General features: G+C 52.7%; 3 protein-coding genes across 7 annotated transcripts; 1 reads left to right on the plus strand and 2 right to left on the minus strand.

The window, feature by feature from the left end:
- The first annotated feature begins 10,532 nt into the window (after positions 1-10,532).
- On the plus strand, positions 10,533-14,054 carry LOC100089908 (sperm acrosome membrane-associated protein 3-like). Its single transcript, XM_029058094.2, has 4 exons — positions 10,533-11,060; positions 12,252-12,410; positions 13,323-13,401; positions 13,855-14,054. The coding sequence occupies exons 1-4, from the start codon at positions 10,850-10,852 to the stop codon at positions 13,919-13,921; spliced, it is 516 nt and encodes a 171-aa protein (XP_028913927.1). The 5' UTR covers positions 10,533-10,849; the 3' UTR covers positions 13,922-14,054.
- A 19,186-nt stretch (positions 14,055-33,240) lies between these two features.
- On the minus strand, positions 33,241-51,331 carry TMEM98 (transmembrane protein 98). 4 transcript variants are annotated; one of them, XM_029047727.2, is made up of 7 exons: positions 51,297-51,331; positions 48,877-49,014; positions 40,233-40,364; positions 39,706-39,739; positions 39,076-39,191; positions 37,459-37,518; positions 33,241-34,317 (listed from the first exon to the last, which is right to left on the minus strand). In XM_029047727.2, exons 2-7 carry the CDS (start codon positions 49,005-49,007, stop codon positions 34,080-34,082), a joined length of 711 nt encoding a protein of 236 aa, XP_028903560.1. In that variant the 5' UTR covers positions 49,008-49,014; positions 51,297-51,331; the 3' UTR covers positions 33,241-34,079. The 4 variants fall into 4 exon arrangements, with proteins under 4 accessions (XP_028903560.1, XP_028903559.1, XP_028903562.1 ...); XM_029047726.2 differs by having other exon boundaries at positions 40,233-40,379; XM_029047729.2 differs by having other exon boundaries at positions 34,136-34,429.
- Positions 51,332-57,886: 6,555 nt separating this feature from the next.
- On the minus strand, positions 57,887-60,644 carry LOC103167393 (cleavage and polyadenylation specificity factor subunit 6-like). Of its 2 annotated transcripts, none has more exons than XR_003753826.2 (3): positions 60,607-60,644; positions 58,581-58,735; positions 57,887-58,492 (listed from the first exon to the last, which is right to left on the minus strand). XR_003753826.2 is itself a non-coding variant. In XM_007660943.3 (3 exons), the coding sequence occupies exons 1-3, from the start codon at positions 60,312-60,314 to the stop codon at positions 58,062-58,064; spliced, it is 594 nt and encodes a 197-aa protein (XP_007659133.1). In that variant the 5' UTR covers positions 60,315-60,359; the 3' UTR covers positions 57,887-58,061. The 2 variants fall into 2 exon arrangements, 1 of the variants encoding a protein (XP_007659133.1); XM_007660943.3 differs by lacking the exon at positions 60,607-60,644 and adding an exon at positions 60,307-60,359.
- Between the last annotated feature and the right edge of the window lie 4,855 nt (positions 60,645-65,499).

A 65,499-nucleotide genomic window follows, 5' to 3' on the forward strand; every position in this document is an offset into this window, starting at 1 on the left:
GGCAGAAGGGGGAGGGGTGACTTTGGGGAGATCAGACCTGATAGTATTAATTTTCGTGATGAAGTAGGTGGCCAGATCTTTGGGGCTGAGGGATGGGGGAGGGGGAGGAACAGGGGGTCTGAGGAGAGAATTAAAGGTCCGGAACAATTGTCAGGGGTGACAGGCAAGGGTGTCAATGAGGGAAGAAAAGAAGTTTTGCCTGGTGGAGGAGAAGGCAGAGTTAAGGCAGGAAAGGATAAATTTGCAATAGATAAGGTCGGCTTGGTGCTTGGACCTTCGCCAGCAGCACTCAGCAGCTCGAGCATAAGAGCGTAGGAAGCGGACAGAGGCAATGACCAAGGGCTGTGGGTTAGTGGAGGGAAAGCGGCGGAGGGAAAGCGGGGAGAGAGAGTTGAGATGAATAGAGAGGGTGGAGTTGAGAGCAGTAACCTGATCATCGAGAGTGGGAAGAGAGGACGGGGGGCAAGGTGGGGAGAGATGCTTTTGGAGAGATGGATGGGATTAAGAGAGCCGAGGTCTCTGTGGGGGAGTAGTACAGATTTGCAGGGGGAGAGAGTGTGAGAGAGGAGGCAGGTGAGAAGGTTATGGTCTGAGAGAGGGATTTCAGAGTTGGTGAGGGAGGAGATAGTGCAGCGGTAGGAGATGACGAGATCGAGGGTGTGACCAAGTTGGTGAGTGGGCGAGGTGTGGTGGAGCAGGAGGTTGGCAGAGTGAGGAGCGATAGCAGGCAGGTGGCAGAAGAGTCACTGGGTACATCCATGTAGATGTTGAAGTCTCCGAGGATCAGAATGGGCAGAGAGAAGGAGAAAAGGAAGGTAAGGAAGGGGTTGAGCTTGGAGGAAATGAGCCCATGGAGCTCTTTGAGGAGTAGTACAAGGAGGAGGAGGAGGAACAGTGCTCATTAAGCACCTACCATGTACCAAGCACTGGGAACAAAATCCAAGGATGAGAGCCCCAGGGGGCCCACAGACCAAGAATAATGCCAAGGATCAACCAATCAATCAATGGTATTGATTGAGTGTTTACTATGTGCAGAGCACTGGACTGAGTGCTTGAGAAAGTACAATTCAATAGAGGTTTATAGACACGTTTCTTGCCCAGATGGAGTGAATAGTCTATGAGAGAGATTGGAGCTGCAGAGGTAGATTTTGGGGAGTCCTCTGTGTAGAGAGGGTAGCTGGGGACATGCAGGCAGAGGAGTTCTCTGAGAGAGAAAAGAGGAAGAAGATTAAGGAAATCCAAACAGTGCCTCGTGGGGCAGCTACAGTTAGGGGGTGAAGGTGACAGAGAAGGAGCACAGTGATGCAGGGAAAGAACCAAGTTAGTGTTGGCAAAGCCAAAGCCTGAAAATGTCCAGAGGAGGAGGAGGAGGAGGAGCAGGAAGTGGCCTGCAGTGCTGAAAGTGGTCGAGAAGTCGAGGATTAGGGCACAGTGGACCCAGTTGGATCTGGATACCAGAAGGTTCATTGGTCATGTTGGTTGGTTGGCAAGGGGCTGGGCGGGGAGGGGAGGAGGAGGTCTCAGTAGAGTGGAGGGGCCAGAATCCTGATTGCAGGGGAGTCAGATGAGCGGAGGGGAAGAGAAGGTGGAGACAGTAAAAAACCTGTTCAAGGAGCATGGACAGGAGTGGCAGCAGGGAGAATGGAGTGTTAGCCAGAGAGGGCAGTGGAAATCACAGAAGGTGTTTGTAGGATGAGAGCTGTGAGTAGGTTTGAAGGCAAAGAGTGAGAGGACAGTGGGAGATAGTGTTATGAAGAAGCAAGAGGAGATACCAGGAGAGTGTTAGGAGTTGGGGAGGCAGTGGGAAGACACCAGTCTAGAAGCTGGGGCACCTAAGTCCCAGTCGAACTTACACTGCTAGCCTGCTGTGTGGTCTTGAGCAAATTATGTAACTTCACTGAACCTCAGTTTCTTCATCTGTAAAATGGGGATAATAATACATTTCTGTTAACCTCATAGGTTCCATGAGGACCAAAATGAGATTAGTGATGTGAGAGCACTTTTGAAATTAAAGCACTGTACAAAAATCATTCAGCAGAGAGAAGCCAGGAGGCCTCCTCAGGAGAAACATCTGGGAAGGAGCAGAGAAATGACAGGGCATTAGAGTGATGAGCAGGCAGTGGACTTTGGGAAGTTTATGTCTCAGAGAGTCAATTTTCCCAACCAAGTAGTTGGTGAGATTGTAATAGCTGGGGAATTTATTAAGCGCTTACTATGTGGTAAGCACTGTGCTAAGTGCTGGGTTAGATAATAGTCTGGCTCATAGATGAGGTTAGGGAGCAAGGCTCTTAACCCCATTTTCAGATCAGGAAATGGAGGCCCAGACAGATGAAGTGACTTGCCCAGGGCCAAGCAGCAACCCAGTGGCAGAGGCAGGATTAGAACATAAATCCTATGAATCCCAGGCCCAGGCTCTTGGCTCTGGGAGGCAGTGGGAGCCCTGGGAACCTGTGGGGGATGGCGGCTGAACGTTTGGAACAGTTGCTGTGTGTTGTGGTCATGGTGACTCATGAGGAAGGATCAAAAGAGTTGGGGAGCAGTAGAGAGAGCAGGACAGAGTGAGGGAGGCAATAGATCAGTCAGTGGTATTTATTGAATGTTCACTCTGTGCAGAGCACTGGACTCAGCACTTGAGAGAGGACAATACAATTAGCATTGGTAGACACTTCTCCTGCCCCCAAGGAGCTTCCAGTGTAGAGGAAAGTGGCCGAAGTGGACCTGGAGCCCGGATGTCCTCTGGCATGTTCAGCTGCCCAAGTGCAGGAGTGGAAGATGGGACTCTGGAGGTGCGGGATTGATGGGAGGCAAGGGAGTGGGGTTTGGTGGAGAGGAAAGTGGTGAGGGTAGGGGTGTTACTGGGGAGGAATGAGAGCTTTGGCAGAAAGTTCAGAGCAGCTGGAAACAGGCGGAGCCAGGCAGCATCTTGAGGGCACAAGCAGGCAGTGGGGAGGTGGTACCTCAGGAGTGTAGATTTGGATTGGGGAATGTCACTAATGCAGACAGCTACCCCTGCCCATGGGTTTCTCTCCCAGTAACAGCAGGGCTCTGTGAGGGTAATGGGAGGAGGGAGTTCATTTGTGCTGAGGTCCTTCCTTCTCCTGGTCTAGACTAGGTTGTGTTTTGAGATCCTTGACCCCGGTTAGGTCAAGGGTCACTGGTTACCAAGAGGGGTGAAGCCTCTGGGATCATAGGGGGTGGAGGGAACAGAGAGGAAGAATACTCCAGAATTGAACCTTTGGCTGGGCTGAAGTTGGGACACAGCCATAAGCTAAAGTGCATATCTTGTAGGGCTCCTGCAGGAGGGGGAGGGGCTCTCGGGCAGGCTTGGGGACCCCTGCGGATTTCTCTTTCCAGGCTGCTCGGCAGGGTCAGAGTTGGGCTGGGTGGGGGGCAAGGGAAGGAGGGCCAACGGACTACATGTTTCTGGAAGGTTTGGCCATTCCACCTGGGGTCTAACAGCCACTAGGGGTAAAGGGGTGGGGGCAAGGGAGCAGGAAGAGGGGGAGATGGCCAGGGAGGAGGTCCAGGTCCTGAGCCCTCCTCCTTCAGATTGACTAGCCCACTGAGCCCTCCCCCTTCAGACTGAATAGCCCACTATCCCCACCCCCAGCCCAGACTGTCATCTGCCTTCCTGCCCACAGCCCAACCCTCCAGATCCTGGGGCCTGTGATCTGGGCAATGTGGTCCGGTTCAGGTAGTCTGGAGCCAGAGGTCTGAGCTGGCTGGTTTGGGGACAGTGTTCTGGGTCACGTAGTCTGAGCCCGGTGGACTGAACCGGGTGGCCTGGGCTGGGTGATCAGAATCACGTGATCTGGTTCAGGTGGTCTGAGCCTCGGAGTCAGTGTGAAAGCAGCACGGCCTAATGGAAAGAACCTAGTCCCGAGAGTCAGAGGACCTGGATTCTCATCCTGGCTTCACGACTTGCCTGCTGTATGACCTTGGGTAAATCACTTAATTTTTGTGCCTCAATTTCTTCAATGGGTATTCAGTCCTAATCCCTCTTACTTAGACCGGGAGCCCCATATGGTATAGGGACTGTGTCCATCCTGATTATCTTCTATCTACCCAGTGCTTAGTACAGTGCCTGGCACAAAGTAAGTGTTTAACAAATATAAGGACAAGAATAATAATCGGTAGGGCCTCAGAGACCATGAGCATCTGCCCAACCCAATTTGGCCCTGCCTGGCCCTGACTTTCTGCCTCTCCTCTAGGTGTTGAGCCCTCTCTCTTGTTGCCCTGTGTCTCTCCTTGTCCCTTTTGGCCTGTGTGTCTCAGAGGAGCCCTGCTGGTGACTCTGTAGGGCTGTGTCTGGCTCACCGTGGAAGTGGGGTCAACACCCAGGCTGTGTTCATGCTGCCTGATGGGAGCCTGGGCTACTTCCAGATCCAGGGTCACAAGTGGTATAGTCTCGGAGAAGGCTTGTCTGAGAAACACTGCCACATGGCCAGCCAGGGTAGGATCCACCCTCCCTCCAGCCTCCTGCCCATGCCCCACACCACTCCCTTCTGCCCCTCAGAGCCCCTCCTCCTGGCCCTATCCTTCTATTCTCCATCTATACCCATTCTCTTGGAGAACTCATTTGCTCAATATGGCTTCAAACACTACCTCTATGCAGATGATTCCCAAATCTATATCTCCAACCCTGATCTCTCCCTCCCTCTCTGCAGAACTCCTTATCAAAGCACCCAAACCCTAGCCTTCCCCTGACTTTCCTATCCTTCCTGTTTCTCACAACCTCAGAACCTTTATTAGCATTATCCTTGACTCTTCTCTCTCATTCAACCCACATATTCAGTTCAACCTTTACAGTATTGTTAAAATCAGCCCTTTCCTGTCCATCCTAACTGCTACCATGGAGGGAGGAGATCTCCTCTGAGGATACTGCAGGGAAGGATGGGAAAGTAGGGGAGGGGGTTGTTGGGGGGGAGGGGAGAGGCGGAGGGGTGACTTTGGGGAGCTCAGACCTGATCGTGTTGATTTTCGTGAGGAAATAGGTGGCCAGATCATTGGGGGTGAGAGATGGGGGAGGGGGAGGAACAGGGGGCCTAAGGAGAGAGTTAAAGGTCCGGAACAATCGGCAGGGGTGACGGGCATGGGTGTCGATGAGGGAGGAGAAGAAGCTTTGCCTGGCGGAGGAGAGGGCAGAGTTAAGGCAGGAAAGGGACCTCCCTTCCTCCTCTCTTGCCCCGCTCCGGTCTATTCTTCACTCTGCTGCCCGGCTCATCTTCCTGCAGAAACGATCTGGGCATGTCACTCCCCTTCTTAAACAGCTCCAGTGGTTGCCTATCGACCTCCGCTCCAAACAAAAACTCCTCACTCTAGGCTTCAAGGATCTCCATCACCTTGCCCCTTCCTACCTCTCCTCCCTTCTCTCTTTCTACCGCCCACCCCGCACGCTCCGCTCCTCTGCCGCCCACCTCCTCACCGTCCCTTGGTCTCGCCTATCCCGCCGTCGACCCCTGGGTCACGTCCTCCCGCGGTCCTGGAACGCCCTCCCTCCTCACCTCCGCCAAACTGATTCTCTTTCCTTCTTCAAAATCTTACTTAAAAATCACCTCCTCCAAGAGGCGTTCCCAGACTGAGCTCCTCTTCCCCCTCTACTCCCTCTGCCATCCCCCCTTTACCTCTCCGCAGCTAAAGCCTCATTTTCCCCTTTTCCCTCTGCTCCTCCACCTCTCCCTTCCCATCCCCACAGCACTGTACTCGTCCGCTCAACTGTATATATTTTCGTTACCCTATTTATTTTGTTAATGAATTGTACATCGCCTTGATTCTATTTAGTTGCCATTGTTTTTACGAGATGTTCTTCCCCTTGACGCTATTTATTGCCATTGTTCTTGTCTGTCCGTCTCCCCCGATTAGACTGTAAGCCCGTCAAACGGCAGGGACTGTCTCTATCTGTTGCCGACTTGTTCATCCCAAGCGCTTAGTACAGTGCTCTGCACATAGTAAGCGCTCAATAAATACTATTGAATGAATACCATGTGAATTCAAATACTCATCCTGTTTTGATTATTGTATCAGCCTCCTTTGCCTCCTGTCTCTCCCCATACTGCAGTTGAGTCCATACTTCACTCTGCTGCTAGGATCATTTTTCTATAAAAACACTCAGGACATGTTTCCCCACTCCTCAGGAACCTCCAGTGGTTGCCCTTCCACCTTTTCGTCAAACAGACACTCCTTACCATGGGCTTTAAAGCACTCAATCACCTTGCCCCCTCCTACCTCTCCTCGCTACTTTCCTACTAATGCCAACCTACTCACTGTACCTCAATCTGGCCTATCTTGATGCCAACCTCTTGCCACTGGCCTGAAACTCCCTCTCTCTTCATATCCGACCTCTGTATCATATCATATCTGAATCATATCATATCTGTATCATATCAACCTCCATATCAAACAAAAAATCCTCACTATTGGCTTCAAAGCTCTCCATCACCTTTCCCCTTCTTACCTCACCTCCCTTCTCTCCTACATCCCATGCCACACACTCCGCTCCTCTGGTGCTAACCTTCTTTCTGTGCCTCCATCTCACCTGTCTCATCGCCGACCCCTGGCCCACATCCTACCTCTGACCTGGAATGCCCTCCCTCCTCCAATCCATCATTCACTCTTCCCCCTTCAAAGCCCTACTGAAGGCACACCTCCTCCAAGAGGTCTTTCCAGACTAAGCCTTCTTTCCTCCGCTCCCCTTCCCTTCCGCGTCACCTCAACTCACTCCCTTTGCTCTCCCCCCCCACCCCCCAACTCCTAGCCCCACAGCACTTAGATATAGATGTATACATCTATAATTCTATTTATTTATATTGATGCCTGTTTACTTGTTTTCATGTCTGTCTCCCCCCACCTAGGCTGTAAGCCCACTGGGGCAGGGATTGTCTCTCTTTATTACTGTATTGTACTTTCCAAGCACTTAATACAGGGCTCTGCACAAAGTAAGCACTTAATAATAATAATTATTATTATTATTATTACTGTTATGGCATTGTTAAGTGTTTACTATGTGCCAAGCACTGTTCTAAACACTGGGGAAGATACAAGGTAATCAGGTTGTCCCACGTGGGGCTCACAGTCTTTATCCCCATTTTACAGATGAGGAAACCTAGGCTCAGAGAAGTTAAGTCACTTGCCCAAGGACACACAGCTGACAAGTGGCAGAGACTGGATTTTTGAATCAGCCTCCTCTCTGATCTTCCATCCTCCTCTCCCCACTTCAGTCTATACTTCACTCCGCTGCCCGGATTGATTATCTTTCTATAGACATGCTCTGAGCATGTCACTCTCCTCCTCAGAAACTTATCAACTTTCACACGAAGCAAAAACTCCTCACTCTTGGCTTCAAGCTCTCCATCACCTTGTCCCCTCCCACCTCACCTCCCTTCTTTCTACAGCCCACCCCGTACACTCCACTCCTCTGCCGCTAACCTCCTCACAGTGCCTCGTTCTCACCTATCCCACCCTCGACCCCTGGCCCACGTCCTACCACTGACCTGGAATGCCCTCCCTCCTCACATCCACCAAACTACCTCTCTTCCCCTCTTGGAAGCCCTACTGAGAGCTCACCTCCTCCAGGAGGCCTTCCCAGACTGAACCCTCCCTTTTCCTCTGCTTCTCCTCTCCTCCCCATTCCCCCTACTCTCTCCCTCTGCTCTACCCTCTTCCCCTCCCCACAGCACTTGTGTATATTTGTATATATTATTTATTACTCTATTTCATTAATGATGTGTATATATCTATGATTCTATTCATCTATTTTGATGGTATTGATGCCTGACTACTTGTTTTTTTTTGCTGTTTGTCTCCCCCTTTTAGACTGTGAGCCCTTTGTTAGGCAGGGACTGTATCTGTTGCCGAATTGTACATTCCAAACACTTAGTACAGTGCTCTGCACACAGTAAGCACTCAATAAATGCGATTGAATGAATGAATGAATGAATGAATTAGAGCCCACATCCTCTGACTCCCAAGCCCATGCTTTTTCCACTAAGCCACGCTGCTTCTCCAGTATCTCCAGCATCATATTCTTAAATACCACTGAATGAATGAATGAATGAATGAATGAATGAATCTGACAATCGCTTAGTCCAGTGCCTGGCACATAGTAAGCACTTAACAAATATGATGATGGTCATCATCATCATTATTATTATTACTCTCCTCTCCTTCAAAGCCTTACTGAAGGTCCGTCTCCTCTAAAAGGCCTTCCCTAACTAAACCTTCTTTTCCTTTTTTTCCACTCCCTTCTGCATCACCCTGACTTGCTCCCTTTATTCATCCCCTCCCTCCCAGCCCCATAGTACTTATGAAATTATCCATAGTGTATGTATGTATATTAATATCTGCCTCCCCCTCTAGACTGTTAGCTCACCTTGGGCAGGGAATGTGTCTGTTATATTGTTGCGTTTATTCTCCCAAATACTTAGTGCAGTGCTCTGCATACAGTCAGTACTCAATAAATACAACTGATTGATGGATTGATTCCCTGCAGATCTGCTGGACACAGGCCTCAGCAGTGACAACACCTGTGCCAAGATCATGGTAGACAATCTAGGCAGCACAGATGCCTGGTGAGGGCAGGCAGAGGCCTGGGGTTCACAGGAAGATGGGCCTGAGTCAGGTTCCACACCGGACTGAACTAGGAAAAGGGGAGATAGCCAGTGGGTGGCCAAGGGTGGCCAGGATACAGGCTGGAAGGGTGACTTTCCCCTGCTGGGACCCATGGAGTCATCAATGTGAGGGAATATGGCCTTGCTTACTGGGAAGTAAACGGTGACCAACAAAGCCATAGGCACCTTCCCCTCATGGCTTTGCCTTCCCCTGCCCTCTCTCTTCATCTCTGCTCACCACTACCCTCCCTCCATGTGTCTGCCTGCCACTGCCCTCCCTCTATGTCTCTAACCGCCAATGCTACCACTCAGCGTCTGTGACCACCACCCCCCTCTAACCATCAGTTCAGCCGGCTGGGCAGAGGAAGCCCATTCCGGACCCAGGACCGTCCATGGGCAGCAAAGAGAATGGTTTATGCATGACCTTCTCTACTCAAATCCCTGCTTCCTTCCCTGGCCACCATCTGGCAGGTTCTTGCCCTGCCCAGGGAACGGGGAGTAGGCAGGGAGAGAGGGGAGGGGGTTCATTCCTTCAATTGTATTTTACTGAGTGCTTACTGTGTGCAGAGAACTGCACTTGGGAGAGTACAATGTAACAATCAACAGACACATTGTCAGCCCACAACGAATTAAAAGTCTAGAGGGCAGGTGAAAGACATTAATATAAATAAATAAATTACAGATCTGTACATAAATGCTGTGGGGCTGGCGGGGGGATGAATACAGGAAGTAAATCAGGGTGATGCAGAAGGGAGTGGGAGAAGAGGAAAGGGGGGCTTAATCAGGGAAGGCCTCTTGGAGATGTGCCTTCAATAAGGCTTTGTAGAGAGGGAGAATAATTAAAGGATTTGAGGAAGGAGGTGGTTCCAGGCCAGAGGGAAGATGTGGTCAGTGGCAAAGTAGACGAGATGGAGATACAGTGAGAAGGTTAGCATTAGAGGTACGAAATGTGCAGGCTGAATTGTAGGAGGAAAGTAGGGAGGTGAGGTAGGAAGAGGTAAGGTGATGGAGTGCTCTAAAGCCAATGGCTCAGAGTTTTTGTTTTCGGAGGTGGGTTCCCAAGTTCCTGTGGGTCAGGGGAAGAAGTGGGGGCTCCCCACCACCTACCCCATTGTGGGGAGTACCCTGGGGCTCTTGGGGTGACATTCCAGGAGAGGGATGGGCTCTCCAGGGAATTTGCTTCCCATTTTCTGCCTTGAGGCTCAGCTGGTGTGCCCCCCCCCCCCACAGTCCGGTACAAACTCCCACCCTTCTCCCTTATTTGGGGCTTGGGTCTCCCGCTCCCCTCTTCACCCTGCCCTTGCTCCCTCCCTTCTGCTCCCTCTGGACCCTCCCACTTAACCAGGCTTTGGTGATTGCCCAACCCATTTGTGCTCATTAGGGTGGGTGTGATTGACCAGCCTTCCCTTGCTGAGGGACGTCTCTGGTCTGGTCACCTGTGTGGACTCCGGCCTGGGGCAGGGCTGCTACTGACCCCAGGGGGGCCCATAACCTGCCTCACCCCAGAGCTGGCCTGCATAGTCTCTTTGGGATGGTCAGGCATGTGGTTTGGGGGCATCTAGCATCCAGAACCTGCCAGATCACTCCTCGGCCAATCAGCTACCTGGATCCCCCCTCAGTCAATCATCAGCTCCCTGGATGCTCCTCAGCCAATTAGCCCAGTCCCCAGCATCTTCCCAATGCCTAGGCATCTTTTCTCTCCCACTCAAGCCTCTGAAGACAAAGCCAGCGGCTTTGTGCCTTAGTGCCCGGCTCCCAGTGGGCATCGTCACCAGCCCTCTCTAGGAGTTTGTCCTGCCAGCATTTAGGGCCAAACTGCAGGGAAGGGGACCTGGCTGGCAGGAGGGACAGCCAGACTGTTCCAGGCGGTGATGTCACAAGGCCGAAGAGGTGAGGTTGGAACACTGTGGCTGCTCCCCTCCCCAGCACAGGTCGCCCCTGGCAACGCGGAATGTGGAGGTGTCGAGCCCAGGAGGAGTGTGGGTGTGAGTCCTGGGCTGCAGCACTCTTGATCTGCTCACCCACTGACTGGCAGCTCTCTGGAGTGACCAGCTCCACCTCCCACTTCCCCACCTCCGCTGATTCCCTGGGCCTAGCCAGCACTGTTCACCCTGCCCCTCACTGGGCTCCCCCATCCTGGGGCTGAGGGTGTTAGGATTAGAAGGGCCAGAGGAGAGTAGGATCAGCAGCCAGCCTCCTCCCTCCACTTTCCGAGCCCAAGGTGAGCCGGGCGGCCCTCTGGCATGAGGGCCCTGGCCGTCCCCGTCCCCCAAGGCTCTGAGCTCAGGGCCCTGGGCCTGGTGCTGACTCCCTGGAGTGTGGTGCCCGTGCTGCTCCTCTGGGCCGGTTGCCTGTTTGCCACCAGTGAGGCCAAGATCTATAGTCGCTGCGAGCTGGCCCGCACCCTGCAGGAAGCCGGGCTGGGAGGCTACCGAGGCTACCAAGTGGCTGACTGTAAGGCATCAACGTGGGTCCCTCCCTTTCCCCACCATCCCAGCCCTTCAAATGAGCTGGACCCCTGGGCGGTGCTCCCACAAAGACTCCAGGAGTCTGCCCATCAGAGAGCCATGGGGTGGGGGGCTATCTGGTTCAGTCCACCCAGGACAGGCAAGGGCTCTGCTCTCTCCTGAATGATCCAGAGGGATCTTTCCCCTTGATCCCAGTGTTCTCTGTCTGCTGGGACCCTCCCCTCCTACACATTCCAGTCATGAGGGCCATTCCCCATCATGCTCCCAGTCCTGAGTCCCCAGCCAAGACCTCCTGCCTGTCCTGGATGGGCATCTGCATCTCAACCTTCTTCCTGACCTGGACCATCCCTCCTACCTTCCTCCTCACTTCCCAACTCTCAGCATTCCCAAGCTGAGCTGAAAGTTTAGTCTCCCCACCCCTCTGGGAAATTCCTGTTCTGGGCCGCCCTCACTGGAACCCGAAGCATCCCCTTCCTGAGTCTGGGTCTGTGTCTCCACATTCCTCAGATATCGGCAGAGTGTCCAACACAAGGTGGTGCACAGTCAGTGCCAGAGAGGCTTGGGAGAACGGGGGATGCCCTCTTCTTCTCTCTCCAGTCTCCCTTCACACCACCCATCAGCCTCTCTCTCTTCCAACTCCCTGTTGCTTTTCATGTAATGCCAGTAACAGCAACATCAGTTAAGCACTCTACTGGGCACCTACCATCTACAGAGAACTGTATTGGGCACCTACTGAGTGCAGAGCACTGGACTGGGAACCTACCATATGCAGAGCACTATGCCGAGTGCTTTCTATGTGCAGAGCACCTGTACTGTGTGCAGAGCACTGCCCTGGGTGACTGTGACATGTCACAAGTTCTCCAGAGGGCGGAGGAGCCCAGAACGGAAGTGAGAGACCTGGCCAAAGGGTGAGACTGTGTGGGGGCAGCCCACGGGGCCTATTGGGGCTGTCAGGGCTGTTGTGGACTCCCACTGCTTCCTCTTCCTGTTCTGACCTCCCACAGGGGCCATTATATCACCCCTCTGGGGCAGTAGATCCTTTGTCCTCCTTCCTTCCCCTCCTCCCTTTCCATCCTCGTCCCCTGAATCCCCCTGCCTGGAGCCCCCCTGCGGCAGCCCAGTCCAGCCTCTGCCTGGCCTGGCCCAGCCCAGTCCCATCCCCTACCTCTCTCCGCAGGGGTGTGCTTAGCATACTACGAGAGCGGCTTCGACTCTGGCCTGGAGGACTACGAGATCGACGGAAGCACCAACAATGGCATCTTTCAGATCAACAGCCGCCTGTGGTGCCTGGGTTACCAGGACCCTGGTGCCAACCGGTGCCACCTGCACTGCAGTGGTACTGCACCCCTAACCCGCCTCTGCTGCCTGGGCCCCCAGAGCACCCTAGGGGGCTATGGGACAATCCAGCAATAGTGCAGCCTGAGAGCCCCCTGTGGGCAGAGCACTGGACCGAGCACTCTGAGTGCTAACGCAGGCTCTGCCATGTACCTGTTGTATGACCTAGGGCAAGTCACTTCTTTATGGCTCAGTTCCCACATCTCAGCACTTAGTGCAGTGCTTGGCACAAAGCAAATTTAAAAAAAACCACAATTATTATTATTTTTATTATTATTAGCGTTCAAAAGCATTAGCAGACACAATCCCTTGGTCTCAAGGCGCTGCCAGTCTAGTCAGGGAGACAGACAATAAAATATGCAACAGGGAGGGGACAATGAGTGTAAGGGTATGGATAGGTGTGAGTGTCCCCAATGGCTTAGGTGACAGGGAATGTCTGGACCTGCAGTATGGAGTGACATAAGATGGGGAAAAGAGGGTTTAGGGATGGTCTCTGGGAGGAGATGTGATTTCAAAAGGGTTGGGGAGAGTGGTGGTCTGTCAGGTACGAATGGGGAGGGAATTCCAGGTAAGAGAGAGGACATAGGAGAGGTAAGGATGAGGCCTGGGTTGTAGGTTTGCCAGAGATGAACAGGAGATGGGCATCTGGGTGACCCTTGGCCCTAACTCGGAGGTGACCCCTGGCCCTAGCTTGGAGGTGACCCCTCACACCAAAACCTGCCCTAGCGCTAATCCCAGGCTGACCCTCTCGTCTTCTCTATCAGAGCCGCAGGCCACCCTTGGGGTTAGGGCCCTCCTGGGGGTGGGTGTCTGCGCCCCCAGGACACGCCCCCAGGACACGCCTTCGCCCCCCACTCCCCTCCCCCGCACCCTTCGCCAGCCCCTTAATGCTGCCACCCTTTCCCCCTACCAGACCTGCTGACCGCCAACATCAAAGACGACATCGTCTGCGCCATGAAGATCGTGCAGACGCACAGGGGCCTGGAAGCGTGGTGAGGGGCCAGGGGGCCTGGGGAAAGGGGCTCTGGCCATGGGGGACCAGGATGGGCAGACCACTGTGGGATGGGAGCAGGGCCGCCAGGGGCCAGACAGGGGTCGGGGGTGTGGCAGGGCGGAGAGGGCTGAGGGGAGAGAGAGGGGCTTGAGAGGGGGACTGGGCCCCTCGGGTCAGGGGGACCAGCCCGACGCCCCCTCCCTCTCCTGCGGCTGCTGCCCTGCACTGTGCGGTGACGGAGCAGAGGGGAGGACAGGGGAGGAGGCAGGGGAGACCCAGGGAAAGGAATGGGGGGGATGAGCGGGAGCAGGTGTTTGGGTGAGTGTCGGGGGTCCGTGGTCCCCGCTCGGGATCGGGCAGGAGCGGGCAGCGCTGGGCAGCGTCCTGGCCCCGACCCCGCCCGGGCCCCACCGGACGTCCCCCTAGCCGGCTTTCTTGCCCCTCCTCACAGGTCTGCCTGGAAGACCAACTGCGAGGGCAAGGATCTGGCGTTTTGGGTGGAAGGTTGTGAGTTGTGAAGGTCGTCGCCCGCCGGACCTGGCTCAGCGAGCGGCCCCGCTCTGGCTCCGCTCCGGCCCCCCTCCGGCCCCGGCCCAGCCCCGGCCCAGCCTCAGCCCTGGGATTTTGGGAATAAAGTCAATATGAATAGGGCGACGCCCCCTGCCTTTCCCCGCCAGCCCCGGCGCCGTGTGCTTGTCCCAGAGCTCAGGGCAGGAGGAGGAAGGCACCCTCAGGGAGGGGGTTCACCGACCCCCAGGTTATGTTCCCCACCTCCTGCCGGCCCCCATTTGCCAGGGCCGGCGGCGGGAGACGGACGAGCCCCCGCCAAGATTGGAAGCAGGACGGCGGCGGGACTTGGAAGCCTGGGGATGGAGCCAGGGAGGGCTGAAGGCAGGGTTGGGGGCTTTTAGCCTGGAGAAGAGAAGGCTGAGGGCGAGGCGGGGTGGGTTGCTCTGTTGAACAGTGGCGTCTCCGTGTTCAAGGAGGAGCAACAGTCCTGTTCCCCGTTCAGGTTGTTTCATTCATGAATTCCTTCCTTCAGTCATATTTATTAAGCGCTTATTGTGTACAGAGCACTGTGCTGTGCTCTTGGGAAAGTACACTCTAAGTTTCCCATTCACTTGTGCCCACCTGCGGCTCTCCCCACTCATCCCGCATCCTCACACTCCCACCCAGAAGTCCCAATTCCTGTGCTTAAGACCCACACCCCAAAGTGGTGGTGATCATTTATGAAAGGGTAGGAAGTTCTAAACCAGGGACTAAGGGCGAGATAGTCGGGACTGAAGCACAGTGAGCAAACTGCCGCCAAAGGAGCGAAATGGACGGGCTGGATCGTAGTAGGTCACTGAGGTGAGTTAGGACGAGGTGAGCTGCTGGATTCCTTTAAAGACGATGGGAAGAAGTTTCTTTTTGATACCGAGGTGGATGGGCAAGCACTGGAGGTTCTTGAGTGGGGAAATTCATTCAGTGGTATGTATGTGCAGAGCACTGTACTAAGCGCTTGGAATATACAATTCGGCAACAGATGGAGACAATCTCTACCCAGTGTCGGGCTTACAGTCTAATCGAAGTGCTGGGAGAGATACAAGGTGATCAGGTTGTCTCACGTGGGGCTCACAGTCTTCATCCCCATTTTACAGATGAGGTAACAGGCCCAGACAAGTGAAGTGACCTGCCCAAAGTCACACAGCTGACAAGTGGTGGAGTCGGGATTAGAACCCATGGCCTCTGGCTCCCAGCCCGGGCTCTTTCCACTGAACCACAATGGAGATGTGGACTGAATAGTTTTTTAGAAAAAGAGCCGGGCAGCAGAGTGAAGTAAGGACTGGAGTGGGAAAGAAAGGAAGCAGGGAGATTAGCAAGGAGGCTGATGCAGTAAACAAGGCCAGAGAAGCAGCGTGGCTCAGTGGAAAGAGCACGGGCGAGTCAGAGGTCATGAGTTTGAATCCTGACTCTGCCACTTGTCAGCTATGTGACTGTGGGCAAGTCACTTAACTTCTCTGGGCCTCAGTTACCTCATCTTTAAATAGGGATTAAGACTGTGAGCCTCACGTGGGACAACCTGATTACCCTGCATCTACCCCAGCGCTTAGAACAGTGCTCTGCACAAAGTAAGCACTTAACAAATACCAAAATTATTGTTATTATTATAAGTGCTTGGGTCAGTGTGATAACAGTTGGGATGGAGAGGAAAGGATGGATTCTAGAGATATGAAGGTAGAATTGATCAATGGTATTTTACTGAACGCTTACAAGAGTTGGTAGAAAATTCCCTGCCCACAAGGAATTTGCAGCCCAGAGAGAAGAGGCAGATACTAATTAATAAATAAATAAATTACAGATTAGCACATAAGTGCTGTGAATCGACGGGATTTGGTGACAAACTGAATATGTTGGTTGAATGACAGAGATGAGCAGAGGATAATGCTGTTATGAGTTTGTGAGACAGGGAAGGTGTTGTCTACATGAGGGGAGAGTCGGAGAGGAAAGGGTTTGGGTGAGAAAACATGGAGTTTTGTTTTGGATGTGTTATGTTGAGGTGTCAGAGGGACATCCTAGTTGAGATGTACTGCAGGCAGGAGGCAATTTGAGACTGCAGAGAAGGAGAGAGATCAGTGCTGAAGACCTCACCTAGTTCAGCTAGTTGTCCGAGGGAGTGGGTGTAGATAGAGAAGAAAAGGAGACCCAGAACTGAGCCATGAGAGACTCCCACAGTTAGAGGGTGGGAGTCAGAGGAGGAGCCTGCCACTCATTCATTTAGTTGTATTTATTGAGTATCTACTGTGTGCAGAACACTTTACTAAATGCTTACCTGGGGGGAGAGGGGAGACAGGATACAAATTCATAAAAATACAGATATGTACATAAGTGCTGTGAGGCTGGGAGGGGAAAGAGCAAAGAAAATAAGGGTGACACAGAAGGGAGTAAGAGATAAGGAAAGGATGGGGCTTAGTCTGGGAAGGCCTATTGGAGAAGATGTGCCCTCGATAAGGCTTTGAAATGGGGGAGAGTGATTGTCGGTCGGATTTGAGGAGGGAGGACGTTTCAGGCCAGAGGCAGGACGTAGGCTAGGGGTTGGAGACGAGATAGGCAAGTTCAAGGTCCGGCATGAAGGTTAGCACTAGAGAAGCCAAGTGTGCAGGTTGGGCAGTAGAAGGAGAGAAGCAAAGTGAGGTAGGAGGGGGCAAGGTGGTGGAGTGCTTTAAAGCCAACAGTGAGGAGTTTTTGTTTGATGGGGAGGTGGATGAGCAACCACTGGAGTTTTTTGAGGAGCAGGGTGACATGTCCTGAACTTTTTTGCAGAACAATGATTCGGGTAGTAGAGTCAAGTATGGCCTAGAGTGGGGAGAGACAGGAGGTTGGGATGTCAGCAAGAAGGCTGATACAGTAACCCAGGAGGGTTAGGATGAGTGATTGTATTAATGTGGTAGCAGTTTGGATGGAGAGGAAAAGGTGAGTTTTAGCCAAATCCTGAAGGTGGGACTGACAGGATTTAGGGATGGATTGAATATGTGGGTCAAATGAGAGAGAAGAGTTAAGGATAATGCTGAGGTTAAGGGCTTGTAAGTCAGGAAAGATTGTGGTGCCATCTTGCAGAAATGGGACAGGGTTTGGGTGGAAAGGTAAGGAGTTCTGTTTTGGACATGTGAGTCTGAGGTGGCCAGAGGTCATTCAAGTAGAGATGTCTTGAAGGCAGGAGGAGATGTGAGACTGGAGAGAGGGAGAAAGATGAGGGCTGGAGATGTAGATTTGGGTATAATCTGCATAGAGGTGGTAGTTGAAGCCAAGGGAGTGACTGAGTTCTCCAAGGGAGTGGGTGTATATGGAGAGTAGAAGGGAACCCAGAACTGAACCTTGAGGGACCCCTACAGTTAGGGGGTGGGAGGCAAAGGAGGAGCCCGCGAAGGAGACTGTGCATGAACGGCCAGAGAGATAAAGAGGAGAACCAGGAGAGGACAGAGTCAGCGAAGCCGAGGTTGGATTACGTTTCCAGGAGAAGGGGGTGGTCCACAATGTCAAAGGCAGCTGAGAGGTTGAGGAGGATTCGGAAGGAGTAGAGGCCATTGGATTCGGCAAGAAGAAGACTACTGGTCACTTTGAGAGGGTGGTTTCTGAAGAGTGAAGGGAACAGAAGCCAGTTTGGAGGGGGTCAAGGAGAGAATTGGAGGAGAGGAACTTGAGAAAGCAGATGTAGACTACTCACTCAAGGAGTTTGGAGAGGAGTGGTAGGACAGAGAAAGAATGTGACCTAGTGGAATGAGAACAGGTCTAGGAATCAGAGGACCTGGGTTCTAATCCTGACACTGCTAATTGCTCTGCTGGGTGAACTTGGGCAAGTCATTAATTTCCTGTGCCGTCATTTAAGAAATGAGGGAACTGAGAAGCAGCATGGCGTAGTGGAAAGAGCATGGGCTTGGGGAGTCAGAGATTGTGGGTTCTAATCCCAACTCTGCCACTTGTCAGCTATGGTGACTTTGGGCAAGTCACTTAACTTCTCTGTGCCTCAGTTACCTCATCTGTAAAATGGGGATTAAGACTGTGAGCCCCATGTGGGACCACCTTGTATTTACCCTAGCGCTTAGAGCAGTGCTGGGCACAAAGTAAGCAGTTAACAAATACCATCATTATTATTATTATTATAAAAATGGGAATTAAATCCTATTCCTCCTATTTAAACTGTGAGCCCCAATGTGGTTCAGGGACAGTGGATTATCTTGTTTTTACCTCCGTGCTTAGTAAAGTGTGTCAACATTTTAAATGCTTAGCAAGTATCAAAATAATAATAAGAAGCGATCAGAGATAGGAAGAGAACCAGGAGAGGACAGTGTCACTGAAGCTAAGGTTAGATAACGTTTCCAGCAGAAGGGGGTGGTCCACAGTGTTGAAGGCAGCTGAGAGGTTGAGATGGATTAGGGTTGGAGTAGAAGCTCTTGGATTTGTCAGAAAGGAGTTCACTGGGGACCTTAGAGAGAGAGAGTTTCAATGGAGTGAAAGGGACAAAAGCCAGATTACAGGAGGTCAAGGAGAGAGTTGTAGGAGAGGAAGTGGAGGCAGTGGGTGTAAACAACTTGCACAAGAAATTTGCAGAAGAATGGTAGGGGGAGTTGGGGCAGTAACTGGAGGGAGCTGTTGTATTAAGGAAAGGGAAGACATAAGTATGTTTTGAAAGCAGTGGGGAAGAAGCCATTAGAGAGAAAACAGTTGATGATGGTGGTCACGGATGGGAGAAGGGAGGAGGCATGTTTTAAAGTGGGCCTTGGTAGGGAGGAGCAGCAGCCGGGGAGGCTGGGCTTTAAAACCAAAATATAGGAGAGAGAGGGGTCCTATCCTAGTACTTGGGAGAATACCAATACAGCAGACTTGCCCGCAAAGAGCTTATGGTCTAGGGGGATCCAGAAGGGAAGACACACATCAACATAAACAAATAATTTATAATATAAAAGTTCCTGATCTGTAAAATGGGGATTCAATACCTGTCTTCCTCCCACTTAGAGGTGAGCCACATGGGGGACAGGGACTGTGTCTGATCTAATTATCTTGTATTCATTATAACGATGGTATTTGTTAAGTGCTTACTATGTGTCAAGCACTGTTCTAAGCTCTGATGGGGAATACAAGGTGATCAGGTTGTCCCACGTGGAGCTCCCAGTCTTAATCCCATTTTACAGATGAGGTAACTGAGGCACAGAGAAGTTAAGTGGCTTGCCCAAAGTCACACAGCTGACAAGTGGCAGAGCACGGGCTTTGGAGTCAGGGCTCATGAGTTCAAATCCCAGCTCTGCCACTTGTCAGCTGTGTGACTGTGGGCAAGTCACTTAACTTCTCCGTGCCTCAGTTCCCTCATCTGTAAAATGGGGATTAAGACTGTGAGCCCCACGTGGGACAACCTGATTCCCCCTGTGTCTACCCCAGCGCTTAGAACAGTGCTCTGCACATAGTAAGCGCTTAACAAATACCACATAATTATTATTATTATTAGAACCCATGACCTCTGACTCCCAGTCTGTGTTCTTTCCACTGAGCCACACATTATCAAGGTCTCAGTGCTTTGAACAGTTCTTGTTGCATAGTGAGTGCTTAACAAATTGGCATTATTATTATTTCTACAACCAGATGAAGGGCCACCCTAGCGGCAATTGCAGAATCCCATGGCTGACCGCCCTGACTCCTGTCTCTCCCCACTCCAGGCTATTCTTCAGCTCTGCTGCCTAGATCATTTTTTCTTCAGAACCATTCAGCCATGTTTTCTCACTCCTCAAGAACCTCCAGTGGTTGTCCATCCACCTACATATCAAACAGAAACTCCTCACAATCAGCTTTAAAGCACTCAATCACCTGGACCTTCCTTTCTTCCTTACCTCCTGCTGTTTCTACTACAACTCAGTCTGCACACTTTGCTCTTCTAATGCAAAACTGGTCACTGTACCTCGATCTCATCTATCCACTGCTGACTCTTTGCCCATATCCTGCCTTTGGCCTGGAACTTCCTCCTTCCTCAAGTCTGACAGATGATTACTCTCCCCACCTTCAAAGCCTTGAAGAAAGCACATCTCCTCCAAGAAGGCTTGCTCTGACTAAGCTCTCATTTCCTCTTCTTCTTCCTCCTTTCTGCATCACCCTTACACTTGGATTTGTACACTTTATTCACCCCTCCCTACTCATGGCAGGGAAAATGTTTATCAGCTCTGATATATTGTACTTTCCCGAGTGCTTCGTGCAGGGCTCTTCCACAGTGCTCCATAAATACGATGGATTGAATAATTGGACTCTGGGGATGCCCCTGAGCATGCTCAGAGGATGAGCAAATTCTTCTGGGAATTGTAGTTCCTGAAACTCCCATGAGTCCTCTGAGCATGCTCAGGGTGTCCTCAGAGTCCGTGTTGCAGTTGCTTACTAAAACCACTGAGGCAGGTGGTAGAGGGTTGAAACTACTGGAGGAGAGGCAGTAACCTGCCTCGGGGCTAGGGGAGCCTCTGGGCCTTGGAAACCCACGTGGAACAGTCAGACTCAGGAATACTTGGCCAGTTGGTGGTTTGTGGCCCTGGGGCAGAGGAGCCTGCCAGGGTAAAGCGGAGAGTGAAGGGCACTTGGAGGAGGGAAACACAGATCAAAGGTTGAAGAGAGTGAAGGGTTGAGGGGAGGTAGATGCCAGGGATCAGAGTGAATGGGAGGTCAGCAGACTTCAAGCCATCTGACTGGGCCCAGCCTGGAGATTGAAGGTCTCAGATAGGGAATTGATGGACCAGGAGCTGGGACCAGGACCTTTGGCACTCTGGCCACCCATCTCCCTTCTTGCCCACCTCCTGACTTCAGTCCCCTGCCCCTGGAACCAGCGTCTGAACTCTGACAACCTATACCTTGGCTCTAGTCCCCAGTCCTAGACCGGCCCCTAGGTCAGTCCCAGCCTCCACCCCAACCAACAGCCCCAACCTGTCCCCAGCCCCAACAAGTCTCTAGTGCCCAGCCCTGGCCACAGCCCCAGCCTGACCCCAGCCTCAGCTTCAGTGTACAGCCCAGCCCTTAGCGCCAGTTCCATTGTCCAGCCGCAGCCTCAGGCCCAACCTCAGTGTCAGCCCCAGCCTCAGCCTCAGTGTTCAGCCCCAGTCTTAACTCCCATTCCAGTGTTCAGCCCCAGCCTCAGCCCTCTGCTTTAAAGCACTCAATCACCTTGACCCGTCCTTCCTTACCTCCCTGTTTTCCTAATAAAACCCAGCCTGCACACTTTGCTCCTCTAATGCTAAAGTACTCATTCATTCATTCATTCATTCATTCAATAGTATGTGCACTTACTATGTGCAAAGCACTGTACTAAGCACTTGGAATGTAAATTCAGCAACAAATAGAGACAATCCCTGCCCAGTGACAGGCTCACAGTCTAATTGGGGGAGACAGACGCAGAGCAAAACAGAATGAACAAAACAAGACAACATTATCATGATAAGTAGAATCAAGGGGATATACACCTCATTAACAAAATAAATAGGGTAAAAATAATTTATACAAATGAGCACAGTGCTGAGAGGAGGGGAAGAGGGGAGGGGAAGGGAGTAGAGGATTGGGTAGGGAGGGGAGGAGGAGCAGAGGGAAAGGGGTTCAGCTGAGGGGAGGTGAAGGGGGAAGTGCAGAGGGTGGAGGGGGAGCAGAGGGAAAAGGGGGGAGCTCAGTCTGGGAAAGCCTCTTGGAGAAGGTGAGCTCTCAGTAGGGCTTTGAAGAGGTGAAGAGAGTTAGTTTTGGCAGACCAATGAGGAGGGAGGGCATTCCAGGACAGCAATAGGACGCGGGCCAGAGGTCCACGGCGGGACAAGGCGTGAACAGCAGACAGTGAGGAGGGGAGCAAGCAGAGGAGTGGAGTGTATGGGGTGGGCAGTAGAAAGAGAGAAGGGAGGTGAGGTAGGAAGGGACAGAGGTGATGGAGATCCTTGAAGACCAGCGTGAGAAGTTTTTGTTTCGTGTGGAGGTTGATAGGCAACCATGGGAGGTTTCTAAGGAGGGGAGTGACATGCCCAGAGTGTTTCTGTAGGAAGATGATCCGGCAGCGAAATGAAGAATAGGACTGGAGTGGGGAGAGACAGGAGGAAGGGAGATCAGAGAGAAGGCTGATAGAATAATCCAGTCGGGATATTATGAGAGCTTGTACCAGTAAGATAGCCGTTTGGATGGAAAGGAAAGGGCAGATCTTGGCGATATTGTAAAGGAGAGACCGGCAGGCATTGGTGATGGATTGGATGTGTGGGGTGAATGAGACAGCTGAGTCAAGGATGACACCAAGGTTGCAGGCCTGTGAGATGGGAAGGATGGTTTTGCTGTCCACAGTGACAGGGAAGTCAGGGAGAAGACAGGGTTTGGGAGGGAAGATAAGGAGCTCAGTTTTGGACATGTTGAGATTTAGGTGGCGGGCAGACACCCAGGTGGAGACGTCCTGGAGGCAGAAGGAGATACGAGCCTGAAGGGAGGAGGAGAGAACGGGGAGGAGATGTAGATTTGGGTTTCATCTGCACAGAGATGATAGTTGAATCCGTGGGAGCAAATGAGTTCACCAAGGGAGTGAGTATAGATGGAGAACAGAATTGAGATACTCAGTGTACCTCAATTTCATCTATCTCACCCCAGCCTGTCCCCAGCCCCAGCCTCTAGCATCTGGCCCAAGCCTCAGCCTAGCCTCTACCCCAGCTCAAACATCAGTATTCAGCCCCAATCTTAGCCATAGCCCATGCCAAAGCCCAGCCTCAGTTCCAACACCAGTCCCAGCCCCAGCCCTTCCTTATATCCAGACTCAGCCCCAGTCCCAGCTTCTTTCCAGCCCCAGCCTCCAGCTTTCTGCCTCTTTACTCCTTTCTCTCATTCTACCCATATATTCAACCTATCACTAAATTCTGTCAGTCCTGCCTTCACAACGTCACTAAAATCCACCCTTTCCTCTCCACCCAAAATGCTACTACATTAATACGATCATTCATCCTATCCCTCCTTGCTGACCGCCCAGCCTCCTGTCTATCCCCACTCCAGTCCATACGGCCCAGAGTATTTTTCTACAAAAATACTCAGGACAACTCTCCCCCATCCCTCAAAAAACTCCAGTGGTTGTCCCTTCACTCCTCACCACTGGCTTTAAAGCACTTAATCACCTTGCACCCTCCTACCCTCACCTAGTACTCTCCCTACTGTAACCCAGCCTGCACACTTGGCTCCCCTAATACTAACCTTCTCACTCTGCCTTGAACTCATCTATCTCACCCCCAACCCATCGCCCACATCCTGCCTCTGACCTAGAATGTCCTCCCTCCTCAAATTCGACAGAAAATTACTCTCCCCACTTCAGAGCCTTATTGAAGGCACACCTTCTTTAAGAGGCTTTCCCTGGCTGAGTTCCCCTTTCCACTTCTTCCGCTCCCTTCTGCATCATCCTGACCCACTATCTTAGTTCATTACCCTTCCCAGCCCATAGCACTTATGTACATATCTGTAATTTATTTATTTACATTAATGTCTGTCTTGTCCCACTTAGACTGTAAGCTCTTTGTGGGGCACGAAATGTGTCTTATTGTTGTATTGTACTCTCCTAAGAGCTTAGTACAATACTCTACACACAGTAAGCAGAAGCAGCGTGGCTTAGTGGCAAGAACCCGGTCTTGGGAGGCAGAGGTCATGAGTTCGATACCAGCTCTGCCACTTGTCAGCTGTGTGACTGTGGGCAGTCACTTAACTTGTCCTGTGCCTCAGTTCCTCATCTGTAAAATGGGGATGAAGACTGTGAGCCCACGTGGGACAACTGATTCCCCTGTGTTCTACCCCAGCGCTTAGAACAGTGCTCTGCACATAGTAAGCGCTTAACAAATACAACATTATTATTAGTAGTAGTAGTAAGCACTCAATAAATACAACTGAATGCATGAATGCCCAGCTATAACCTGGCCCCAACCTTAGTGGTCCAGACCCAGCCTAACCCCAGACCCATTGTCCAACTCAACTTCAGACTCAGTGTTCAGTAACGTCTTAGCTCCAATCTCAATATCCAGCCTCAGCTCAGGCCAGACCAATGTACGGCCGCAGCTCAGCCCCAGTCCAGCCTGTCCCCCCGCCCAACCTCCAGCATCTGGCCCTGGCCTCAGTTCCAGCCTCAACCCCAACCCAACTTGCCTACCTTCCTTTCCAAATTCCTCGAGCGAGTCATCCCACCTTGCTGGCCTCGAATTCCTCAATTCCAGGTCTCTCCTGGACTCCCTCCAATCTGGCTTCTACCCCTTCACACTCCACCGAAACTGCTCTCGCAAAGGTCACCATTGACCTCCTTCTTGCCAAATCCAATGGCTCTACTCTACGTAATCCTCCTTGACCTCTCAGCTGCCTTTGACACTGTTGACAAACCCTTCTCCTCAACACATCATCCAACCTTGGCTTCACAGACTCCATCATCTCCTGGTTCTCCTCTTATCTCTCTGGCCGTTCATTCTCAGTCTTCTTCGTAGGCTCCTCCCCTTCCCATCTGCTAATGTAGGGGTTCCTCAAGGGTCAGTTCTTGGTCCCCTTCTGTTCTCCATCTATACTCACTCCTTGGTGAACTCATTCGCTCCCATGGTTTCAACTATCATCTAGATGACACCCAAATCTACATCTCCTCCTTGTTCTCTCCCTCCCTCCAGGCTCGTATCTCTCCTACCTCAGAACATTTCGACCTGGATGTCTGTCCGCCACCTAAAACTCAATATGTCTAAAACTGAGCTACCTATCTTCCCTCCCAAACCTTGTCCTCTCCCTGACCTTCCTGTCACTGTGGACGGCACTACCATCCTTCCCGACTCACAAGCCTGCAACCTTGGTGTCATCCTTGACTCCACTCTCTCATTCACCCCACACATCCAATCTGTAAACAAAACCTGCCAATCTCACTTTCACAACATCTCCAAGATTTGCCCTTTCCTCTCCATCCAAATTGCTACCTTGTTGGTACAATCTCTCATCATATCCCGACTGGATTACCTCATCAGCATCCTTTCTGAGTTCCCAATCTCTTGTCTCTCCCTGCTTCAGTCTATTCTTCAATCTGCTGCCCAGATTATCTTTCTACAGAAATGCTCTGGGCAATAAATACAATTGATTGAATGAAGGAATGTCACCCCCCTCCTCAAAAATCTCCAGTGGTTTCCTATCAACCTTCGCATGAAGCAAAAACTCCTCACTCTGGCTTCAAAGCTCTCCATCACCTTGCCCCCCTCCTACCTCACCTCCCTTCTCTCCCTTCTCCAGCCCAGCCTGCACACTCTGCTTCTCTGCCGCAAACCTCCCTCACTATGCCTCGTTCTTGCCTGTCCCCACGTTGACCCCCGGGCCCACATTCTAGCTCTGGCCTGGAATGCTTTCCTCCTCACATCTGCCAAACTAGCTCTCCTCCCCCCTTCCAAGCCCTACTGAGAGCTCACCTCCCTCAGGAGGCCTTCCCAGACTGAGCTCCCCTCTTCTTCTGCTCCCCTCCCCTCCCCCACTGCCCCTACTTAGAGAAGCAGTGTGGCTTAGTGGAAGGACATGGGCTTGGTAGTCAGAGGTTGTGGGTTCTAATGCCATCTCTATCACTTGTCAGCTGAGTGACTTTGGGCCAGTCACTTAACGTCTCTATGCCTCAGTTACCTCATCTGTAAAATGGGGATTAAGACTGGGAGCCCCACGTGGGACAACTGATACCTTGGATCTACCCCAGCACTTAGAACAGTGTTCGGCACATATAACTGCTTAACAAATGCCATTATTTATTATTTTCTCCCTCCCTCTTGCCTCTACCCCCTCTCTCCCCACAGCACTTTCATATATTGTACATATTTATTATTCTATTTAATTTATTAAAGATGTGTATTAATCTATAATCTATCTATCTATTTTGATGCTATTAATGCCTGTCTACTTGTTTTGTTTGTTGTCTGTGTCCCCCCTTCTAGATTGTGAGCCTGTTGTTGGGTAGGGATTGTCTCTGTTAACCCGGAATTGTACTTTCCAGTGCTTAGGACAGTGCTCTGCTAACAGTAAGTGCTCAATAAATACAATTGAATGAATGAATGATGTTCAGCATAGTATTAGCCCAGGTCTACGTGTCCAGCTCCAGCCCCAGTGTCCAGCCCCAGTCTCAGCCTCAGCCCAGCCTGTCTTCAGCCCCAGGCTCCCAGGGTGTAGCAGTGAATCAGGGCTTAGTGACTGCTATGGCATGATCCACTGGAATATGCTGGGCAGGGGGCTAGCTCTGCCCCCAGCAGTAGAGCGGAGTGGGATCTAGTGATCACTGCTGTTAAATCCACTGGAGGAGGACTGGAGAAGAGAATGCAGGATGGCTGAAGTGAGGGACCCTGGAACTTGCTAACCAGTTGTTTGCCTTCAAAATTTGACTGGTGTTTCTTTTTGTATTTGTATTTGTTAAGCGCTTACTATGTGCCGAGCACTGTTTCTAAGCGCTGGGTAGACATACGGGAAATCAGGTTGTCCCACGTGGGGCTCAACAGTCTTAATCCCATTTTACAGATGAGGGACTGAGGCACAGTCCCCAGCTCCATTTGGGCCTGGTTCAGGCTGAGGCTGGTATTACCCAGGCCGACCTGTTCTTGGGGCTGCCCTGGAATGGAGGTAGACTAGGGTGGACTGGCCTGGACTGGGGGCATATTGGCTGGTTAGAGATGGTTTGGAGAGTTGGCCTGGGTTGGGGAGGATATGGGGGTGGGCTACACCCAAGCTGGGGTTGGGCTGTGTGCAGGCTAGGCCTGATCTGGGGATGGTCTGAGCAGGGAGTAGGCTGGGTCCTGGGACAGACTGGCCCAAGTTAGGGGCAGACTGACTGGGCAGGGGATGGCTGGGGTGAGTTGGTGGGCAGGGGAGAAGTTGGGGGTCCAGGCTGGGGGTTGGGGTGAGATTTCAGGCAGGATGGGATGGTCTGGCCCAGTGGGGAACATGCTGGCCTAGGCTGGAGATGGGTTAGGGTGGGCTGGGAGTCAGCTGGCCCCAGCGAGATGTAGGCTGGCATGGACTTGGGATGGGCTGGTTTGGGCTGGCTTGGCTGGGATTGGATGGTGTGGGGTCGTGGGTGTGGTCTGAGTGTAGGCTAGGGGTGGGCTAGGGGCTGGAGGCAGAGAGAGACAGGTGAGGCTTGGGGTGGGGCTGTGGACAGACTGAGCTGGATGTTTGAAGCTGGAGACATGCTGGGGGCTGGGGCCAGGGGCTAAGGATGCGGCCGGGGCTGGAGCCAGGACTGGATGCTGGGTGGGACTGAGGCCAGAAGCTGGGATTGGGGCTGGTTTGGGGATGGGGGTTGGGTCAAGCTGGGATCAGAAGTTGGGTTTGGGGCTGAAACATGGCTGGAAGCTGGATTGGGGATTGAGGTTGGGGTCAGGGTTGGAGAGGGGCTGGGCTGGGGCCAGATGCTTGGGCCGGGGTCAGGATCGGGGCCAGACCATGGGGGCTGGGGCAGAGGCTGGGGTAAGCTTGGGGCGGGGTTGAGGCGGGCTGGGCTGGGGCTCTGTAGAACTGAAAGCTTATTGGGGGCAGGGAACATGTCTGCGCAATGTTGTTATTACTGTACTTTACAAGTGTTTAATAGAGTGCTTGGCACATAATAAGCACTCCATAAATACCAGTGATAGGCTGGGCTGGAGCTAGGGCTGGGGTTGGGGCGCAAGCCTGGGGCCCGACGCTGGAGGCCCGGTGAAAGGCTGGGGCTGGGACTGAGGCTGGACATATGCTGGGGCATGGCTGAGGACCGGGGACCATACATACATTGGACTAGGGGCTGGGACTGGGCTGGGGCCAGACACTGGGCCAGGGCTGATGTTGGAGCCAGAAGCTGAAGGTCGGGAATAGGTTGGGGCTGAGGCTGGGCTGAGGCCCAGGACTGGACACTGGGGTCAGAGCTGAGGTTAGAGCTGGCTGGGGCCGGACACTGGGCCAGGACTGAGGTTGGGGCTGGCCAAGTTGAGGCACAGGCTGAGATGGGGCTGGACAATGGGGGTGGGGGCTGGAGCAAGATACTCAATTTTCTTTGAAGAAAATTGATCTAGGCAGCAGGTTATGGACTAGAATGGGCAGGAGGGGAGGCAGGGAGATCAGCACGGAGGCTGATATAGTATCATTGCAGGATAGGATAAATGCTTGGATTAATGGGTTAGCAGTTGGGATGGAGAGGAAAGGGCAGGTATTAATGGTGTTGTAAGGTTCTCTCCTAGACGCCCCCTCCAATCTGGCTTCCGTCCCTCCACTCTACGAGACTGCTCTCTCTAGGGTCACCCATGACCTCCTTCTTGCCAATGGCTCCTACTCCATTCTAATCCTCCTTGACCTCTCTGCTGCCTTTGACACTGTCGACCATCCCCTCCTCCTCCATACCTTATCTCACCTTGGCTTCACGGACTCCGTCCTCTCCTGGTTCTCCTCTTACCTCTCGGGCCGGTCATTCTCGGTCTCCTTTGCTGGCGCCTCCTCCTCCTCCCATCCTTTAACTGTTGGAGTTCCTCAAGGGTCAATTCTTGGCCCTCTTCTGTTCTCCATTTATACTCACTCCCTCGGTGAACTCATTCGCTCTCACGGCTTTGACTACCATCTCTATGCAGATGACACGCAGATCTACATCTCCGCCCCTGTCCTCTCCCCCTCCCTTTAGGCTCGCATCACCTCCTGCCTCCGGGACGTCTCCACCTGGATGTCGGCCCACCACCTAAAACTCAACATGAGCGAGACTGAGCTCCTCATCTTCCCTCCCAAACCCGGTCCTCTCCCAGACTTCTCTATCACCGTGGATGGCACGACCATCCTTCCCGTCTCTCGGGCCCGCAATCTCGGTGTCATCCTTGACTCGTCTCTCTCCTTCACCCCACACATCCTATCCGTTACCGAGACCTGCAGGTTTCACCTTTACAATATCGCCAAGATCTGCCCTTTCCTCTCCACCCAAACGGCTACCTTACTGCTACAGGATCTCGTTATATCCCGGCTAGACTACTGTGTCAGCCTTCTCTCTGACCTCCCCTCCTCCTCTCTTGCCCCGCTCCAGTCTATTCTTCACTCCGCTGCCCGGCTCATCTTCCTGCAGAAACGATCTGGGCATGTCACTCCCCTTCTTAAACAACTCCAGTGGTTGCCTATCAACCTCCGCTCCCAACTCCTCACTCTAGGCTTCAAGGCTCTACATCACCTTGCCCCTTCCTACCTCCCCTCCCTTCTCTCTTTCTACCGCCCACCCGCACGCTCCGCTTCTCTGCCGCCCACCTCCTCACCGTCCCTCGGTCTCGCCTATCCCACCGTCGACCCCTGGGCCATGTCCTCCCGCGGTCCTGGAACGCCCTCCCTCCTCACCTCCGCCAAACTGATTCTCTTCCCCTCTTCAAAACCCTACTTAAAACTCACCTCCTCCAAGAGGCCTTCCCAGACTGAGCTCCTCCCTCTACTCCCCTACCATCCCCCCTTTACTCTCTGCAGCTAAACCCTCTTTTCCCCCTTTCCCTCTGCTCCTCCACCTCTCCCTTCCCATCCCCACAGCACCGTACTCGTCCGCTCAACTGTATATATTTCCATTACCCTATTATTTTGTTAATGAATTGTACATCGCCTTGATTCTATTTAGTTGCCATTGTTTTTACGAGATGTTCTTCCCCTTGCCTCTATTTATTGCCATTGTTCTCGTCTGTCCATCTCCCCCGATTAGACTGTAAGCCCGTCAAACGGCAGGGACTGTCTCTATCTGTTGCCGACTTGTTCATTCCAAGTGCTTAGTACAGCGCTCTGCACATAGTAAGCGCTCAATAAATACTATTGAATGAATGAATGAATGAATGAATAAGGTCTAATTAACAGGATTTAGTGATAGATTGAATATGTGGGTTGAGAGGAGTTGAGTTGAGAGGAGTCAAGGATAGCACCAAGGATAGCTAGCCTCCTCCTCAGCACCCCCTTGAATGGGTCGAACTGCTTCTTCATCATCATCATCATCATCATCATCATCAATGGTATGCGAGTGCTTACTGTGTGCAGATCACTGTACTAAGTGCTTGGAGGGGTACAATACAACAGAGTTGGTAGACACATTCCCTGCCCAAGACAAACTTACAGTCTAGAGGGGAAGGCAGATATGACTATAAATAAATAGTTCACAATATATAATTTATGGATATATGCATTAGTGCTGTGGGGCTGAGAATTGGGTGAATATCAAATGCCCCAAAGTGCATAGACAATGCAGAAGGGAGGGTGAGCTGGGGGAAAGAAGGTTTAATCAGGGAAGACCTTTGGGAGGAGGTGGACCTCGATAATGCTTTGAAGGTGGGGAGAGTGGTGGTCTGGTATATAAGGGTGGGGAGGGAGTTCTGTGAGAGGTCAGCAACGTGATTGAGGTAGGGTGAGTAGTTTGGCATTAGAGGACCAAAGTGTGCAGACTGGACTGTAGTCGCAAATCAAGGAGGTAAGGTAGGAGAAAGCAAGTTGATTTAGTGCTTTAAAGCTTATGGTAAAGAGTTTCTCTTTGATGTAGAGGTGGATGAACCATCACTGGAGGTTCTTGAGGAGTGGGGAAACATTTGTAGAAAAATGATCCAGACAGCAGAGTGAAATATGGATGAGAGTGGGGTAGTCAAGAGGCAGGGAGGTCAGAGAGGAGGCTGTTACCGTAATCAAGGTAGGGTGGGGTAAGTGCTTGGATTAAGGTAGTAGCAGTTTGGATGGAGAGGAAAAAACAGATTTTAGTGATGTTGAGAAGGTGGAACTGACAGGATTTGATGACGGATTGAATATGTGAGTTGAATGAGAGAGATGAATTGAGGGACAATTGCCTAGGTTACGCGCTTGTAAAATAGGGTAGACAGTGGAACTATGTTAATGGGAAAGTCAGAGGGAGGACACGGTTTGGGTGGGAAGATAAGGGGTTCTGTTTTGGACTTGTTAAATTTGAGGTGTTAGCAGAACATCCAGGTAGAGATGGCCAGAAGGCAGGAGGAAAAGGGAGACTGAAGAAAAGGGGAGAGATCAGAGCTGAAAATGTAGATTTGGGAATGGTACGCTTAGAGCTGGGAGTTGAAGCCATTAGAGCCTTCTCCTTAGACCGTGAGCCCAGTGTGGTACAAACTGTGTCTGACCTGATTATCTTGTATCTGCTCCAGTGCTTAGTACAGTGCTTAGCACATTGTAAGCCCTTAGCAAAAACAAAAAAAGATTCTTAACATCTCTGGACTTCAGTTCCCATCCCTGTGACATAAAATGAAGATAAGGTCCCTTCTTTCCCTACCTTTTAGACTGTGTACACTGTGTAGAACAGGGACTGATTCTGATATGATAATCTTATATCGACCCCAGTGTTTAGCACAGACTAAGTGCTTAATAAATATCATAATATAAATTATGATTATTAACACTTACCTTCCCTGTCATTCAATCTCCTGAGCTACCCCACCGCTCCTGGACTTATCTGGTTATAGACTGTTTTACTCACTTGTGTGTAAATAATAATTATTTTGGTATTTATTAAATGTACACTAAGTGTCAAAACCCTATACTAAATGCTGGTATAGATACAAAATCGGATCAGACCTAGGCACTGTCCTACCCTGGACTCTCAAACTAATAGAGAGAACTGGAATTCAATCCCCAATTTACAGATTCATTCATTCATTCAATAGTATTTATTGAGCGCTTACTATGTGCAGAGCACTGTACTAAGCGCTTGGGATGAACAAGTCGGCAACAGATAGAGACAGTCCCTGCCGTTTGATGGGCTTACAGTCTAATCGGGAGAGACGGACAGACAAGAACAATGGCAATAAATAGAGTCAAGGGGAAGAACATCTCGTAAAAACAATGGCAACTAAATAGAATCAAGGCGATGTACAATTCATTAACAAAGTAAATAGGGTAATGGAAATATATATAGTTGAGCAGATGAGGAGACAGAGGCCCAGGCAGAAAAGAACTTGTTAGAGGACCTGTGCTCTATTTCCAATTCTGCTGTTTCCCTGCTCTGTGACCTTGGACAAATCATTATAACTTCACTGTATTGGACTGAGCACCCCAACTTGATTACCTTGTATCTACCCCAGTGCTTGGCACTTTACAATACAAAGGGTAGGGAGAATGGGCTTCGAATTCCTATTTTACAGATGAGGAAATGGAGACCCAGATAAATGAAATGACTTGCCAAGGTCACACAGCAGGCCAGTGGCCAGGATTAGAAGCAAGTCCTTGGGCTTCCAGACCTGTGGTATTTCCACTGGGCCATGCTGATTCATGGTTTATACAACTATCTCTCACTCGAGGGCACACAGTAAACTGTCACTAATGAGCTGTCCGGGCAGAGAATGCTTTTTTTTTTTTTGGGTGTTCCTTGAGGGTCATCGTAAATGCCAGATATAGCCCCAGAACATAGCAGATGATCAGTAAAATGGAAAATGACAGTAAGTCATTAGTTCAGTGTCCTGCATACACTAAGCAGTCAGTATAAGCAACCTGCACACAGTGGGCAGATAGGACAGCTCTCTAGCCTATAGGTGCAAGGTACTGGACTCAGATCCTAGGTGCTCAGTAGAGTGCTCTGTACACACAGAAAGTGCTCAATGAATTCTGCTGATCCCACTGATTCCTTCCGAATGCAAGCAGATTGAGGGCAGGGCAGATCAGGGCCATTTGCTAGTAGGCTGCTCTGAACCCAGTAGATGCTGAGTCACTAGTAATTGATTGATTCATGGCTGAGGAGAGATGTTGGAGTCAGGAGCTCAATCAGTTTTCCAATGTGTTATTAAGAAAACTGGGAGGAGGGTGGGCTGTTTCCCCTGCCCCTCTGCTGGCTCCCCCAAATCCCTCCGTGCCAGCTCCAGACCCAGGCTTCACGGCCTCCTTCAGCCCTCCCGGCTGGTTCTTGATCCAGGTTCCACAGCCCCCCTGACCCCTCCACGCTGGCTCTAGATCCAGGCTGGGACGCTTGCAGGCAGCATCGCTGAGGTTGGCCCCTTAAGAGCCAAGTCCCACCAGTCATCCACATTCCATCTGCTCCTGGAGAGGCAGTCCAGAGCTCTGTGGGGCTGGCTCCTGAGTGAGAGTAGTTCAGCCCTCTGGGTTTGCCAGGGCAGTGGGGGAAGAGCTGGTGTCTGGCCCACCTCCGAGCCCCGATGAGATTTATGCCCTTGCTGACCTGCCCCCGCCATGAGGAGCCCAGACTGTCACGTTGGCCCCTGGCAGTGATCCTGGCCAGCACCCATGGGTGACTTGCATGGGCCTGGCTGGGATCTAGGGCAGTCAGAGAAGCAGAGCCGGAAGGAGTGACACAGTAGCAGTATTTACTGAGTGTCTCCTGAATGTATTAAATGCTTGGAAAATACAACACAAACCAGAGTGGACAAACCTAAATATGCTTTATTAACAGCTTCTGGCATCTGGAAACAATCTACCAAAGCCATCGGGTGGTCTGACCTCCCCGGGTAGTGGGTGTGGGTGGAGGAAGGTCTGGGGCCTACCCTGTGGATCTAGCAAGGAGGATCTTCCCAGAGTAGGCAATCTGGACTTCTGGATGCCCCTCCCATTGATTGTCTGGCTATGGACCTGACTGTCCTGGCTCTGCAGTCCAAACTGGGCCTGTGATTGAGCAAAGCCACTGCCACAGGGCAGGCGGCCGGCTGTCCAGCTGTCCAGCAGAAGAAGGGCCCCTGGAGAAGGTGGGAGAGAGGACATGGGGCCTCTGACAGGTCTTTCTGCTTACAGATAGTCGGGACAGAGGGTAAAGGATGGAGAACTTGGGCCTGGCCACTGGGAGCAGGACATTGCCCACCTGCTCCCCACCACCCCCAGCCCGCGCTGAGAAGTGTGGTGAGCAGAGGCTCCAATCCCAACACTAGGGAGGGCGGGAATGGGATGGGCAGTAGCACTAAAGCAAGCAGTAAGAGGTTCAAAGAGGAGATTGGCAGTCACAGATGAATACAGATGTGCACACACTAACACCCACGGAGACATACAGACACAGTCACACTGGTGATGTCATCAGGACATAAGACACAGACAGGCCCGGGGCCCACATTGCAGTCACATGGACACAGCTGGACACATAGAAACCACTCCCCACCCCCTGACACAAACAAACAGATACATGGACCTGGACACACAAAAACAAACAAGCCCAGGGATTCAGATGGCAATGACCAGGACAGAGCTGTAGGCACAGCTGTCAGGCTCTAGGCTCTAGGGGTCGGGGGGGCAGGGGATGAAAGGGGTAGGGGTGCCAGGGCAATGGCTTCTTGGATGGGCCTTGCTCCTCTCTGACCCCAAGTGTGCCCAGAGGGAACGGAGGTGGCCAAGGTGGGGCCGTCCATCTGCCCATCCATCAGATGGCTGACTGCTCCTGCAGGAGGCTGTCGGCTCCAGGGAGGGGTCTTTCTGGCTCGGAGGCCAGAGCCGCTTCACGAAGAACTTCCATGTGCTGCTCGGCAGTGGAAAGAGAGCGGTCGATCCAGTCCAGGCCACCAGTCAGGTGGCAGGCATTCCGGGTCACCAGGACCAGGTGACTGACGGAGAGGAGCAGGGCCGTGGTCCTGGAAGACCAATTGGGCTGCGTTTCCCCAGGCAGCTCCTTGGGGGTGGGGATCAGGCCTCCCACTTCTACTGGACTCTCCCCAGCACTCTGCACACAGGAGTGCTCAGTGACTACTACTGATGGATTAACTAGATTCTAACACAACCTGAAATCTCCACAGCACTTAGCACAGTGGGTGATGACTATTAATGGATTCAATCAATAAATTGTATTTACTAAGTGCTTACTGTGTAAAAAGCTCACTGTGTGTACTAAGCACTCGGGAGAGTACAATATAACAATATAAAAGATACATTCCCTGTCCACAATGCGCTTGAAGCCTAGATGGGTAGACAGACATTAATATAAACAAATAAAATTACAGATATGTACATAAGTGCTATGAGGCTGGGAAGGGAGATGAATAAAGGGAGCAAATCAGGGTGAAGTGAAAGGGAGTGGAAGAAAGCAAAAGAGGGCTTAGTCAGGGAAGGCCTCTTGGAGGTGATGTGCCTTCAAAAAGGCTTTGAAGGCGGGGAAAGTCATTGTCTGTTGGATATGAAGAGGGAGGGTGTTCCAGGCCAGAGGCAGCATGCAGGCAAGAGGTTGGCAGTGAGATAAATGAGATTGAGATATAGTGAGAAGGTTGGCATTAGAGAAGCGACGTGCGTAGGCTGGGTTGTAGTAGGAGAGTACTGAGGAGACATAGGAAGGGGCAAGGTGATTGAGTGCTTTAAAGCCGATAGTAAGGAATTTCTGTTTGATGCAGAGGTGGATGGGCAACCAGTGTAGGTTCTTGAGGAGTGGAGAAACATAGACTGAATGTTTTTTGCAGAAAAATGCTTGGATTAACGTGGTGACAGTTTAGATGGAGAGGAAAGGACTGATTTTAGCGATGTTGTGAAGGTTGAACCAACAGGATTTAGTAATAGATTGAATAGTTATAGATGAGAGAGGAGTCAAGGAAAATACCAAGATTATGGGCTTTGAGACAGAAAGAATGGTGGTGCTGTCTACAGCAATGGGAAAATCAGAGGGAGGACAAGTTTGGGGTCGGAAGTAAGGAGTTCTGTTTTGGACATCTTAAATTCAAGGTGACAGCAGGACATGTAGAGATATTTTGAAGGCAGGGGGAAACAGCAGAGAGGAAGAGAGATCAGGGCTGGTCATCTGAATAGAGGTGGTAGTTGACACCATGTGAGCAAATGAGTTCTCCAAGGAATTGGGTGTTGATGGAGAACATGAGAACCCAGAACTGAACCCTGATGGTCACCTACAGTTAGGGGGTGGTAAAAATGAGTGGTCAGAAAGGAGAACCAGGAGAGGACAGTGTCAGTGAAGCTGAGAGGTTGGTTAGTGTTTCCAGGAGAAGGGGGTGGTCAACAGTGTTCATTCAATAGTATTTATTGAGTGCTTACTATGTGCAGAGCACTGTACTAAGCGCTTGGAATGAACAAGTCGGCAACAGATAGAGACGGTCCCTGCCATTTGACGGGCTTACAGTCTAATCGGGGGAGACAGACAGACAAGAACAATGGCAATAAATAGAGTCAAGGGGAGAACATCTCGTAAAAACAATGGCAACTAAATAGAATCGAGGCGATGTACATTTCATTAACAAAATAAATAGGGTAATGAAAATATATACAGTTGAGCGGACGAGTACAGTGCTGAGGGGATGGGAAGGGAGAGGGGGAGGAGCAGAGGGAAATGGGGGGAAAAGAGGGTTAAGCTGCAGAGAGGTGAAGGGGGGTGGTAGAGGGAGTAGAGGGAGGAGCTCAGTCTGGGAAGGCCTCTTGAGAAGGTGAGTTTTAAGTAGGGTTTTGAAGAGGGGACGAGAATCAGTTTGGCGGAGGTGAGGAGGGAGGGCGTTCCAGGACCGCGGAGGACGTGGCCCAGGGGTCGACGGCGGGATAGGCGAGACCGAGGGACGGTGAGGAGGTGGGCGGCAGAGGAGCGGAGCGTGTGGGGTGGGCAGTAGAAAGAGAGAAGGGAGGAGAGGTAGGAAGGGCAGGGTGACAGAGAGCCTTGAAGCCTAGAGTGAGGAGTTTTTGTTGGGAGCGGAGGTTGACAGGCAACCACTGGAGGTGTTTAAGAAGGGAAGTGACATGCCCAGATCATTTCTGCAAGAAGATGAGCCGGGCAGCGGAGTGAAGAATAGACTGGAGCGGGGCGAGAGAGGAGGAAGGGAGATCAGAGAGAAGGCTGACACAGTAGTCTAGCCGGGATATAATGAGAGTCCGTAGCAGTAAGGTAGCCATTTGGGTGGAGAGGAAAGGGCGGATCTTGGTGATATTGTAAAGGTGAAACGGATAGGATGTGTGGGGTGAAGGAGAGAGACGAGTCAAGGATGACACCGAGATTGCGGGCCTGAGAGACGGGAAGGATGGTCGTGCCATCCACGGTGATAGGGAAGTCTGGAAGAGGACCGGGTTTGGGAGGGAAGATGAGGAGCTCAGTCTTGCTCATGTTGAAGTCATGTCAACAGTGTTGAAGGCAGCTGAGAGGTTGAAGAGGGTTAGGATGGAGTAGAGGCCATTGGATTTGGCAAGGAGATCACTGGTGACCTATGAGAGATCAGTTTCTGTGGAGTGAAAGGGATGGAAGCAAGATCGGAGGAAGTCAAGGAGAGAATTGGAGGAGAGGAACATAAGACAGTGGGTGTATACAGCACAGTCAAGGAGTTTGGAGAGGAATGATAAGAGGGAGATGGGGTGATAACTGGAGGAAGGTGTAGGGTCATGGGAGGGTTTTTTTTTTTTTGGATAGGGAGTGAGCGCCTCTCAAAAAGCACTGTCTGCCCCCGGAGAGCTGGGATGCGGTGCCCACTCTCTGACCCTCTCTGGCTCTCCCGATCCTCCATGGGCCCCCCGTTTTTCTGACCTTCCCTGGCTCTCCGGACCCACCCCAGCCTTCCCTCCCTCCCCTCCCTGGCCTTTTCTGGCTCACCCTCCCCAGCTCTCCCTGGCTCTACCCAGCCCTCCCAACTCTCCCCGACCCTCCCCACCACAGCCCTCAGGCCCTGCAACCTGCAGATCTCCTGCTCACCTGGCATCCAGTAGCTTCGGGTCCAGAGGGGGGTACATGGACCTCACAACGTCATCCACTCTGGAAAACAAACCGATTACCTGGGCCTTTCATCATCTGTGCCTGTTCTCCAGCCAGGGTGGGAAATCTCAGGCACCAGCAGGGCACAAGCCAGGGCCAGAGCAGGCCCAGAAGAAAGAGGGTTGCTAAAGGTGCTGAGCATCACCCCCTCCTCTCTTCCACTTGTCAAAACTGCAACCTTTCGCTTCCAAGGGGGTGGGAGGTTTTGTGGGTGAATAAGTGGGAAGATGTGAATAAGTGGCTCCTCTCTGAAAGTGGTCATGGTCAACGAGGGTCAGAGTGGAAGGTCCTTGAAGGCACGTACTGTGTCTTCTACCTTATGCTTCCTAGTGCCCAGTACAATGCTCTGTACAGTTAGCCCCCAGTAAAGCTCTCTATGCTTAGTACATAGCCAGTTTATCCCTCTGATATGATGGACACTCAGTACGGCTCTCTATATACAGCTGGGACCCAGCACAGCAGCACTCTGTGCTTAGTAGATAGCCAGTTCAGCCCTCTCCACATAGAAGGCACTCAGTAGGGTGCTCTGTACACAGTCAAGCACTCAGTATAGCACTTCAGTAATAATACTGATATTTATTAAATGCTATGCGCCAAGCACTGTACTAAATTCTGGGGTGGATACAAGCAAATCAGGTTGGACATAGTCCCTGTCCCATGTGGGGATCACAGTCTCAATCCCCATTTTACTAATTTTACTAATGAGGTAACTGAGGCACAGAGAAGTTAAGTGACCTGCCCAACATCACACAACAGACAAGTGGCAGAGCTGGGTTTAGAAACCATGACCCCATGACCATGACTCCCAAGACTGTTCTCTATCTACTATGCCATGCTACTTAGTAGATGCTCAGCACAGTGGCCTGCACACTGTGGGCACATAGAACAGTGCTCAGCACCCTGTTGGAGCTCGATGCAGAGCCATGATAATGTCACAATGACAATGACCCCATTCCACTTCTCCTCCTCACTGGATTCCTTCCTGACCACCGCCATCCAGAGCCAACCCAGCTGATCCCCAGCTACCTCCCCATCCTGTTCTCCGACACTATAAAGGTACAGCTGGGCCATGGGGGCTGTTTCCATATGACCCCTCACTCACCCACCCACACACCCTGGGCCTGAGCGCCGTTGGCCAAGGGGCTGATCTAGAAGGGACTGGCCTTCTTTGGCCAGGTGGGGTGTTTGTGGAGGGCTAAGGGCTTTCTTCCTACCCCACTGGGCCCGGGGTTTTGCCCTCCCTGAGAGCCCTGCCGAGCACCTAATTCTTGGGCCAAACCCGAGCGGCTTGCAACCCAGCCACATCCAGCACCCATTTCTCCTGGGGCAGAGCAGAGTGGGAAGCACTCAGCCTAAGGGTGCAATGGGCTGCTGAGATTTGGAGTTCAGCAGGTGCCCTGGACACCTGTGCATTGAGTTTCCTGGATGGAGCGGAGGCTCTGCCCCCTTTGGATCCACAGTTTCCATCCCCTTCTGGATTCATGGTCTCTGGGCCCTCATGGAGCAAGGTCTCCCCTGACTCCGGGATCCGGCCTCCACGCCGGGTGCTGCTCTCACCTAGGGCTGATTCGCTTTGCCACCACGATGATGTCACTGAGGCTGGCGGGAGGCTTCATCTTGGCTCCTGAGCCCATCGTCATGGCAACCAGCTTTTCTGTCAGCGTGTGGCAGATCTGCCCAGGGAGAATATCAGTCCCAGCAGACCTACCCCAGCTTCCCACGCCAGGTCCCAGGAGCCCCCCACCCTCTGGAGCCAAGGAAGGGGCAGGGGCCAGGGTAGCCCCTGTGGGATCCGCTGTGCACAGTCTAGCCCACAACCTCCAGCCTCAGCAGAGGGGCCTTGGGGGCTGTGTAGGGCCATCTAGGGTTTAGAGTAGGGGAGCTGAGGGCCACTGAAGGTCTGGGGGAAAGGAGAGCCAAGGGATTATGGAAGATCAAAACGGGAGGAGAGGAGGGGTTGTGGAGAGTCAAGTGGGGTTAGGTGGCTGTGAGGAAGCTGAGGGATGTGGATGGAAGATGGGGCTGAGACTGTTGGGTTAGTTGGGAAAGGGGCCCCTCTGACTGGGTCACCTAATACTCTCTCCACAGGCTGAGCCTCCCAGAAGGACAGGGAGTGGAGTAGGTGCGGGACACAAGGGGTAGGCAGCTCCTGGGGCCCTAGGGCGGGGAGGGCAGGGGTGGAGTCACCTTCAGGATGGCGATGCAGTGAGACACCAGTCCGCTGCAGGGAGAGGGACAGTGTGAGCTAAGGTGAAGGTCCCAGCGCCCTGCCCCTAGCCCTGCTCCTTGCCCTTCAGGAACACTAAGGTAGATCACATGGGCATTTTAGGACGGACTTTCCTTCATGCTGCTCCCTCTATCTCTCCCAGGTGTGTGTGGGGGGCAGGGAATGTCCAGTCGCCCCATCAGACTGGTGGCCCCCTCACCCATGGACTGGGCCCTGATCTGTCTCCTCCCTCTATCTTCCCCCAGCACGCACACACATGCATGTGTGTTCGTTCTCCTCCATCAGATTGGTGGCCTCCCCCCGAGGGCTAGGAGCTAGCCCCTCTCTGGGCCCTACGGCATCCAGAGAAAGGGCACTTAGTACAGACCCTTTACCACAAGCCATGCCAAGATGCTGCAGCCACTGTAGCTGTGACCCACAACACCCCCCGCCCCTGCTCCATCAGCCCTATCTCCCCAACCCCCACCCCAAGGGACTTGATCCTTACGACGCGTCCTCAACCCAGTCCTCGTTCTCCAAGATGGCCTCGATGTGGGGGTTGGTGATGACCACGTTGTCCAGCTCCAGCTCAGAGGGCTCGGATTGCGTCTCCATGGCACCAATCAGGTCCACCCCAGGTCTGGAAAGGAGCGGGCTGGAATGGACAGGCAGGCCCTGGCAGCTCTCGGGAAAGGCTAGCTGGCAGGCAGGGGACAGCCTGGCCCAGCCCCAGGGGAACAGCCGAGGAATCGAGGCTTGGAGGCCAGACCTGCTGGGTGAGTTTGGAACTCCCTGCTCTGGGTCTGCCCTCCCTATTAAATGCAAGCTCCCCAAGGGCAGGGCCTGTGTCTTTAACCAATCAATCAGTAGATCGATTAGTCGATCAATGGTATCTACTGAGCACTCTGAACACTTACTGTGCTCAAAACACTGAACTGAGGGCTTGAGATAGGGCAATACGCACAAGCAGATACACTCCTTGCTCTCAAGGAATTTACAGTCTAGTGGATAGTGTATCCTTCTATCAAATATTCCCCAGAGCCTGCACTAAGTACCATGGTAGGTGCTCAGAATAGTGCCCAGCATACAGTAGGTACCCTGTATGGTGTTCCGCAAACAGTAGGCACTCTGTATAGTGCTCTTCACACAGTAGTTGCCCAGGACAGCTCTGTACGCAATGGTAAATGTTCTATCCACGATAGGTGCTCTGTACAGCATAGCATTCCACAGACAATAAACAACCAATACAGTGCTTTACAAATAGTAGGTGCCCTGTGGAGTGCTCTGCCCACAGCAGGTGTCCCAATACAGCACTGCATATAGACTGATATATATAATGATAATAACAATAATAATTGTGGTATTTGTTAAGCACTTACTATATGCCAGGCACTGTACTAAGCGCTGGGGTAGGTACAAGCAAATCAGGTTGGATGCAGTCCCTGTCTCACAGGGAGCTCACAGTCTCAATCCCCATTTTACAGATGAGGTAACTGAGGTACTGAGAAGTAAAGTGATTTGCTGAAGGTCACACAGCAGATGAGTGGCAAAGGCAGAATTAGAACCCGTGACCTTCTGACTCCCAGGCCTGTGCTCTATCCACTATGCTATTTTTTGAGCACCCACTGTACTGAATGCTTGGAAAGTACTATATAGAGAAGTGGTAAGTTCCCTCCCCTCAAGAAGTTTACACTCTAACAGGGGAGGCACACAGGAGCTATTAAATCAATTAGTGGCATATACTGTGTTTTTGGGAGCATACAAAGTGTTTGCTTAGTATAGTGCTCTGCACACAGAAAGTGCTCAATAAATATGATTGAATGAATGAAGTGCAACAGAATTGGTAGACATTCAACAGAATTCAACAGAATTGGTAGAACTGGTTCCCTGCCCACAACGAGCTTATAGGCTAGAGGACTAAAAAAGCCATCAAAATAATCACTGAAAGCACAACTGAATAAAACTATATATGAAAGAGGTGAGGACATTTTTCTAAATTGGAAGAAGAGGTATATAAGCAAGTCAAATACAAACTTTTGGAAAGAACCCAGGCCTGGGAGTCAGAGGACCTGGGTTCTAATCCCACCTCCACCACTTGTCTGCTGTGTGACCTTGAGCAAGTGACTTGCAGGTGCCTCATTTGTAAAATGGGGATTAAAACTGTTAGCCCCATGTGGGACAAAGACTGCACCCAACCCGATTTGTTTGTATCCACCCCAGCACTTAGTACAATGCCTGGCACACAGTAAGTGATTAACAAATACCAGAATTATTATTATAAATGAGGTTGTACGTTTTTATTTTTGGGTTTTTTAATGGTATTTGCTCTGTGCTTACTATGTGTCAGGCATTGTACTAAGTGCTGGGATAGATACAGCTAAAAGGTGAACACAGTCCATGTTCCCATGAAGTCACCATGCTTAATCCCCATTTACAGATGAAGTAACTGAGGCATAGAAAAGTGAACGTGACTTGGCCCACGGTTCACCTAACAGAACAACTGGCAGAGTAGGGATTTGAGTTCTAGAGATGCTATTGCTTTTGTATGGCCTGGGGCGAGTGGAAGCTGATTATTTCAAGTCTGTGGGCCCCTCCAGGTGGGCAGGGATATGTCTATCAATTATGTTGTATTGGTGTTCTCCCAGCTCTTATGACAGTTCTACTCTGCAAAACAGTAAGCACTAAATAATACCATTGATTGGCTGATTGACTGGGGAAGACTTATTTGAGGAGGTGAGATTTTAGGAAGGGGGAGAGTGGTGCTCTGTCTGATGGGAGGGAGGGAGGGAGTTCCAAGCCAGGGAACTTGTGAAACAAGGGACAGAGGTCAAGAGTAGAGAGCGAGCAACGGCTAGAAGATGGTTGGGTGAAGCAGAGAGTGAATTGAGGAGTAATTATTGTGGTACTGTACTTTCCCAAGCGCTTAATATAGTGCTTTGCACACAGTAAGCACTCAACAAATACGATTGAATGAATAAGAACTCAGTGAATACTATTAATGGATGGGTGAACTGACTGATATTTAAAGTAGAGAGAGATGGTGGAGAGCCTTGAAGAGGATGGTGAGGAGTGTTTATGCGATGAAAAGGGACACAGGGAAGCCAGAGGAGTGAGGAGTCATTGGCTGATCACCAAGAGGATGATCAATGCAGCAGTGTCTAATAAATAGCAGGCACCCAGGCCAGTGTCCGACAATTAGGAGGTGTCCAATACAATGTCCTGCACACAGTACGTGCCCAACCAGAGTGACCAACAACTCGTTGGTGTCCAATGCAGTGCTCTGCGCACGATAGACACCCAGTAAAGGTGCCTAGGCTTAGCAAGAGAGTAGTGGAGTGGATCTGCTAAACCGCCAAGGCTCTTGGCCCAGCTGCATAGCACTGCTGGCAGAAATCCAGACACCAGGCCAACCTCATACATCTTGCCCTATCCTCACCTGCTTTAACTTCACTCTTTGCCCAAGCAATAAATTTCTCCCACTTATGGACTCCCATGCCATTGTCGCGCTAGTTGATTCATATTTTAATTTTGAACTTCCTGTCCCTAACCCACCCCCACATCTCTAGAATAGCAATGTGTCCTAGTGATGGAGCATGGGCCTGGGAGTCAGAAGGACCTGTCTTCTACTTCCGGCTCTGCCACTTGCCTGTGTGACCTTGCCAGTCGCTTATTTCTCTGTGCCTCAATTCCCTCATCTGTAACTTGGGGATTAAGACTGTGAGCCCCATGTGGGACAGGGACTGTGGCCAACCTGATTTGCTTCTATCCACCCCACTACTGGTAGAGTATCTGGCACAGAGTAAGTGCTTAAGAAATACCACATTAATAATTATTAATAGTAATAATGCTGATGATAATCCCAGCTCTGCTACTAGACCTGCCGGGAGACCTTGGGAAGCCACTTAACTTCTCGATGCCCAGTTTCCTCATCTGCAAAATGGGAATTCAGTACCTGTTCTCCACCCTAATTAGACTGGAGGTCCCATGTGGAACAGGGATGTATCTTGTAACTACCCAGTGCTTAGAACAGTGCTTGATGTATGTAAGTGCTTAACTACTATAATGATATATAATAATCTATAAATATCATGATAATAATAATGATAATCATTTATTGCCCCTAATGATCTGACCACATAGTTTGTGAATAAAATAGAACATCAGGAGTATCTTCCTAAAACATCCCTGCTCCCACTCCAGTTTCCTCCCTCCTCCTGCCCATCCTTTGAATCTCCCATCTTCCCCAGCAGCATTCAAGAGATCTCCCACCTCCTCTCAAATCCACCCACTCCACCTGTGCCTCCAACTCCATCCTTATCAGAAACACTTTTCTCCCTCCCGTCTTCTTCCCTGAATAGCCCTATGTCACCAAACAATCAGTTGCATTTATTGAGTGCTTACTGTGTGTAAGGGACCAGTACTAAGCATTAGGTAGAATGCAAACTCAATATAAGAGACGCACTCCCGGCCCACAGTGAGCTTACAGCCTAGTGGGAGACAGACATTATTACAACATAATATGTTCATTAAGTACTGGGGGCATAGGGGCAGGGTTGGTGAATAAAGGGAGGCAACGTCCAGACGTGAACCAAAGGGAAGTGGGAAAGAGGAAATGAGGGCTTAGTGAGGGAGGGCCCCTTGGGAGGAGATGTGTCTTCACTAGGCTTTGAAGGTGGGAGAGTGATCCTCTGTTAGGACATAAAAGGGAGGGTATTCCAGCCAGAGGCAAAGATGTAGATGAGAGATCAGCTGCGGAAATAGATGAGATTCGAGGTACAGGGGGTAGGTTGCATTAGAGGAGCAAAATGTGGCGGGCTAGGTTGAAGTAGGAGCAGTAGTAAGGTGAACAATCTTATTATCTTGTATCTACCCCAGCGCTAGTACAGTGCCTGGCTTAACAAATACCAAAATTTTTGTGATTACTATTACTATTATTTTGTAGGAGAGGGCAAGAGTGCTTCGAGGTCGATGGTAAGGGATTTCTGTTCAATGCGGAGGTGGATGGGCAAACCACTGGAGTTTCTTGAAGACTGAAATGTTTTTGTAGAAAATGATCTGGGCATCAGAGTGAAGTATGAATTGGAGAGGGAAGAGACAGGAGGGCAGGAAGGTCAGCAAGGAGGCTGAAACAGTAATCAAAGCAGGATAGGATATGTTTTGTGATTACCATGGTAGTATTTGGATGGAGAGGAAAGGGCAGATTTAGTAATTTGTGAAGGTTGAACCGACAGGATTCAGTAATAGAGTAAATATATGAGTTGAATGAGAGATAGGAGGTCAGGATGGTGACTACAGTCATGGGAAGGACAGGATTTGGGTGGGATGATGAGTTCTTTTTTTGCACATGTTAAGTTGGAGGTGAAAGCAGGTCATCCAAGTAGAGATGCCTTAAAGGCAGAGGAAACGTAAGACTGCAGAGAGGGAGAAATACCAGGGCTGGAGATGTGGATTTGGGAATCATCTCCATAGAAGCAGTAGCTGAAGGCATGGGAGCGAATGATTTCTCCAAAGGAGTTTGTTTGTTATAGGCAGGGAACACGTCTGTTAATTCTGTTGTATTATACCCTCCCAAGCTCTTAATATAATAATGCTCTGCATGTAATAAAAATAAATAATAATGGTATTTGTTAAACGCTATGTGCCAAGCACTGTTCTAAGTGCTGGAGTAGATATAAGGTTGTCCCACAATGGGGCTCAGTCTTCATCCCCCAATTAGAAAGCAAACATGGCTTAGTGGAAATAGCACAGGCTTGGGGAGTCAAGAGGATGTGGGTTCTAATCCTAGCTCCACCACTTGTCTTCTGTGTGACTGGGCAAGTCACTTAACTTCTCTGTGCCTCAGTTAACTCATCTGGTAAAAATGGAGATTAAAAAATATGAGCCCCATGTGGGACAATCTGATTACCCTGTATCTACCCCAGCGCTTAGAACAGTGCTCAGCACATAGTAAGCGCTTAATACCATAATAATAATAATTTCATAGATGAGGTAACTGAGGCACAGAGAAGTTAAGTGACTTGCTCAAAGTCACACAGTCGACAAGTGTTGGAGCCAGGATTAGAACCCACGACCGCTGACTCCTAAGCCCAGATTCTTCCCACTAAGCCATGGCATCATCATCCTTCCCGTCTCTATACTACGCAACATGACACTATACTGTATTTGCCCTCTCTTTCAACTCTTATACACAATCTGTCACTAATCCCGTTGGCTTTTCCTCCAACATTTTCAAATGATTGATGAGTAGGTATAGATGGAGAATAGAAGGGGACCTAAACTGAACCTTGACAGACACCCATAGTTAAGGGGTGGGAGGCAGAGGAGGTACCTGGGAAAGGAGACGGAGAACGAATGGCCAGAGATATAAGAAGAAAACCAGGAGAGGACAGGCTTCAGTGAAAGCCAAGGTTGGATAATGTTTCCTCTCTTGGTTCAGGGCTAGAGATGTAGATTTGGGAATCATCCTCATAACGATGGAAGTTGACTCTGTGGGGAATGAATGAGTTCTCCAATGAAAGTGGGTGTAGATGGAGAGTTAGAAGGGGAACCATACTGAACTCCTTGAGGGTCTCGCACAGTTGCAGGGTGGGAAGGCAGAAGAGGAGTCCCAAAAAAGGGCTGAGGAGTGGCCAGAGAGATAGGAGGAGAGCCAGAGAAGACAACATCCAGTGAAGTAAAGTTGGATAATGTTTCCAGAAGGCGTGGTCAACAGGAACGTTGGCAGCTGAAGAAGTCCAGGCTGTGGTTTCCCAGAAGGCTGCCCAGCGGGTTCATGGGGAATAATGTCACCGGATTGTGAGTCGGCAATGTTTATGTTCAGAACTATGAAGGTATATGATCGTCTTCAAACCTCCGACTTTCACTCCTGATTAATGACAACATTTCTGGTTCATGCTTGCTCTGGACCAAGAATTTCACCTCTAGCGCACAATACGAATGCCTCAGCTGTTCCTCTTAATCATGGCCCCCAGGTTCCCAAAAGCCAACAAAATAGGGACCGGAGACCTATTCCATCATTACAACTGGAGTATCTCAGCGACGGGACCTCCTTTGAATACTTGAATTTTTCCAAGTAAAACGCTGTGGGCTGCACGGGATACTCAGCTAAGACCACTGAGGAAGCACCGAGAGGGCGGAGGCGGCGACAGGTAATGGCTTGCTTCACACGGACTGCCAGCGCAATCCCAAAATCCCAACTATGAGATTTTTAAACTGTTGCAACTTTAGATATGCTATTGGAGCTGGAATTATTATTAATAATAATAATGAAATATTAATAATTGCCATTCTGTGCCAAACACCTGTGTAAATACAAGATCACCAGGTTAGACATGTTCCTTGTCCCAAACAGGGTTCAGAGATCTAAGTAGGAGGGAACCAGATATTGTGTCCCCATTTTACAGATGAGGAAACGGGGGTACAGAGATGTTAAGTAACTCACCCAAGGTCACAAAGAAGGCAAGTGGCGGAGCCTGGATTAGAACCCAGGTCTCTGACTCTCAGGCCTGTCCAATAGCCTTGATGCTTCCTGAAGGATAGGGGAATCAAGGAGGGTAAGACTGGAGAGGTGCAGGGAAGGTTTTAGGTAAATCACACCTGAAACAATTTTAATAAAAGAAGTACATGCCCAAAATCATTAGGGAAAGAAATGGGTCAGGGGGAAGAGGGACACGAGGTTTAAGGAAGGGGTTAAAAGTCTGAAACAACTGGGAGGGCAATGGGCATGGAGTCAACCAAGAGGGAGAAATAATGTTGTTGCATGGAAGAAAAGGTTAGAGGATGAGATAAGGAAGAGTCAGAGATGGAAAAGGTGGGCTTGGTGTCTGGATTTGCACCCGCCATGCACCACAGCTCAAGCACAGTATATTGTGGTGGTAGTTCAGGGCTGCGGGTTGGTGGCATGAGATGAGCAGAAGGAGGGGGCAGCAAAGGAGTTGAATTCAGTTGAGAAGGCCCAGTTGAGGGTGTCGACTTGTGTGTCCGGAGAAGGAAGGCTGAGTCTGCAGACCAAATGGGCCATGAAGGCTTGGGACAATTGGAGGAGGTCAAGGGATCAGAAGTGTCTGAGGGTAAACAGGATGGATCTGCAGTGGCAGGGGGTGGAGGGGCAGGGCAGGTGAGGAGGTAGAGGTTGGAGAGTGGAACGTCAAGGTTGGTGATGGTGGAGATAGTTCAGTGACTAGGGATGATGAAATCAAGCACTGTTTGCGGAGCCTTTCCTGATAAACTCTCAACACTCCAGGCAAGTCAACCCAACAAACCTCCTTTTGCCCTATGCCTTCAATTTCCCACACATTTAGTATATATGCAATATATTTAATATACATTTATGTGTTTAATATATATTTAATATCAAATGTGTAGTGCGTAAGTGTAGTATTATTATGTGTAATTATTGTGTGTCATTTGGGTTTTGGATTGGGATTTTCATTTTTAGAGTCAATTACTTATTCTGCTATTGCATCCTGTCATACTGTAATACCTAGTAATGATAACACTGTCATACTGTTGCATAATAACTAGTAGGGCATTCATTAAGTGCATGCTAAGAGCTGGGGTAGATATGAGATTATGTGATTGGACAGAGACACTGCAGATCTCCCTCTTGCAGATGAGGAAACTGAGGGCCAGAGTGGTTAAGTTGACTTGCCCAAGCTCACCCAGCAGGTGAGAGGTGGAGTCAGTATTGGAACCCGGGTCCCCTGACTCCCATCCCATGCTCTTTCCACTTGGCTGCCCTATCACATTCTTGTCCCTCCTCCTTCTGACACTACCTTGGTTCCTCTTCCTACATGGGAGAGGTTCCTGGAGAGCAGAGGATGTGCTTGGCTTCCACTGTGCTATCCCAAGCACTTACTACAGGGTCCAGCTGGCGCTCAGTCAACCCCACTGATTGGCTAAGAGATTGTCTGATGAGGTTGGGATATTCCTGGGCAGCACCACAGGCAGTGCCCTGAGGAAATGGGCAATAGTCCCTTCTGTTACTGCTTGTGGTGGCTCCTCTACCCCCAATCTCACCTCCAGTCTGCACACCTCCAGCTTCCTGGGGCAGATCCCTTCTGTGCCCCTACCGCCTCTGGGGTTTGGGGCTGGGTTGAGCCCCACCACCCCATCGTCTCCCCACCCCCAGTCCCAGCCCACGCGGGACATACTTGATGTCGTAGCACTGCAGCAGGCCACGCGGGTGACAGTAGCGTTGGCGGCACACAGCGAGCAGGGCCGCGAACGAAGCCAGGAAGATGGTGGCCAGCACCCCAATGGCAACCATCACCACCGTCTCCATCCTGCGCCTGCAGTACCAGACCCAGAGAACACCGCTCTTCAGGAGGTGCTCCCACCCTCTATCAGGGGGCCCGCCGAGCTGACTGACTCACTGGCCCCTGCTGCCCCCGTCCCACTTCCCACCCCTATCAGTGGCCCTGGCTTGAGAGTGGGGGCACCCTCTCCAATTAATGGTATTTATCAAGCACCTATTATGTGCAGTCCATGTTTCTCCACTCCTCAAGAATCTCCAGTGGATGGCCAACCACCTCCTCATCACACAAAAAAACTCCTCCCCAGTGACTTTAAAGCACTCAAGCACCTTGTCTCCTCCTATCCCACCTTTCTATGACCCAGCCTGCATTCTTCGTTCCTCTAATGCCACTGTATCTCCATCTCATCTATGTATTATGAGTAATACCCAATCCAAGACTGAGATCCTTATCTTCCCTCCCAAACCCTGTCCTCTTTCTGACTTCCCTGATACTGTGGATGGCGCTATCATCCTTCCCTTTTCACAGGCCCACAACCTTGGTGTCATCCTTGACTCTACTCTCTCATTCACCCCACACATCCAATCCACCACCAAAACATACCGGTCTCACCTTCACAACATTGCTGAAATTCGCCCTTTCCTCTCCATCCAGACTGCTACCTTGGTGTCACAAGCTCTCATAATACCCCAACTGGATTACTGCATGACCCTCCTTTCTGATCTCCCATCCTCCTGTCTCTCCCCGCTCTAGTCTGTACTTCATTCTGCTGCCCAGATTATTTTTTTACAGAAACGCTCTGGGCATGTCACTCCCCTCCTCAAAAGCCTCCAGTGGTTGCCTATCAACCTTTGCATGAAACAAAAACTCCTCACTCTTGGCTTCAATACTCTCCATCACCTGGACCCCTCCTATCTCACCTCCCTTCTCTCCTTCTCCAGCCCACCCCATACACTTCACTCCTCTGCCGCTAACCTCCTCATGATGCCTCGTTCTCGCCTGTCCCACCGTCAATTCCCCGGCCCAAGTCCTACCACTGTCCTGGATTGCCCTCTCTCCTCACATCTGCCAAACTAACTCTCTTCAAAGCCCTTCTGAGAGCTCACCTCCTCCAGAAGGTCTTCCCTTTCTCTCTGCCCCTCCTCCCCGCCCCATTCCCCCTGCTCCCTCCCTCTGGTCTACCCTCTTCCCCTCCCCACAGCACTTGTGTATACTTGCATATAATATTTATTATTCTATTTTATTAATGATGTGTATATATCTATGATTCTATTTATTTTGATGGTCTCGATGCCTGTCTACTTGTTTTGTTTTGTTGTCTGTCTGCCCCGTTTAGACTGTGAGCCCATGGTTGGGCAGGGATTGTCTCTGTTGCCGAATTGTACATTCCAAGCGCTTAGGACAGTGCTGTGCACACAGTAAGAGCTCAATAAATACGACTGACTGAATGAATGAATATAGGTCACAAGCAGCTGGGCCGGTCACTGCTTGGGAAAACAGCTGGGTGGGCTGTGGTGAAGGGAGCCCAGGAAAAGGGGAGCTGGGGGACTGGGAAACATGGAGGTGGGGAAAATAGGGAAAGGGTGATGGGGGGAGGGGAAGGTGGGGAAAGTAGGGATGGGGGGATGGGGGTGGGGAAGGTGGGGAAAGTAAGGATGGGACAATGGGAGAGAGAAGACAGGGCAGTGTTGGGGATGGGAGGTGATGTGGTGGTGAGGATGGGACGGCAGGGCTGAAGGTGGGAGAAGGGGGAGGTGATGAGGAGCGCGTGGCACAGGGGACCGGGCATGTGGGATGGGAGTTCAGGCCCAGGGGACGGGATACAGGGTACCAAGCACGGGGCCCAGGGCAGGGGGCACCGTCCTGCTCGCCCTCGGAAAGCCCTCCCAGCTTTCTCCCTGAGCACTCTGGCGCGGCTTAGGCTGGAATGTCAGGAATCTGCTCCGTGCCTGGCGCCGGGCGGGAGCGCGGGGGGAGCATGGAGAGGGGGGCTCTCCTCCCCTCCTGCTACCCTGCACCCATCCCCCCACCCCAACCTGGCTGAAACCCTTTCCTAGCACGGGGCCCCTCCCCTTTTACCCCCGTCCCAGCTGAACAGTGAAACTTTTGCCCCCCATCCCAAATGGCCCCCCACCCGGCGGCCTGGAGCTCCCTTCCCCATCTCAGACCGGCCTCTCCCTCCCCTGCCCACCACCCCCAATCTGAGACTTTCCCGCAGGAGAGCCCCCCCAAAAGCACACACACACACACCCATCCCGCCCCCCTTCCCCGGTGACCGGCCGGGCGGGGCTGCCCAACCACGGTCCCCGCGGCCTCACCGTGCACCGCGCTCCTGGCCCCCAGGCCCGGGAGAACTGACCGGCTCCACCGCCTCCCCCGGCCTCCTCGACCGGGGTCCTGCCCCCAGCTCCGCCCCCCACTCCGAGCTCTGCCCCACCCCCGGGCCTGCCCCGAGCTCCGCCCCACCGAAGTAATAATAATAATAATAATAACAGTTGTGAAGCGCTAGGTGCCAAGCACTGTCCTAAGCGCTGGGGGAGATACAAGGTCATGAGGCTGTCCCACGTGGGGCTCACCGTCCTCATCCTCATTTTACAGATGAGCGAACTGAGGCCCAGAGAAGTGAAGTCACTGGGCCCAAGTCACACAGCTGACATGCGGTGGAGTCGGAATTAGAGAAGCAGCGTGGCGCAGTGGAAAGAGCACGGGCTTTGGAGTCAGGGCTCATGAGTTCGAATCCCAGCTCAGCCACTTGTCAGTTGTGTGACTGTGGGCAAGTCACTTAACTTCTCTGGGCCTCAGTTCCCTCATCTGTAAAATGGGGATTAAGACTGTGAGCCCCACGTGGGACAACCTGATTCCCCTGTGTCTACCCCAGCGCTTAGAACAGTGCTCTGCACATAGTAAGCGCTTAACAAATACCAAATACCATCATTATTATTATTATTAACCCACGACCTCTGAATCCCAAGCCCTGGCTCTTCCCGCTGAGCCACGCTGCGCTCCCACGCTGCGCCCCCACCCCGTCCCGGGGGTCTTGACTCAACCTCCAACCCCCTTCTGGGGTCCTAGCCTGGGCTCCCCCCGACCCCCGCGCCGGGGTCCTGCTCCCAACTCCGACTCCCCCTCCTACCTCACCTCCCTTTCCTTCCACAACCCACCCCATACACTCCGCGTCTCTGCCGCTAACTGGGCCTCATTCCCACCTGTCCCACCGTCGACCCCCGGCCCAGTCCTCCCGCTGTCCTGGAATGCCCTCCCTCCTCACATCCGCCCAACTAACTCTCTTCCCCTCTTCAAAACCCTACTGAGAGCTCACCTCCTCCAGGAGGCCTTCCCAGACTGAGCCCTCCTTTTCCCTCCACTCTTCCTCCCCTCCCCATCGCCCCTACTCCCTCCCTCTGCACTATCCCCTTCTCCTCCCCACAGCGCTTTTGTATATTTGTACATATTTATTGTTCTATTTATTTTATTAATGATGTGTCTATATCTATGATTCTATTTATCTATTTTGATGGTATTGACGCCTGTCTACTGGTTTTGCTGTCTCCCCCTTTTAGACTGTGAGCTCGTTGTTGGGTAGGGATTGTCTCTCTGTTGCCGAATTGTACATTCCAAGCGCTTAGTACAGTGCTCTGTACATAGTAAGCGCTCAATAAATACGATTGAATGAATGAATGAATGACTCTTCCGGGTCTTAACCCGACTTCGGGGGTTTGCGGCCCTTTTCCGACTACTCATTCAATAGTATTTATTGGGCGCTTACTATGTGCAGGATACTGTACGCCCGACAGGCAAACCAGGGCGCCTAGACCCCTCCCCAGCTCCCCAGCACCCGATCCAGCCCCCTCCCAACTCCCCATCTTAGCTTCCCATGCACACGACCCCCCAGCCCCAGCTCCTCCTGCACGCCACCCCTCCCCTCACCCCGAAATCCTAGCATACCATCCCGCCCAGCCCCCACCCCAGCTCCTCGTGCACGCCCCCAGGCCCAGCCCCCACCCCGAACTCCTCATGCACGCCCCCAGGCCCAGCCCCCACCCCGAGATCCTCGTGCACGTGCATGGCCTCAACGGCCAGCCCCCACCCCGAGCTCCTCGTGCACGCCCCCACGTCTAGCCTCCACCCCAGCTCCTTTCATTCATTCATTCATTCATTCATTCAATTGTATTTATTGAGCGCTGACTATGTGCAGAGCACTGTACCAACGCCCCCACACCCAGCCCCCACCCCAGCTTCTCGTGCACGCCCCCAGGCCCAGTCCCCATCCCGAGCTCCTCGTGCACGCCCCCACGTCTAGCCTCCACCCCAGCTCCTTTCATTCATTCATTCATTCAATTATATTTATTGAGCGCTTACTATGTGCAGAGCACTGAACCAACGCCCCCACCCCCAGCCCCCACCCCAGCTCCTCGTGCACGCCCAGCCCCCCACCCCGAGCTCCCCAGCATACGACCCCGCCCAACTCCCAACTCCAGCTCCTTGTCATTCAATTGCATTTTAATCATATTGATTGAGCGCGTACGGTGTGCAAGCTCGTGCACGCTCCGTCCCTGCCCCGCGCCCACCTCCCATTATTCCCGGCGGCCTCAACAGGGGTCCGTTAGATTTGGGCCAGGACCAGAAGGAAATTTTGCTAGAATTTGTTTGAATAGGCAGGGCCTGACCGTCCTGTCCCTTGGCTTGGGCGGCCCCCAGGAGTCGACGCTGCTAACTGGGTGCAGAGCGCTGTATTGGGTGCCTCCTGGGTGTCCGCTGTGTGCCAAGCAATGTACTGGATGCTTACTGTGTACAAAGCATTCTACTGGATGCCCACGTTGTGAAGACCACCGTTCTGGGTATTTACTGTAACTAAGCAGTGCACTGGGTGCTAGACGTGTGCCTACTGTGTGCAGAGCACCATTCTGGGTGCTTCCCGTGTGCCTAATGTGTGCAGAGCATTGTCCTCGGTGTTTCCTGTATGCACAGCGATGCACTCGGTCCTTACTGTATGCCTACTATGTGCAGAGCCTTCTCTCTGATCTCCCTTCCTCCTGTCTCTCCCTGCTCCAGTCTATTCTTCATTCCGCTGCCCGGCTCATCTTCCTGCAGAAACGCTCTGGGCATGTCACTCCCCTTCTTAAAAACCTCCAGCGGTTGCCTATCGACCTCCGCACGAAACAAAAACTTCTCACTCTAGGCTTCAAGGCTCTCCATCACCTTGCACCTTCCTACCTCTCCTCCCTTCTCTCTTTCCACTGCGCACCCCGCACGCTTCGCTCCTCTGCCGCCCACCTCCTCACCGTCCCCCGTTCTCGCCTGTCCCGCCGTCGACCCCGGGCTTACGTCCTCCCGCTGTCCTGAAATGCCCACCCTCCTCACGTCCGCCAAACTAATTCTCTTCCCCTCTTCAAAGCCCTACTGAGAGCTCACCTCCTCCAAGAGGCCTTCCCAGGCTGAGCTTCCCCATTTCCCTCTGCTCCCTCTCAGACCCCCTTCACCTCCCCTCAGCTAAGCCCCTTTCCCCCCCCCCCTTTCCCTCTGCTCCTCCCTCTCTCCCTTTCCCACCCCTCAGCATTGTGCTCGTCAGCTCATTGTATATATTTTTATTACCCTATTTATTCTAATGAGATGTACATCCCCTTGATTCCATTTATTGCTATTGTTTTTGTCTGTCTTCCCCGATTAGACTGTAAGCCCGTCAATGGGCAGGGATTGTCTCTATCTGTTGCCGAATTGTACATTCCAAACACGTAGTATGGTGCTCTGCATATAGTAAGCGCTTAATAAATACTATTAAATGAATGAATGAATGCACTGGGTATTTATTGGGTGCCTGCTTTGGCCAGAGCACTGTTCTGGAGCTGTGTGCTGAAAACTGAAGTGGGCACATTTTGGGTACTGTGTGCAAAGCCCTGTATGGGTGTTCACTCTTGCTCTTATTGTGTGCAAAAGGATGCATTGTGTGCTTACTGTGTACCCATTGGATGCAAAACACTGTATTGGGTGTTTTAGTTTGTGGGAAACACTTTACTGGGTGCTTACTGTGCAAAAAATTACTCTGGGTGCTTACGGTGTGTCAAGCATTGGCACGGGCGCTTAGTGGGTGCAAACCAATGTACTGACTGCTTACTGTGTGCAGAGTACTGTGCCAGCTGCCTGTACTGTTGTTCTAAGTGCTTGTGAGATTAGAGTAACGTAAATGTACACTGCCCTAAACGACTTTACGTGCCAGGATGTGTTGAGTGCCTATTGTTTGCAGAGCGCTATTCTAAATGCTTTCTGTGGGCTGGTAGCTGTCCTGCTTGCCCTCTGTGTGCAGAACACTTCTGAGCACCTAGCCTATCAAAGCAGTGAACTATTCCACTTTGTCTGCATAGCACACTGAGCTGGGTCCGCACCTACTGTATGTGGAGCACTGTATTGGGTGCTTGTTGGGTGCAGAGCACTGTCCTGGGTGCCTACTGTATACAAAACACTGTATCGCTGTGCTGAGTACTTCTTGTGTGCAGAGCACTGCACATGCTCAAGGCTTTAGCCTGAAGGTTCTATCCCAGATCGGGGCGCCCAGGGCCTGTCCCGAGTCAATGGCATGCCAAGCCTCGATGTCCCCCCGCCCTTGTTGGCCTGAGCAGGAAAATTGACAGGGACGGGGGGGGGGGGCGGGGAACAGGCAGTCAAGCAGGATCTCTCCGGCTGGTGCCCTTTTAGTGTGGAAAAATAATAATTTAAAAATTATTAATAATTATTTAAGTGCTTACTATGTGCTAAGCACTGTTCTAAGCGCTGGGGTAAATACAGGGTAATCAGGGTGTCCCATGTGGGGCTCACACTAATAATCCCCATTTTACAGATGAGGTAACTGAGGCACAGAGAAGCTAAGGGACTTGCCCAACATCACACAGCAGACAAGTGGCAAGGGAGGGATTAGCAGCAGCGTGGCTCAGTGGAAAGAGCATGGGCTTTGGAGTCAGGGCTCATGAGTTCGAATCCCAGCTCTGCCACTTGTCGGCTGTGTGACTGTGGGCAAGTCACTTAACTTCTCTGTGCCTCAGTTACCTCATCTGTAAAATGGGGATTAAGACTGTGAGCCCCACGTGGGACAACCTGATTCCCCTATGTCTACCCCAGCGCTTAGAACAGTGCTCGGCACATAGTAAGCGCTTAACAAATACCAACATTACGAGAAGCAGCGTGGCTCAGTGGAAAGAGCATGGGCTTTGGAGTCAGAGGTCATGAGTTTGAATCCCAGCTCTGCCACTTGTCAGCTGTGTGACTGTGGGCAAGTCACTTAACTTATCTGTGCCTCAGTTACCTCATCTGTAAAATGGGGATTAAGACTGTGAGCCCCACGTGGGACAACCTGATTCCCCTGTGTCTACCCCAGCGCTTAGAACAGTGCTCTGCACATAGTAAGCGCTTAACAAATACCAACATTATTATTAACCCACATCTTCTGACTCCCAAGCCTATGCTCTTTCCACAAACGAACGTGGCTTCTCTAATAGGGATACTGGGACAGAGGGGGACGATTGGTTCCAACCCCACCCTTGCTCCTCTGGATGGAGCACTGGCCTAGGAGCCAGAAGGACCTGGGTTCTTATTCCAGCTCCGCCACTTGTCTGTTAGGCAAGTCACTTCACTTCTCCATGCTTCAGTTACCTCATCCGTAAAATGGGATTGTGAGCCCTATGTGGGACATGGACTGTGTCATTCAGTTGTATCTACTGAGCGCTTATTGTGTGTACAGGACCGAGTATCTTCCTCGGTGCTCAGTACAGTGCCTGGTACATAGTGAGCACCTAACAGATACCATCTTAAAAAAATAAAATGTCTTCATCATCAGAGCACTGCACTAAGCATTTAGGAGTATACAACACAACACAGTTAATAGACACATTCCCTGCCCACAACCAGGTATATCTGGAAACCCCACTGCCTTCCCAGGAAGGGGCATGGTCGGGGTAGACTTTGGGGTGTGGGCAGGTGCAGCCAGGGGCTTCTGACCTTGCCCTGATATCAGAATTGAGGACCACCATGACCTAATGGAAAGAACCAGGGCCTGCAAGCCTAATCCCAGCTCTGCCACTTGTCTACTGGGTAATCAATCATCAATCCTACTTATTGTTTACTGTGTGCAAAGCACTAAGTGCTTGGGAGCGTAAAAACCTTGGGCGTTACTTCCTTCTCATTTGTAAAATGGGGGAAAAAAATCACTCCTCTCCCTCTTACTCAGACTGAGCCCTATGTGAGACAGGGACTGACCAGATTATCTTGTATCTGGTCCAATGCTTAGTAGAGTGCTTGGCCCAAGTAAGAGCTTAACAAGTACCACAATTAGTACTGACCAAGCCCTACTGCTAATCAATCAATGGTATTTACTGATAGACATACCACATATCATGGACCGATGCGTTCGTGTGCCACTTTGCCAGGAGAATGGAGCTGGGGGCACTCTGTCCACCACCAACTGCCCATAAAGACAGAGAGCAGAATGTGTGTGTGTTTGTGGGTTGTTCCTCAGGGTCCATGTGCAGATTCCTCTGGGGCATCGCCATGACTCATGGCCCCTGACCCCACATTACACCAAGACCCTGAGTGTCGTGAAACTAAGCAGCAGCATTACTGAGATCCCGCAGGCCGTCAGATTTCTTTTCCCTTTGCATTTGTGTCCTCAGATGTCGCAGGTGGGGTTTCTGTGCTGGGGAGAGGGCTGATGGGGAAGAGGAAGAAGGAGCAGAGCACCAGGACCATCATGGCAGCTTGTTGTCTGGGGTGGAGGGAACAGCCCCGGACTCCCCTGGACCTCTCCTGCTACCCCACATGGGCTCCCAGGGCTGCTCCTCATCCTGATCAGAACTAACCTGGGTAGCATTGGAGCAGCCCCATCACCACCCCATGCCCCACCCAAAATTCAGAGACAGCCATGGAGTGTTCAGATTCAAAAGTTTAATAAACACAGAGAACAAAACTTAAAACCCAGCCAGCTTCCAGTCCTCACCCCTGCCCCCATAACTCCCCCCACCCCATGACCTTCCTGCAAGGAGTCCCTCAGGGACCCCCGCGCCCTCCCCTCCCCAACCTGATCTGCTAAGCTCCCCTCCTCACTGCCTCCCATCCCGGGGGTGCCCGCACCTTGGCCTGCGTGGAGCACGGGCTAAGGGCCACAGGAGCAGAGGCAGAATCAAGGGTGGTGGCAGAACCATGGGCGGGGGCAGAGCCAGGGGTGGCGTCAGGGGCAGAGGCATGGGGGGCGGTTGAAGGACGATGAACTGGACGGCCGGGAATGGCAGGTTCCGAGCCGGGGAGGGGAAGACGGTAGGGGGCTGTGCGGGGAAGCCGCGGGGTCCCGGCCCATTGGGGGTCCTCGGGCCCCGCTGCTCTGGATGTGCCCATCGATCCAGGCGCGGGATACGGGGTCGCGGGTGGATACGTCGCGTCGGTTGGGCCGGGCGCGGCCATGGCCCCTGCTCGCCATCCCAACCTGTAACCGGTCCGGGCCAACCTGGCAGACCGACAGGCCACCAGAGGGATCCTGTGGAGACAGTGGAGTTAGCCGCCGCTGCCTGGTCTGGGGTGGCGGGGGAAGGGGTCCGGCCGGGGGGGCACCGCGGGCACCTCACCTTGCAGCAGTTCCTCTTGCCCCTGCCAGCATGCAACATACTGTCCGGGATGAAGGTCTGCTCGGGGTGGGTGTCCGAACTGCGGCAGCTCTCCCTGCTGCAGGTTGGGCTGTGCGCCTGCAGCGCCTTCGCCTGCTATGGTGGAATCAGCTTCACTGCAGGAACAGAGGCACAGTGCACTGACGTTCAGCCCCGACCCTCGCCCTCACCAGTTGAGCCCTCCCCAGCCCCCGTGACCAAACCCTAATCCTGGCTCTGCCACCTTGTCTGCTGTGTGACCTTGGGTAAGTCACTTCACTTCTCTGGGCCTCAGTTACCTCATCTGCAAAATATGGGGACTGAGACTGTGAGCTGCACGTGGGACAGGGACTGTGTCCAACCCCATTTGCTAGTACCCATCCCAGTGCTTACTACAGTGCCTGGCGCATAGTAAGCCCTTAGGGAAGCAGTGTGGCTCAGTGGAAAGAGCCCGGGCTTGGGAGTCAGAGGTCACGGGTTCTAATCCCAGCCCCGCCAGTTGTCAGCTGTGTGACTTTGGGCAAGTCACTTAACTTGTCTGTGCCTCTGTTACCTCATCTGTAAAAATGGGGATTAAAACTGTGAGCCCCACATGGGACAACCTCATCACCTTGTATCCACCCCAGCGCTTAGAACAGTGCTTCGCACATAGTAAGTGCTTAACAAATATCACCATCATTATTATTATTCTCTGTACCTCGGCTACCTCAACTGTAAAATGGGGACGAAGACTGGGCGCCCCACGTGGGTCAACCTGATGACCCTGTATAATAATGTTGGTATTTTTATTTGTTAAGCGCTTACTACGTGCAAAGCACAGTTCTAAGCGCTGGGGTAGATACAGGGGACTGAGGTTGTCCCACGTGAAGCTCACAGTCTTCATCCCCCTTTTCCAGATGAGACAACTGAGGCCCAGAGAAGTGAAGTGCCTTGCCCACGGTCACCCAACTGACGAGGGGCAGAGTCAGCATTCGAACCCAAGCCCAGGCTCTTTCCACTGAGCCATGCTGCTTCTTGCTATCCCCCCTCAGGGCTTCTAACAGCGCCTCGCACATAGCAAGCGCTGAAGGCATGCCGTCATCCTCATCAGTATTATCCTCATTAGGGAAGCAGCATGGCTCAGTGGAAAGAGCCCGGGCTTCGGAGTCAGAAGTCATGGGTTCGACTCCCGGCTCTGCCACTTGTCAGCTGTGTGACTGTGGGCAAGTCACTTTACTTCTCTGGGCCTCAGCTGTCTCATCTGGAAAAGTGGAATGAAGACTGTGAGCCTCACGTGGGATGACCTGATGCCCCTGTATCTCCCCCAGCACTCAGAACAGTGCTCTGCACCTAGTAAGTGCTTAACAAATACCAACATTATTATTACTCTCTGGGCCTCAGTTCCCTCATCTGTCAAATGGGGATTAACTGTGAGCCTCACGTGGGACAACCTGATGCCCCTGTCTCTCCCCCAGCGCTCGGAACAGTGCTCTGCACCTAGTAAGCGCTTAGCAAATACCAACATTATTATTATTCTCTGGACTTCAGTTCCCTCATCTGTCAAATGGGGATGAAGACCGTGAGCCTCACGTGGGACCACCTGATGCCCCTGTATCTCCCCCAGCGCTTAGAACAGTGCTCTGCACGTAGCAGGCGCTTAACAGAGACCAACATGACTACCAGTATGGCTATTATTAGCGAATAGCGAAAGGATCAGAATCATCCGCACCCCCCCATGATGGAGCCGGGCCTCGCCCCCCGTTTCCCGCCAAAAGAGCTGCGCCTCCCCCCCACCCCCCCAGGCCGCCGTTTCCCGCCCGCCAACGGCCTTCCCCTCCCCCCCCACTTCCGGTCCCCTTTCTCCTCAGGGCGCGAGGCGGTTGGGCGCCCGCGCGCCCGCGCAGGAGAGCCGCCGCCCCAGCGCGCGCAGACGGCCGCGGGGGCCGGCGCCGGGCATGCGCGCGGGGCCGCGCGGGCCCAGCAAGGGACGCCGGGAAAAGGGACGAGGACGGACGGTTGCCCCTCTCACTCTGAGGCGTGGAGGGGCCGGGGCGGCGCGGCCTCGGCGGGGGTCCCGGCGGCGGCCCTCACGGGGTCGGGCTCGGCGGCGTCGGGACGGCCGGCTTCCCCCATCCCTGCTCGGCGCCTTCTCCGTGGCCGCCGCCAAGCCCTTCCGGCCGGTCCCTTCGGGCCCGCCTCCCGCCCCGCCCCATCACGTGGCCCGCCCCGTGAGGCCCCGCCCGGCGCCGGGGTGTGAACCTGCAGGCGCGGCCGCGTGGCCTCATGGCGGGAGCACGGCCCGGGCATCGGGCGACGCCACGCGTCCGCCGGGTGACCCGAGCCAAGCCGCTTCGCTTCCCTGGCCGCAGCTCCCTCGCCTGGAAAAATGGAGACTGGGCCCGTCCTGCCCCGTCTGACCCGATTAGGTGGTCGCCGCCCCAGGGCCGAGAACGGTGCTTGGCACAGCCTAAGCGCTTAACACCTACCATAACGAAGAAGAAAAGAACATGTGCATCCCCACCCAGCTCCGCCACGCGTCTGCCGGGTGACCCGAGCCAGGCCGCTTTGCTTCCCTGGGCCGCAGCTCCCTCGCCTGGAAAAATGGAGACTGGGCCCGTCCTGCCCCGTCTGACCCGATTAGGTGGTCGCCGCCCCAGGGCCGAGAACGGTGCTTGGCACAGCCTAAGCGCTTAACACCTACCATAACGAAGAAGAAAAGAACATGTGCATCCCCACCCAGCTCCGCCACGCGTCTGCCGGGTGACCCGAGCCAGGCCGCTTCGCTTCCCTGGGCCGCAGCTCCCTCGCCTGGAAAAATGGAGACTGGGCCCGTCCTGCCCCGTCTGACCCGATTAGGTGGTCGCCGCCCCAGGGCCGAGAACGGTGCTTGGCACAGCCTAAGCGCTTAACACCTACCATAACGAAGAAGAAAAGAACATGTGCATCCCCACCAGCTCCGCCACGCGTCTGCCGGGTGACCCGAGCCAGGCCGCTTTGCTTCCCTGGGCCGCAGCTCCCTCGCCTGGAAAAATGGAGACTGGGCCCGTCCTGCCCCGTCTGACCCGATTAGGTGGTCGCCGCCCCAGGGCCGAGAAGGGTGCTTGGCACAGCCTAAGCGCTTAACACCTACCATAACGAAGAAGAAAAGAACATGTGCATCCCCACCCAGCTCCGCCACGCGTCTGCCGGGTGACCTGAGCCAGGCCGCTTCGCTTCCCTGGGCCGCAGCTCCCTCGCCTGGAAAAATGGAGACTGGGCCCGTCCTGCCCCATCTGACCCGATTAGGTGGTCGCCGCCCCAGGGCCGAGAACGGTGCTTGGCACAGCTTAAGCGCTTAACACCTACCATAACGAAGAAGAAAAGAACATGTGCATCCCCACCCAGCTCCGCCACGCGTCTGCCGGGTGACCTGAGCCAGGCCGCTTCGCTTCCCTGGGCCGCAGCTCCCTCGCCTGGAAAAATGGAGACTGGGCCCGTCCTGCCCCATCTGACCCGATTAGGTGGTCGCCGCCCCAGGGCCGAGAACGGTGCTTGGCACAGCCTAAGCGCTTAACACCTACCATAACGAAGAAGAAAAGAACATGTGCATCCCCACCCAGCTCCGCCACGCGTCTGCCGGGTGACCTGAGCCAAGCCGCTTCACTTCCCTGGGCCGCAGTTCCATCGCCTCGAAAAATGGAGACTGGGCCCGTCCTCCCCCATCTGACCCGATTAGCCGGTCTCCGCCCCAGGGCCGAGAACGGTGCTTGGCACAGCCTAAGCGCTTAACAACTACAATAACGAAGAAGAAAAGAAGAACGTGTGTATCCCCACCCAGCCCCTGGCTGTGAACCGTGAGAAACAGCCATGTGGCCTCGTGGCAGGAGCGTCAGGGGACGCGGGGTCTAATTCTGGCTCCACCACACGTCTGCCAGGTGACCTGAGCCAGGCCGCTTCCCTTCCCTGGGCCGCAGCTCCATCGCCTGGAAAAATGGAGACTGGGCCCGTCCTCCCCCAGTCTGACCCAATTAGCCGGTCTCCGCCCCAGGGCCAAGAACGGTGCTTGGCACAGCCTAAGCGCTTAACACCTACCATAACGAAGAAGAAAAAAACATGTGCATCCCCACCCAGCTCCGCCACGCGTCTGCCGGGTGACCTGAGCCAGGCCGCTTCACTTCCCTGGGCCGCAGCTCCCCGCCTGGAAAAATGGAGACTGGGCCCGTCCTGCCCCGTCTGACCCGATTAGGTGGTCGCCGCCCCAGGGCCGAGAACGGTGCTTGGCACAGCCTAAGCGCTTAACACCTACGATAACGAAGAAGAAAAGAACATGTGCATCCCCACCCAGCTCCGCCACGCGTCCGCCGGGTGACCCGAGCCAAGCCACTTCACTTCCCTGGGCCGCAGTTCCATCGCCTCGAAAAATGGAGACGGCCCGTCCTCCCCCATCTGACCCGATTAGCCGTTCTCCGCCCCAGGGCCGAGAACGGTGCTTGGCACAGCCTAAGCGCTTAACAACTACAATAACGAAGAAGAAAAGAAGAACGTGTGTATCCCCGCCCAGCCCCTGGCTGTGAACCTTGAGAAACAGCCGTGTGGCCTCGTGGCAGGAGCGTCAGGGGACGCGGGGTCTAATCCTGGCTCCGCCACGCGTCTGCTAGGTGACCTGAGCCAGGCCACTTCGCTTCCCTGGGCCGCAGCTCCCTCGCCTGGAAAAATGGAGACTGGGCCCGTCCTCCCCCAGTCTGACCCGATTAGCCGGTCTCCGCCCCAGGGCCAAGAACGGTGCTTGGCACAGCCTAAGCGCTTAACAATTACAATAACGAAGAAGAAAAGAACATGTGCATCCCCACCCAGCTCCGCCACGCGTCCGCCGGGTGACCCGAGCCAAGCCGCTTCGCTTCCCTGGGCCGCAGCTCCCTCGCCTGGAAAAATGGAGACTGGGCCCGTCCTGCCCCGTCTGACCCGATTAGGTGGTCGCCGCCCCAGGGCCGAGAACGGTGCTTGGCACAGCCTAAGCGCTTAACAACTACAATAATGAAGAAGAAAAGAAGAACGTGTGTATCCCCGCCCAGCCCCTGGCTGTGAACCTTGAGAAACAGCCACGTGGCCTCGTGGCAGGAGCGTCAGGGGACGCGGGGTCTAATCCTGGCTCCGCCACACGTCTGCCAGGTGACCTGAGCCAGGCCGCTTCACTTCCCTGGGCCGCAGCTCCCTCACCTGGAAAAATGGAGACTGAGCCCGTCCTCCCCCTGTCTGACCCGATTAGCCGGTCGCCGCCCCAGGGCCGAGAACGGTGCTTGGCACAGCCTAAGCGCTTAACAACTACAATAGCGAAGAAAAAAGGAAGAACGTGTGCATCCCCACCCAGCTCCGCCATGTGTCTGCCGGGTGACCTGAGCCAAGCCGCTTCACTTCCCTGGGCCGCAGCTCCCTCGCCTGGAAAAATGGAGACTGGGCCCGTCCTCCCCCTGTCTAACCCGATTAGCCGGTCGCCGCCCCAGGGCCGAGAATGGTGTTTGGCACAGCCTAAGTGCTAAACAACTGCAGTAATGAAGAAAAAAAGAAGAACATATGCATCCCCCACCAGCCCCGGGCTGTGAACCTTGAGAAACAGCCATGTGGCCTCATGGCAGGAGCGTCAGGGAATGCGGGGTCTAATCCCGGCTCCGCCACACGTCTGCCGGGTGACCTGGGTCAAGCCGCTTCACTTCCCTGGGCCTCAGCTCCCTCACCTGGAAAAATGGAGATTGGGTCCGTCGACCCCCTGTCTGACCCGATTAGCCGGTCTCCGCCCCAGGGCCGAGAACGGTGCTTGGCACAGCCTAAGCGCTTAACAACTACAATAACCAAGAAGAAAAGAAGAACGTGTGCATTCCCGCCCAGCTCTGCCACACGTCTGCTGGGTGACCTGGGCCAAGCCGCTTCATTTCCCTGGGCCGCAGCTCCTTCGCCTGGAAAAATGGAGATTGGGCCCGTCGGCCCCCTGTCTGACCTGATTAGCCGGTCTCCGCCCCATTGCCAAGAACAGTGCTTGGTGCAGCCTAAGCGCTTAACAACTACCATAACAAAGAAGAAAGGAAGAACATGTGCATCCCCGCCTAACCCTGGGCTGTGAACCTTGAGAAACAGCCACGTGGCCTCATGGCAGGAGCGTCTGGGGACGCGGGGTCTAATCCCGGCCCCACCATGCATCTACCTGGGGTAAGCCACTTCACTTCCCTGGGCCACAGCTCCCTCGCCTGGAAAAATGGAGACTGGGCCCGTCCTCCCCCTGTCCGACCCGATTAGCCGGTCTCCGCCCCAGGGCCGAGAATGGTGTTTGGCACAGCCTAAGCGCTAAACAACTGCAATAACGAAGAAAAAAAGAACTTGTGCATCCCCAACCAGCCCCGGGCTGTGAACCTTGAGAAACAGCCATGTAGCCTCATGGCAGGAGCGTCAGGGGGCGCATGGTCTAATCCCGGCTCCGCCACACGTCTGCCGGGTGACCTGGGCCAAGCCGCTTCACTTCCCTGGGCCGCGCCGCTTCACTTTCCTGGGCCACAGCTCCCTCGCCTGGAAAATTGGAGACTGGGCCTATCCTCCCCCTGTCTGACCCGATTAGCCGGTTGCCGCCCCAGGTCCGAGAATGGTGCTTGGCACAGCCTAAGTGCTTAACAACTACAATAACGAAGAAGAAAAGAAGAACGTGTGCGTCCCCACCCAGCCCCGGGCTGTGAACCTTGAGAAACAGCCACATGGCCTCGTGGCAGGAGCGTCAGGGGAGGCAAGGTCTAATCCCGGCCCTGCCACTCATCTACCTGGGGAAAGCCACTTCACTTCCCTGAGCTGCAGCTCCCTCGCCTGTAAAAATGGGGATTGGGCCCGTCGACCCCCTGTCTGACCTGATTAGCCAGTCTCCGCCCCAGGGCCAAGAACGGTGCTTGGCACTGCCTAAGCGCTT

This window comes from Ornithorhynchus anatinus, chromosome 2, assembly GCF_004115215.2.
Source record: "Ornithorhynchus anatinus isolate Pmale09 chromosome 2, mOrnAna1.pri.v4, whole genome shotgun sequence".
Classification (NCBI taxonomy): Eukaryota; Metazoa; Chordata; class Mammalia; order Monotremata; family Ornithorhynchidae; genus Ornithorhynchus; species Ornithorhynchus anatinus.

Excerpts from the sequence above, each read along its gene's own strand:
- LOC100089908 (XM_029058094.2), top strand. The coding sequence starts at position 10,850 with ATGAGGGCCCTGGCCGTCCCCGTCCCCCAAGGCTCTGAGCTCAGGGCC. Across the intron at positions 11,061-12,251 it reads AGGCTACCAAGTGGCTGACT|GGGTGTGCTTAGCATACTAC; the intron begins GTAAGGCATCAA and ends CTCTCTCCGCAG. Across the intron at positions 12,411-13,322 it reads GTGCCACCTGCACTGCAGTG|ACCTGCTGACCGCCAACATC; the intron begins GTACTGCACCCC and ends TCCCCCTACCAG.
- TMEM98 (XM_029047726.2), bottom strand. The coding sequence starts at position 49,007 with ATGGAGACGGTGGTGATGGTTGCCATTGGGGTGCTGGCCACCATCTTC. Across the intron at positions 39,740-40,232 it reads GACTGGGTTGAGGACGCGTC|CGGACTGGTGTCTCACTGCA; the intron begins GTAAGGATCAAG and ends CTCTCCCTGCAG. Across the intron at positions 37,519-39,075 it reads GCAAAGCGAATCAGCCCTAG|AGTGGATGACGTTGTGAGGT; the intron begins GTGAGAGCAGCA and ends TTTGTTTTCCAG.
- LOC103167393 (XM_007660943.3), bottom strand. Across the intron at positions 58,493-58,580 it reads GCAAGAGGAACTGCTGCAAG|GATCCCTCTGGTGGCCTGTC; the intron begins GTGAGGTGCCCG and ends CTGTCTCCACAG.